A 72,089-nucleotide genomic window follows, 5' to 3' on the forward strand; every position below is an offset into this window, starting at 1 on the left:
CATGTACACTTGTAAAAGTTCAAGTGAAATTAGATGGTCAAAAAAAAAATACACATCATCCAAGAGAAGGGGTCTTTTGGGTTTAGAACTCCATCTCAAATTATGTGAAGAAATAACTAAAATGCTATACTTTGAGTTAACTATTTTCAGTTGACCACAAGAATTGAAGAAAAATAATTCCCCCCTATTTCCCCTTGGCTATCTCAAAATAAATATAGAATCAATACTGAAAAATTATAAAAGAAAAAGAAGCTGGACTTTTCATAATTCTTACCTGGCCCTGACATTGCCTCTGCCTAAATAGTTATTTCCAACATCCAGCTTGGAACTTAATTTGATCTTCCTGGAGTTAAAAATACTTTCTGCCATGTTGATGTTGAAGACAAAGAGATCACATATATTAGTGCAGAACCAAATTCTTCATGATAAATTACCTTAGTGTATTTTCCTGTTGCACATGAATTAATAAGATACCCTTTAAATTTTCAAGGCTTTAAGAATTATTGCCAGTATGGCTATATAAATTGGAGAAAAGGGTATACAAATAATGTCTAGAGGTTCAGGATGAACCAAAATATAACAGATATTTTCTGTTTAATCCTGTAATGTCTTATTTATAGAACAAAGATTTAATTTTCAAATATTTAAACTGGCTTCTGGCTTTTGTCTTCTGTGTTCAGCTCTCTTTGTTATACATTTAAAATTGTTCTGGTGGCTGCAATTACAATATTAACTTGTCTATTAATTTATTTATGCCTGGTTTTAGGCACATCTTTTAACAATGTGGACCCTGTCTAGTTTTTGGAAAATACAACCCTCCCCTGTATTTGGAAAATTTCCCTTCTCATTGTCCAAAGATTTTTCAGTTCTCCCTAAGACTCTGATTCCTTCATTATTCCAAATAGTAACCAAAATTTTCAAGACTTTAAGAATTATTGCAAGTATGGCTATATAAATTGGAGGAAAAGGTATACAAATAATGTCTAGAGGTTCAGGATGGGCCTACAAGAAAGTTCTGATTACAAACCATTTAGACTATATAATTTTGAGAAACTAGTGCAATTAAAATTTAATTATATCAAATCTAGAAGTGAATGAATTTTGTTTGTACATTGTTGCACATGACTGGAGTAGCTATTGTAATGTCCCAATAATAGTGTCACTGAAGTGTCTGTTGATGTTAAATGATGCTTAATTATTTTATTAAATATGAATATGAAAAAAAATCCTAAAGATTAGTCGGCTTGAATTTTAGCTTGTAAAAGAAAAATGTTTTAGACTTGTATAGCAAAATACACACAAAAAATATCTACTAATTCTACTTGGGCCTAAGTCTCTGGGAGACTCCCAAGACCCTAAGTCATAGGCGCACATTTACAGATTGGGGGCATAACAGTTCTTTGTATGAGGGCATAAATGTGTAAATATGGTTCATTAGAGGACATCGTTCCAGCTGCTTCCCTTAAGCCCCCAGATCACACCTCAAGACACTCATAGCTATCTCTTTGCATAAGAACAGCATCTTCCAACCTGTGCTTCTTAATGTTAATTGGTATTAAATGAAGGTAAAGAGAAGGAAATTTATTTGATGAAATGAAATACATTGGGGGGGTAGGGGGGAATATCCATCAAATGTGTGCAGGTTGGAGGACTTCTCAGAACTTAGGATATGACATGTGCAATTTGAAACTCTAAGAGGGGAAAATACATAGAATTTTTCCAAATTGTTTTTCCAGTGTAAAGAGATCTGGAGAATATGTGATAGAATCTCTTTTCTCTTCTTCATTCATTGTAAATCTGCTCATCATTATCCAATCAAATTTCATTCATTTATCAACCTCACAGTTAAAGGTCATCACTGCATGGCCTTTTGGTACATTACCACACTCTCAGGGTTCACAGAATTCTCATGCCCATTGTATAACCCATCTTTTTTTTAATTTTAGATAGCGTCTTTGTTCTTCACAAGATTAAAATACATTGAGTTAATAGGCCATTTCACAATTCACTTTCTACAAAACCTAACATGGTGCACAGAACTTCATAGGAACTCAAAAAATTCTTGCTGAAGGACTAAAGCTGTCTATATCAAATATTTGCTGTTGATTGCAAAAATTCCTCTAGGAAATAAAGTGTTTCTTTTCCCATTTGAAAATAAGTGGATTAGACTTATTTTAAATGCATCATAGCCTCAGTTTTACATTGGCTTTGAGTGAAAAGGAGAGTAAATCATTATAACCAAAACTACTTTAAAAATTAAAGCTGTGGGCCTCCCTGGTGGCGCAGGGGTTAAGACACAACCTATGAAGCAATCCACAGCCACTGCAGCACGAATTCTATCCCCAGGCAGGGAGCTACCCACATGGTGCAGCAGACCTCTCCTGCCTCGCCTGCTGCTCCCCTCAGCAGTGTATTTCAGTCAGTCTGCCTGTTCTGCTCCCCACTCTGTCTCTGGTGAATCCTCTCACCCCCCCCCCCCGCCCACACACACACCTCTAGCCACTACTCCAGGTCTTATATGCATAAATAAATAAATCTTCAAAAACAAATTCAAGCTGAACAAGAATCATGCAAGGTTGTTTTTATTAAGCTTTATGTTTACATTACAGCTAAGTATTTCAGGTATTACTTCATTTGAGAATCAGACATGAAATTCTAGGAAACTTTCAACAAACTCTAACGACTTGACAGCTACTAGAACAGAACACATCTACTCTGCAGTTAATGAGTATGTTTAGTATTTCAAGGGGATTGTTAGGGAATGACAACTGGTCCTCTTCTATAAAGTGATTATCTTGGACAAGTAGCTACAAAGAAAGCACATAACTATTACAGAGCTAGAGAGATCTTGAATCCAAATTCTTTTTTTAATATATATAAGGACTGGGGGGTGGGATCACATATCAGAAGACAAATGATTCTTTCAGAATAAGCTACATGTAAGGTTTTTCATGTGTAGTATTAATGATAATATGATACTTTATGTTTTAAAAATCAAGAAAAGAATGATTTTGTATTTAAAACCCACTATAATATATTAGTGTAGGAGATGCTTAATCATTGAGAATTCTTCTTTCCACTTGTGTAGTTTCTTTATGAATTCTTCTGAGAAATTCTCATTGTGACTGTCTTGACCTCTGTATATTCTTTGAAACCATATTCTCCCCTAGAGAGAGGAAAGAAAAAATTCACAGAATTTAGCACAGCAGTACACATGTTCTACAGTGTGTGCTTAGTGACAAGTCTATTCTTGCTTATCTGGCTTGGGGCAATGGAAAATATTTTCTGTGTACAGAAGCATTTCAAATAGCAGCTAGCCAACCAGAGGAGATTCTCTGTGGGGAAATTTTAGGGCAATTTTTGTTTGCATTTTAAAATATACACTCAGTGATTTTCACCGAATTTATTCATTTGTCCTCCTTGACTATAAAAGAGTTTACCACACACACAAAGACATTCAGTTCAACAAGAATGTTATTCTTCTGAATTTTGGCTCAAATAAATAAAACAGACACAGTACAAGAACAGAAAAAGTGGTACTATATCATCACTCAAGTAACAAGAAAAACTTTTCAAGCGTAGAAAAGATACATTAAAGAGTTTACTTTAATGTATTTTCTGTGTGTGACTAGGTCCAAACTTTTAACATCTAAACATGACCATGCTAAAAATGACCATTGGTAAGGCTTGAAATAAAACATTTCTAGCTGTAATTTTAACAATATCTTTGGATTCTTGGAGGAAAAAACAAAATTTAGTGTTCAGGGTTTTTATTTTCCTTTCTTGTTTGATTGTTTTCTAAGAGAACAAGAGAGTTTATTAGCCTACATTTAATTCTTTGGGCTTTTTATGACTATAGGGTTTCCCTGTTCATATCTATTGCTTATATAATTCTTAAATCCAACCCAAATGAGCAGGCATTAATCTGAATCAATTGGGATCCTGGTATCTTACCAGTTTTATTAAAACCTCCCACCAGTTTTAGAAACTCTGATTTACCCGTTGTTTAAGAGATAACTAAAAGAACTGGGCTATTTTCCATATTGTTTTGATGAGAGAATTAGAGTACTCTTAAGAGTACTCTTAAAATCTTAAGAGTACATAAGAGTACTCTTAAAATCTTAATACTCATGCATATGTAGGTTTCCTGAGGAAAGGGATCTTGACCCCTTTCTACTCCTCCCTTCTGCAGATGCAGACAGGTATGTAGAAGACATCTTTTTCTCCTGGGTAACCTAATCCTCTTAACTCCGATTATTTTCTTGGACAATTAAGCTTCTGAAAATGCCTTCTAAAAGCTTCAATGAGCATGTTCTTCAGAGTAATTAAAGGGTTTAGCCTCAGTTGTCTGAAACCCATTAACGGATAATATCTTAATAAGTATTGTAAGTCATAAATTTTGATATATTAACCCATGATTTCTGCCACTAGACTTTGCATCGTATTTTGAGCTTCATAGATGCTTGAAACTTTCAGTAGAGGAGTAGCTGTGATTATTGTCATACTTAGGCTGAAATAAGTCCTGTTCTTTAGTATTCCTATGCCTATGGTTTATAGTGTTACACAAACACATTTGCTTATAGTCTATCTTACTGGTTTGTGACTTGCCATAATCTTCAATGTACCGGTCACCTGATTCTGATTCAATATACCTGGGGAGAGATCCAAGACTGGATTTCCAACCATCTTCTAGGTGATGGCCATGCTGCTCACCCAGGGTCTATGCTGTAGCAATAAGGTTCTAGGAACAAGTTATATCTGTTCTTTACTCTCTATTGAGCCTGGCACTGTTTAGTATGTACAAAGGAATCATTTGCTGTACTAACCTGGGATGTATAAATGAAGGAAAGAGTATTCATGCTGGAGCTCTTTATAAGCCCAGTAGTTCACATGTCAGTTCTTCCCTTTCCAAAAGGAATGGGAGGAAAGAAATACCAGTAAAGTTTAAAATGGTCTCTTAGTAAAGTCTCAAGTGACCTATGCTAACCTAAATGAATGTTGGTGCAATTACACAGAGAAGAATTTCTGTCATTTATTTATTCCACTGCCAGCACTGGGGTCTGAGAAGGAAATCCAGGGTTGGGCACTCAGTATCGTTACCACATGGGGGTTTGCGTGCCATGATTTTTGACTTTTTGAAGACTTGTTTCCCATCTGATGAACTCTGCCTTTCTATATTTGAGTGGAAGTTATAATCAAACTCTTAGGAACTTTTTGAAATTATGTCTTTAATAATTATTCTTAAATTCCATATAGCAAATGACTGGATTATTAAGTTCACCAAATTTGCTTCCAGGTACACATGAACAGTAGCTTCCTTAGGTGGATTTTGGAAGTAAAAAGTGGTCTATGATAAAAGGATAAGGGTGCTTTGGTGTTAGATATGGTGTAGTAACATACATCTCAGGAGGTGTGAACCTATTCCCCTAAATCATATACAATGTTGTAAATCTATACTACCTCATAATAAAAACTATTAAAATTAATAAAATGGAAATTTTACAAAAAATTATAGTATAGCATTTTCCTTTGTATTTGAAAAAAGGAAATTGTACCCACATTCCGGATTTTAGGGTTGACTCCTGTTTTTCATTCTTCTCTAGTTCAATTTCCTTTTGTTTAAGTTTGACCAAATTGTATTCCACAAAATTGATATGTTTGGGCTACTTTTGCTATTTTGTCCCTTTTGATTATTTTATCTTCAGCATTACTGGGAAATGTGTTAGAAAACTGGGCCAGCAACAAACTTACTGTCCTTCAGAATAATCTAACATTTGTTGTAGCTTTTTGTAATTCATTCTGCCATGGGATTCTGCAAAAGTAGATATTGTAAAGTAAAGGAAATAGAAATGGAAGAAGCCATTTGATGAGTTTCTACTTTGTGACAGTTACGTGGTAAGGAATGAACAATGCAGTATGTCATTGAATTCTCATAACTTTCATAAGAGGATGTTAATTTAACATTTCCATTTAGGAAAGGAAGAAACAGACACTTAAATGTTGGAGAACTTGAACCATGCTGCATGGCTGGCCAGCAGTAAATTCAAATGCAGTTTGGTTAGTCACCAATCCTGTTCTTTGTACTACACTAGGTACTTGGTAGGAGTTGTCTACTTCCCTGACAACATTCTAAAGATATTCATGAATTTTCACAGCTCCACTAAATAAATAAGCCAGTCTTCTTGAATTCAAGACTTCTTACCTATTTAACTCTGAAATCATACTTCCCATTTCCATAAATGCCCACCAGTCAGTCAAATTCACAAGGCCCTCAATATGCCACCAGTTACTTTCTGTTTAAGAAAACCCTCTTCTTTTCTTACTGACATCCTATGCTGGTTTCCTGCCCTTCATCAAGTCCTAGCTTTACTGTGAGGTCATCTTTTATTTTTTTTTTAATCAATTGTCATTAACTCTTTATCCACTGAATCCCCACTATGGTAAAAATCATGAAATATAAGCATGGAAAGGCACTCATAGACTAGTTCTTTCTCGCATTCCTATCCCTGCCCACAACTGCCGAGCTGTGATGAACACAGTGAAAGTCAATTATCAGAAATCTTATACTTTGGTGGTGCCAGATTTCCTGCCCTTCAGTACTATGCTTTAGGGAAGACTGCAGGCAAATTTTAATTCAAATAGACTGTAGATTAATTCCATGGGAGTAATGATGTTTTTCAAGATAAGTATCTTAATAGAAAGGAATTCTTACAACTCTCGTCCATTTCCAGACATCTTGAATCCACCAAAGGGGCACTGGGCAGATACCACACTGTAGCAATTCACCCTGAAAAGAAAAGAAATGCATTATAGATCTTATGTCCTGTGAAATAACTCCTATATTTGGAAATTTAGAAATTCAGAGACATCCTTAATTCCATTAATGTCAATATGCCATGCTCATTACAATAAAAAAGGCAGCATTGCAAAATGGAAATGCAGAAGGGTAAGTGTATGTATATAGACTACCTAGAAATAGAATGGAACAACTGTGTGTGTGGTTAATTTCCAACTGTGTGTTGGAATTACATCATGTCTCTGAGAAGTTTTAGTCTGAATTATAAAGGATGGAACCACCAGTGTGCCACAGAAGGGCATAGTTTGCTAAGAGTTTGTTTGATGGTTGCTCTTTCATGCCTATATTCAATAAGCTTTGCAATTATGTTTTTATTATTTTATTATTTTTTAAACTTTATATATATTTTACATCAATGTTCATTTTTATACAATATTTGCTTTCGCCTCTTAGGTGTAGGCCCCACAAAATCCCTACAACCAGTTCATCCATGCACCATCACCAAAGTCCCTTGTGCACTTAGCTTTGTAATTATTTTAAGGGTTGTAATTATTTTAAGGGTTTTTAGCAGACCAGGATACATTTTCTTTTGCAATTGTGATATGCATCATATTACTCAGTTCACCTTTTTTTTATTAACTGGTTCAATAAATTGCTTAAACAGAGATCTTGATAAGAGTTGGATATCATTTTTTTTATTCATTTTCATATTTCACAAAAATGTGTAACAATACTAATATAGACAAATATAATTTAAAAACATGAATCATTAGAATTAAAGAAAAATATGCTAAACAATGAAGATAAGGGAGACCTTAAAAAGCAGTTATGCAGGATATAACCAATTTATTTAGCTTTGAATTTTCTGGTGGCCAGAGAACAGCAAAATCTAATTACCTACATGATTCTATACACAAGAGAAAAAAATATTCAAACAAGAAGCAATGTACTTTTTCTTTTTTCTTTTTTTTTTTTTTTTTTTTTTTGCATAGAAGAACTAGTATGTAGGCCAGAGATGCTAAGGGTAAGTGGATTCATCAGAGAATGGGGAGAAGAACAGACAGATTTAAGTATACTGCTAAGGGGAGCAGCGAGCGAGACAGGAGAGGTCTGATGTGCCATGTGGGTAGCTCCCTGGCCAAGGATCAAACTAGGCTATATGGGAGATAGCAATGAGACTTAACCCCAAGGCCACCAGGGAGACCCAGAAGAAATGTGCTTTTAAAATACTTCTCTTCATGGTACTACAATAGGTCAACAATAGTGTGACTTCCATATTGTATTATGCTTGCAATTATTCAGTCATTAATTTTATCCTGAGATAAAATACATATATTTTCTCAGCTAAAGGACTTACCATCTCAATTCCCAGAGCTCTATGTTCCCTTTGGCCCACAGAGTTCTTATCCCAAATCTCCCTATTGGAGACAGGTCCTTAAATAAATTCAAACTTTTGAAATACAGTTTGTCTCAGCTTTCCTTTAATTTCTCTTTAAACTGAAAAATCAGACCCCTACTTAAAATTTATAGGCAAAATCATAGCAATTCTAGAATACAATAGTTGTCCTGAAAACAGCAAGCAGCAACTATGTCTTCAATAATGCCAGATATTTTTACGAGGATATAGAGTAATAAGAATATGATCACCTCTCTTAATAGCACAGAAATTCCTGACCAGATTTCCCACACCACTGAGTGGAAAAATTGCATAACAAGCTCCTTAATTAAATAGACATAATATTCTGTTATTCCATAATCCAAAACCTGAAATTTGTTTTTGTTAACCAGCACAGTAAATGAGTTTGCTCCTTGACTCTACAACAAAATCAAACTATTTTGGATATGCAAATGGATAAATGGGAAATATTCTAGAAAACTGCAAATTCAAAATACTCAGCCTTGTCAATTGAGTCTCCTTTGATTCTTGCTAGTTATAAAGAAGGGTGGTGACGAACCCCTAGCAAAACCCCTAGTTCTGCTCCTTATTACTTAGGTGATACCAAGAAAGCTTTTTTAGCCTCTCTAAGTATATGTCTCCTTCTCAGGGAATGGGTTATGATAATATTTAATAATGTTGTTTCAAGGCAGAAGTGAAATTCTGAATATAATGTGCATCTAATGGTGCTGACACATATTAAATCTTTAGTAAATGGTAATACAGATTTGATCGCTAACCTTATAGGGAAATTCTACACTAGTCACTAGTCATACTGATTATGAAAAGTTTGCTAGTTTCAAGAATCTCAGAAAACATTTCAATATAGGAGGAATCAGGCTTTTGAGTACTAGTCTTGGGTTCACTCTAGGATCAAGGTAGTTTTGAAATAACAGTCTCACAGAGATGAATAGATACTTAGTGTCAACCTAACTGGGAAATGTGTCCTTAAGCAATTTCATCATTGTGCTAATATCACAGAGTGTAATTACATGAAGCTAGACATTATAGCCAACTGTACACTAAGGTTTAGTAAATACTCAGTGTATACACTAAGACTGTGTAGACTACTGGGACCACTGTCATACGTGCTGTCCATGGTTGGGTGAAATGTCATTAAGCAACTAATGACTAAGTGGTGTTTGTTACATACCCTTTCCCACCCCCATCAGTCTGCAGAGGACTCTAATGTACAGCCTAGGTTGAAAATCATTGCTATAGGGGCTGAAATAGGTCTGAATCTCAGCTATCATCTAGTGTGTGACCTCAATCATTTACTTAGTCTTACTAAACCTTAGTATTTTCATTGATAAATGTAACATAACAATTGAACAGTTGTGTGGTAAAATGAGATAATGAAAACAAAGAATGTAGTACAGTGCCTACCAAAGGCCATATATATATATATATATATATATATGTATATATATATATAAATTAAATGATTATCGTTGGTTAAGACTAACAAGTCTAGCGCTATCAAACGGGGCAAGGAGTGTTTGGCTGTCTCTGAAGGATAAATTATTTGCAATGTCCTATGGATTTTTAAATGCAATAGGTCTAACATTATTGAGCAGGAAGATAACCTGGGCTCCTGCCAAGATTGGTTGGGGGGTAGGGGGGAATAAGTGAGGTCTGATAGGACAAAATTACCACTAAAGCAGTCCAGAGACTGGGGACTGACAGGGAATGCAACCATCTTGAGTACAGCATTTATATACTAAAATGACATATAAAAATCGGAACAGGAACATGTTCCTCAAAACTCATAATGTTCATCCAAATTAAGACCTTCACTACTGTAACAATCTCAGAATAAGAAGCTGATATGAGAATTAAAAATTTGCATACATAGAAGTACTGACAGTACATAGTAAGTACTGTCTTACTATGTAATTAACTTTAACACTCAACTTCCATCTCTTTTTTGTTTACCAGAGTACCAAGTGCTCAGAATTTAGTAACACTTACATGGTGTTACCCAAACATAATTTGGGCAGAAAATTTCAAAAGGTTGGATAGAGTTGATGAAAATACTCTTCTTAAGTTCTACTATAGCCTTTTTCTTTGTTTCTTTTCTTTTAAGGTAGCAACTGCTTTTCTAGTAGGCCATGTTATTCCAAATTAAAAAAAAAAAAAAAAGATTAGGTCTGACAAGGTTCAAGGCAATCTGTTAATGTGGTTAACAGAATAAAGGCATTATTATATAGGTCTGACTTACCACACTGTCCCGGCCTGCAGAGCGGAAGAGACTGTTACCGCTTTGTCAAGGTCTTTGGTAAAGATTCCTGCTGATAAACCATAGTGAGTGTTGTTTGCTCTCTTGATCACATCATCTAAACTTTTAAACTTCATAATTTGCTGCACTGGTCCAAATATCTATACCACATAAATGAATGAAATAAAGAAATTAGTTAAAAGTGAATATCTTGTATGATACTTATATTTTTCCTATAAATTACCTGGAATTACAGTTTTGCTTCTTTTCTAAAACTAATGTGTAAGAATCAAAATGGTAGCTGTTGGAATGATAGATTAAGACAGGTAAGAGCCTTGTCTTATGTTCTCTTTGGAACAAGATTGGGTACAAATAAATAAAGCAACGTTCACGTTGGAGTTTCCTATTTTCTCCATCTTCTAAGTGACTACATAAACAATAAACCTGAGAAAGAAATGTTTCCTCTATGGGATGAATGAGTCGGCACTGACTGATAATAATTTATTTTTAGACATTAGTGTTGTCATCAAATGAGATGTCACCTATACTAGTGGATTTATATCTGTCAAGTTGGTGAATTTTTGTTAGATGTTACACATCAACCAAATCTTAAGCAACTCACATAAACCAAATAGAATCACTCATTACTGCAAGAGTTTAAATCCTCCACTGTCCTTTACTAGCCCCAAAGTAAGTCATTGGCAATGACAATTACAAAAATTAGGTTCTTTTCAGCCTGAATCACTTTCAGTTTTGCTAAGCTCTATAGTTAGCATTGCCCAAATTCAACTCATTTTATTTTCATCCTCGGATGGAAGTAAAACAACTGGTTTTTCTCTTAAGAATTGAGCTCCTGTATTATTTTTAAGCCTATATGTTGCCACAAAACATATATTACAATTAAATGAAAGGTCAGCTCCCCTGAGTGCTATCTGCATTTTCTGTGAAATATAAATAAGGGGAGGTAAAAATCAGAAAAGGTAAATAGTTTTCAGGTTTCTATCACTAGTTTCAGTATTCGGGTGGAACAGCTACCATTCATCAGAGGCTAAGTATATATCCTAAAACTATAATCATGATACTCTAACCTATATAGCACCTACTGTGATAAATATGTTAATATTTTATTCAGTTGAACACAGCACATTGCTCCAGATCCCAATTCTAAAGTAGCACACGAGTTATATGTATATTGTAGGAACACAATGTTTCCTTGATAGAAAAAATATTTCCCTAGCCTTTTCTATCTGATATTAGTCAAGATGTGCAAGAACAACAGTTCTAATAAGACAAATATTTGTCAACAAATGCAAAAGTTATAATCAGTTGGGGACTAAATCAATGTGGAGAAACTAAGTACGTTTAATCATCCCTATGCTTTGCTTGTTAGTTTTTCTAATTGGTTTCCTATTTGCATCTGATTCTGCACTTTTACTTTGGTTTAGTGACTTTTGGCAGTAAATAACCCTTCCAGATTCTCTGCATATCAATCATGAAATACAAATTTATTGAATGAAAGGATTATGATTCAAAGTATTTGACTTGTCAGAGCCTTCTTGTAGTGTTAAATTATGTAACACCTTTCACAGTTCATAGTTAATGAATCTATCTCTGTATTTGTTAAAAGCCTCAGTGGCTCAGAGGTAGATTATTTACAAATCCTAAATGCAAACTAGCCTTTTTTTTTTTTTTTTTAAGATTTATTTTTATTTATTTATTTATACAAGCACTAGGCACAGTCAGAAGCGCGGGAGGGTGAGAGGAGTCACCAGAGCCAGAGCGGGGAGCAGAGCAGACAGAAGGACCGAAGGACACTGCTGAGGGGAGCAGCGGGCGGCAGGAGAGGCCTGCGTGCCATGTGGGACCCTCCTCCGGTGGCCGGGGAGCAGCCGGGGATCGAACCGGCGCCACAGAGGCCGCGGGCAGCTTCGCAACCCAGCGCTCAACTGCTGCGCCCCCGGGGAGGCCCTAAACTAGCCTTTCTTAACACATTATGTTTCTGGGTAACATTGTTCTTAATGTTAATTAACTTGTGCTCACCAAATAGTTCACTACAGTATATTCATCTAGATAATTTAGGAAGTACAAGAGCTTAAAAATATATGGCCAAGAGCTGGAGAATGGGGAGTAAAAAGGGGGTGGGGGGTGGGTATGATACAAGCTTTAAATATATGGAAGGTTCTTATGTGGAAAAAGGCCAAAAGGCAGATATGGGACCAGCAGGTAGAACATAAGAGGACGGTTCCTAGGTAGCCTGAGGCAGAACTTTTTAATGATTAATTAACATTGTCCAAACATGGAAATCTCTGAAGACATAGTATGATACATAATGCTGATGTTTTTTAAAAAGACACTGGCTGGCCACTTATTCAAGAGCAAATTGATGGAATATAATAAGGGTTGTAGACATGGTCTTAAAGGATCCTTCTAGCTTTATGATTTTGTCTATAATTCTATAATATAGCAACTCACTTCCACTTTCTAGGTCTTGGCATGTATTGACTGATTATGACTTTAAATCCTTATTATATAAGCTTGATTTAAATGGCGGAACTTGTTTTGAATAATTTATTTTGATGAAATTATTTTAAAAGTTGGATATTAGGACTCTCTTAACAACATGAACATGTGCAGAATAATGTCAGCAAAAGTATTATGTTAAAGTGATTACTGATAGGAATGTATATAGAATAAAGTTTGCAAAGTGGTGATGCCACTGAAAGTTTATCAATAAGAACAGATGTAAGTAATGCCAGCACATTTTTTTTGTTTCTCAATATGAACATACAGAGGACCCTTGCATCATGGACATCATAATAATGAAAATGGTGTGATGTGCATCATGTAATGGACACCTAAAATTAAATGCTGAAAGTTTTTGAGACACTATTTGAGTGTTTGGTCTGGGCCAGGAGACTCTTTGCTGATCTAACTATGCTCTCTGAAGACCTTAAGGCATTGGCTTCTGTTGAGACAAAGGCTAATCTTCACTCACAGGGCAGTGGTGAGAACTGTACAGCAGCGCCCTGAAGGAGCTTATCTTGCTTGCCAACACTGACTTCTTTGTTTTGCTGGCATTGAACTTGAACAAGAAGAGACTGAGTTGGCATCAACAGCAGGACCTCAGCTCCTAGTTGACTGAGCTGATCTTCTGAGTACAAATGCGTACTAAGTTACATCTTGACTAAATTTGGACTTTATTTCTTTCAATTTTCTTCTGCTTAGAACAATAGTGTATTTGATCTGTCATTGGTCTAGAGTATGTCATTTCTTTATTGGCTTGTTAAGAGACTTTATCTTGTATCTTGTTAAGAGACTTTCTCTTGTATCTTGGTTTGTGTTATTATTATATATCCCACAGAGAATCTGTGCCAAATTAAATATTGGCAAAGACAATCTCAATCTCCAAGCATGCACATTACTTGCCCTGTAAAACAAAATAAATTAGAACTCAATGTCTTAATCCATACATTTGATTTTTGATCTGAATTATCCACAATATTCCTTCTAATACTAACACTATCATTTTTAATAGTCTAGTTCCCATATCTTCCATGGGATTTTATTTATTTATTATTTAATTATGCATACAAGAACTGGGGTACAGGCCAGAAGTGCAGAGGGTGAGAGGAGTCATCAGAGACAGAGTGGGGAGCAGAACAGGCAGATCTACTGAAATACACTGCTAAGGGGAGCAGCAGAGGAGACAGGACGGATTAGCTCACTGGCAGGGGATAGAACTGGCAGGGGATAGCTACAGTGGCTGGCAAAAGCTTGATAGCACTGAGACTTCAATCCCTGTACCACCAGGGAGGCCCTTTCCATGAGATTTTAAAGTGTTAGGTTATGGCAGGTTTGAATGGAGAATGGAGTTAATATAGCAACCACTGCTCAAGTAGAAGGGAAGTCATGAGAATCGGGCTACGTGCTCAAGCTGCCTTTAAATAGCCATGTGACCCAATCATTTTATTTTATTTTTTATTTTTTTATTTTTTTGACCCAATCATTTTAAACTTTGGGTCTTAAATTTCTCATTCACCACATCATGCAAACTTTTGGACTTAGCTTTTTTTTTTTTCTAATCTCTTATTCTGTACAGATTCATCTAGGTGGTTTCATGTAATCCATTTTTGTAACACTGTGGATGTGACACAATTGTAGGAATACAGAGCAGCTTAGTGGTTAAGGGAAAAACCACAAGTTAAGGATGGGGTACAGTAGGAGGGTCATGGATTTTGGCTACTAAAGGAAAACATCAGGGGCTCATATGGTAATGGAATACTTTGTATCCTGACTGGGTGATTGTCCACATACTTGCTGTGATATTTTACTATAGTTTTGCAAAATGTTATTATTGTGAAGGCCTCCCTGATGGCACACGATTAAGTGACAGCCCTATGAAGCTATCCCCTAACCCACATGGTGCAGCGGACCTCTCCTGTCTCACCCTCTGCTTCCCTCAGCAGTAAATTTCAGTGGATCTACCTGTTCTGCTCCCCACTCTGTCTCTGGTGCATTCTCTCACCCACTCACCCTTTCCCCCAACCTCTGGCCTGCACCCCAGCTCTTGTATGCATAAATATATAATATTTTTTTAAAAAAAGATGTTGCTGTTGAAAGAAAGTAGGTAAGAGTGCATGGCTCTCAAATAGCAAATAGTTCTCAAATAGCAACTGAATAGAAAATTATTTCAGAATAAGAAGTTTTACTAAAAAAACTGCATATCCCTTTATCCTTTTCCAATTATTTTCAAATATATTATTTCCAAAGGTGAAAAAGCAACAGTTTTCTTTCTCATTCCTTGACATTTGTGAAGGAAGCACCAAATTTTTCAGGCATCCTCATCTGTGTTTGGCTGAAATTCTTGGCTAGACCAAAGAATTCCTTACTATTTTTAGTCTTTATTGCAAATAACTTCAAACTTTATCAGTTACAGAAATGAAGAGTTACTTTTACTGAGAAAGATGTTTAAAAAACCAAGAATTTAAAAGGGACAATTTGCATACAAACATGAAGACAAAATATGGCAACAAAGGGAACAGAACAGAATGAAATCATTTACCTCCTCTTTGGCAATACGCATCTCATCTGAAACATTGGAGAAAACTGTGGGTTGGATAAAGTACCCTTTGTTCCCCCAGGGACCGCCTCCACATTCCAGCTTGGCCCCTTCTTTCTTTCCACTCTCAATGAGTTCAAGTATTTTTTGATATTGTTCCTTATCAATCTATTTGAAAAATAGCACAAGAAGGAGGGGGGAATGTAATTAGCAACTTGTAAATGTATTACATTGCTATGCCTGTTAATGAGGGCTTCAAAATGCTAGGATTGTTATTAAATCAAAGATTCAGTCAAAAGAGCCGACAGGCTCAGATGAATTCTCTGTGTATACTTTGCTCTCATGACTTTTATAGAAAGAGACTGAAGATATTTAGCATTTTTTTTTACAGTTATGTAAGAAAAGCATATTTGCCATTGCAAATGCATGCACACCTTTTCATTTAACAGTCATTTATTTACATTGGAAGAACCGCCTGTTAATAATTGAGCACACTTACCTGGAGACTGTAATTCTAACTGAAAAAAAAATGGTGAAGGGAAAAAAAAGAGAAATTTGATACTGGGTTTAATTAGCCATGGCAGTTGGAAAGCAGATGCTTTTAGACTTGAAGATGACTCCTAGACTTCTGGTTGGTTCTTTTTATTCCCAACCCATCCCTTCAGTCCAGATCCACACCAACCACAGCCTAGTTATTGTTCCAAGTTCAAGTGCCTCTGGGGTAGTCAGTAGATTTGGTTCCAATTTCTAGCCTGTCCCAATTGTTACCACCCTGCTTGGTTAAATGTGCCCTATAGAACCATGACAAAAATTACATAAATGGATTATAATCCATTATATATAAATGGATTATGAAACTATATTTTTATAAGGAAAAAAATGAGTCCAGAGGTCTGCTAGGGAACACCAGGATACAGACCTCTCTTCATGCACTGAAATTGAGGTCACCTATTGCATCGCTTCCTATTATAACAGATTGAAAGACTGGATGAGTATTAGACTCAAATCACTGGTGAAAACTGCCTGGTCTCAGATGTGGCCAAAGGTTAAGTTTTAGATTTTAAAGGAAAAATGTAAGAGGTGCAGGACTTTATATGGGGGGCCCTGAACAATGTAACTGTGTCATCTCTCAAAATGGGTTGTTCTTTATCTTCTTTGGCTGTTTAATTTCTCTCATCTACCTTGGCCCAGAAAAAGGTTTCATAAAGTTCTAACTGCATACAACCCAGTGTCAATCTCCAATTAAATTAAGTGTGATTTGAAACCAGAAACCAGAACCCATTTTCTAAAATTTGCCACAGTAGATGGTACAATGTTGCTGCACTTCCCCACAGTGCACCACTATTTAATTGAATATCCAACAAGAGAACATTCCTCTTCAGCAGATTAAGCAAATTGTAACATTAGTTTAATAAGAGGCAACATTTAAATTAATGCATATTATTAATATAATCAGACTAAGAAGTAATGTTTGGGTGCTCTGTTTGGTAAAGATACTCTTGTCAATGAAGGTCACATTCATCACACAAAGCTCCTCTGGCCTATTCCAAAATATTAACCTGATGATGTCCTCAAAAATCATGATTATTTAGGTTTTTGTTTCAAGATGTGTTCCCTAAGGTTGTGAACAGATACTGCACAGATACTTAGTGACAGTTGGATCTCTGTTTATGCAGTGAAATGATTTGTTTGTTTCTTTAAAAGCATAGATGGTCACCAACTCCTAAAAATGTAGAAATTCATATTTGAATGTCTGCCATTGACAATGTGCTCCTATAATCTGCAGCAAAATATGCTTTTAGGACCTCATGTAGACCAACTCCATCAGAATTGGAATCTTCAACAAGGTCAGGTGACTCGTATGCACAGCAAAGCTTGAGAACTTTGCACTATAGGTTAGCAGTGACAGAAATGTTCAGTTATACTTAGAGACTCATTCAGTTTGGTCTGGCTATTTCTAATTTACCATAAATACAAACTTTCTTTAGATTGACCATATTTGAAGTAGATCTTCCTTTCCACGCTTAGAAACTTCTCAATAATGTGCTGATGGCCCTTCACTGTGTGACAGGAATGACTCCAAAGAAGAGATAAATGATAGACAGTATGTAGAACTTCAAAGTGGATACAGAGATGTAAACAAGAATCAAGAGAAAGCCAGACTGAGGAAAACTAGAAATTTATAGCATTTGCTTTTTTCCTCACATCTTTATATTCCAGCTTTAAGAGCATTCCCCTGACTTGTTTCTAGATAGGAAAGCTGGATGTTTTCTTTACATGTGGGAGTTAGAGTCATTTATTTTTTTTAATCATCTGGCTGATACTGTATTGCCACCTGGGAAGATGTGTAGATGGGAAGTAATCTTATTCAATAAAACTAGGTCTTAGGAGGGTACTTTATCTTTGTTCCAAGAGAATGCTGTTCCTTCTAATGTATACTCACCTGAGGCCCTTGACTGACTCCTGGGGTCAGAGGATTCCCAAGAACATACTTTTTAGCACGCTCAACACTCCTTCGAACAAACTCATCATAAATTGATTCTTCTACAAAAAGCCGGGATGCAGCTATACAACATTGACCTTGGTGGTAGAATAAGCCCAGGTGTGCAAATTCAACAGCAACATCCACTGCAAAGAGAATTTTTTTCAAGATTATATATTGCTATATATAATTCTCATAAGTAATATGGTGGTATAGTCAAACCATAATTTGTATAATCAGACATTAATTCAATATATTCTACCTCTTGTTAGGTGACAAATTAAACCTTCTTACCTTTTATTTGCTATAGAAATGATAGCACAAATAATAGAATATGAAGAAATGCTGGTTATTATACCAATTTTAGTATGGTTATTACCAAGAATATGGAAGGTGTCATAACAACAAGTCTTATGGCAAATATTTATATATATATATATATATATATACACACACACACGTATATGTGTGTATGTATATAAATAACTAATTACAAGTATAAATGGCTATGTGTACATGAGTATATATACATATGCATTTATACATTTATTTAGATAACTGAATATTTCAGGAGCAGGTTTTAGATGGATGACAAAGAAAACATGAAGTATCCATTGCATTAAATAATTTCAAAACATTCTTAAATACCCTGATTGATAGGAAAAGTGACATTTTTGGGGGAAAATCTAACATCTTAAATTGCTCACCTATCTATAATTCTATTCTAGGAAAGACATTTTCAAAATCTATCCAAAGTATATTAAGTTATGCCTATAAGCTCTTCCTACTCATTTGTTTGAAATGGTGGAATGTGTTTTAAAAGGAAAAAAAAAAAAACAGATTAGGGCCTCCCCTGATGGCACAGGTGGTTGAGCGCAGCACTGTAAAGCTGTCCATAGTCTCTGCAGTGCAGGTTCCATCCCTGGGACCTGCCAGGGAGAATCCCACATGGTGCAGCAGACCCCTCCTGTCTCGCCCACTGCTCCTCTCAGCAGTATATTTCAGTCTGCCTGTTCTGCTTCCCACTCTGTCTCTGGTGAATCCTCTCACCCTCTCCCACATCTGGCCTGTACCCCGGTTCTTTTGTGCATGAATAAATAAATCTTTAAAAAAAAAGTTTAATTAACAGATCCTTTATAACCATCAGAAAATTTTCTTTGAATTTGAGTTTTCTAAATGCTGAAGATTTAATATTATACCAACTGGATATTGTTCCATTTATTCTGTGGAACAATCACATCTACTTACGTTGTAGCAGGAGTTTATAGAAAGATTTGATAAAATCGGCAATCTTGCTATGTTTGCAGATTATGAAATATGGTCATATATTTTAAAAGACTTCAGTTAAATATTATACCAACTGGATATTGTTCCATTTATTCTGTGAAACAATCACATCTACTTAAGTTGTAGCAGGAGTTTATAGAAAGATTTGATAAAATCGGCAATCTTGCTATGTTTGTAGATTATGAAATATGGTCATATATTTTAAAAGACTTCAGTTAAGAACACATTAGCAACATAGAACAATTCCATGAACCATTTGTGTTTATAGCTTTATAGCAATAATGCAGCTGTTAAAGAAAGACTCAGATGAATTTTTGACCTTCTAATTCTGTTACTTGACTCCCATTTTGAATATCGTTTTGGGATTCTATTTAGCAATATAGTATACCAAATAGAATGTTGTGTAGTAGAGTCACATAATTATAGATTTAATATATGCAAATTCAGCTGCACTTGTTAGAAAAATAATCAGAAATTACTTAAAAAGAACATTTCATTTTCTTCTAGCTAGTTAATGAGTATCTGACCCAAAGTAGAAAGACATGACAAACTGCTCTCTCCCTAGTTGGTCCCAGTCCAACATACCTGAGGTTATCATACCATGTTTAACATGATGCTAATACTTAAGTATATATATATATATTTATATATACTTAATGTATGTATGTATGTATGTATGTATGTACACACAACACACAAATACATATTCCAAATGAGGGAGAAATAATGTCTGTGTTAGATTTACCTAGTTGTTACAACTTTTGGACAACTTAACAGATTTTCACAAGCAATTCTGGATTCCTATTAATACCTTACACTAGAAGCAAACTCTTTTGTAAACTTCAAGTTAACTGTGTGACATTACCAGACACCAAAGAGGGTAAAGGATGAATGGTTAACAGAGAGGTTTATACTCACAGTCTGCATCAGCAAACACAATGCAAGGGCTCTTCCCCCCCAACTCCAGGGTCACCCTCTTCAGATTGCTTTTCCCAGCAGCTTCTTTGATCATTTTGCCAACCTGAAATGAAGCATTCCAAAGGAGGAGGCTTAATCCACTCTCATGAAGACAGATTTATTTAGCATTTTAAATTTATATGATGTTTGTGCCATAGTTAAGTTTCCTTTGGGAGGAACATTAAATGACATTTCTTAAGATCTGACACCTTCAAATATCAAAGACTCCTCCATCCAAGCCTAAACATATAATGCATCAAATAAAGCTCATGAGAATAGAGAAATGATTGTTGATCTGATGTCCATGGCTAGAAAAGAGCTTATTTTTCATTTTAATTGGAATTTCATCTCTCTGGTTATGGATCTGCACATCCAGCCACACTTTTCTATTTGACTTTCCAATCAGCTATTGAAAGCTAGGAAATTCTATCCAGACAAAATGGCATATTCACCACCCACTGAATCTCATCTGACAGTTTCATTGAATACCCACCCTATCTTGGGCTGCATCTAATTCTATCCTTCCTTGGGGTCAGCTCATATCTTTTTTGTCAATGAAGTAATATTATTTTATAACATTATATAGGTTTCAGGTGCCAGACGTATAAAACGGCTATCTTATATTCACCAGAATTCTAGTTTCCATTCACCATCATACATACAGTTGAACCCTTTTATCTGATCTACACATCCCTGCTTCCCCCTTCTGATAATCATGACTTGTTCTTATAGCCTAAAGATTGTTTTGTTTATTTCATTCATTTGTTCTTTAGCATATGGGTGAAATCATATGGTACTTATTTCATTAAGCATAATACCCTATAGATCCATCCATATTGCTGTAAATTACAGGATTACATGTTTCTTCACATATGGAGAAATAAAAACAATTACAGAAAATAAACTTGATGGGAAGTGAATCACAAAGGAATATATATATATATATGTATATATATACACACACACACATACATGTATCTCCCAACTTTCTTTTCGTAAATGTTTAAGAAATATTTATATGTCCATCCATCCATGCATCCATGCATCCATCCATCCATCCACTTAAGTCTTACTTCTCTTTGATATCTTTTCTGATGACACTAGGAAGAAATGACTCCTTACAATACCTCCATGAGGACTCTTTCACAATCTTCCCCAGTTTGTATTATTTGTATACAAATCAACTTCCCAAACAGATGTTACCTCCTTGGTAAGAGACAATGGCTATTTATTGCAGAGCTCTACTCGCAGTTTCCATCACAGTGCGCTCTCTTAACTATTGGTTGTTGACTGACAGATTCCTCCCACCCCATCTTTCCTTTCTCCCTCCACATTTTTTGAACAATGGAGTTAGAAGGAAGAAATTGGATATGGACTCTGCTGCCACTTCAGTTAGCTGGAATCCTACTGTGATCATTTCTTCTTTAATGCTAGCTGACTCTCCAGAGAAAGACATTATTTTCTTTATTTTTTTCTATGTGAATCACTTCCCATCAAGTTTATTTTCTGTAGTTTTTATTTTTCCATCTCTGAAACCTGGCCTGTTTCAAAACTATTTCTTGTTTATTACTTTTATTGAGGTCTTAATGCACTAAAATAATTTTTGCTTTTCTTTTAAAAAGATAATTCATTTTATCTTCTTTTATTCTTTAGATTTCTTTTTGTACTGACACATCAAGTTTTAATAAGAAGTGTCTATCCCAACTGGCAAAAGGTAAGTAGATGCTTGCTAAGTGTATGTTAAATTTTATGAACTGACTGTGACTATGAATCACAAAGTAGAACATTAATTTAGGACTAAATCAAATGCTTAGATGTAGGATAATAAAAATAAACAAAAATTAGTTTGCAATAGGGAAACACTGTCTGATCTGAAGTTTCCTTTGTATCACATTTTTCTTCCACATCATCCTTTGTGTGACCACTTTTAAGATATTTAAGGTGATTATTAATTTTCTATTTCTTAGATAATATTCTTTGCCTTTTTCTCTTTGGGTTCCTCAAATTCTTTCTGCACCTGCTGTTGCTTTCTGTACTTTTTAAAAATTATTTATTTGGATAGGTTTAATGAAGAACTTTAACTAAAGTAGATTATGTTGAGAAAGGTAGTAATATCAGAGATATTTTCCTAAAAGTTCTAGAGGTCAAAAGAACTAGCATGAAGAATGGCTAGAAGTATGGATGAGAATGAAACATTGTACTCTTGCTTAGTACAACTTCAAATGTCAAGTAAAAGATTTGAGTTTTCTCAAAAGTCTAGCTAAAGTCAAAATTAGGAAACATCAGTTTTTACCCCATGATTTTGTTCCATTACTTGGAAGAAAACAAGAACTCATTATTTTCCCCAAAGAGGTCTGCAATGAAGAAATAAGAACTCTTAAGACCACTGTAAACAGTATGTTCCATGACACTGTAGCATTGCCATGTGGGTTGGAAGTAGAAAATTCTCATAAAAATATCCTACACTTACTACATCTTCCACAATGTTGGCTGGATTCTATTTTAAATTAATCTAATGCAACATTAAAGTTCTTACCTTGCCGAAGCATTTTAAGAAAAATGAGTCATTGTTATAAAGACCACAAAAGAGGTAATCCACTGTTTGCCTCTTTCAAGGCATTTGACAACTTCCTATCTGCCAAGAAACAAAACTGAAACTACAAGACAACTCAGAAAGGCTGATTTTTCTGTGTATGATTCCTTAAAATCAACTTACTCAAACATAATTCTTTTACACTTATTCAGCTGTTGTTACTATACTGGTTTCAGGAGGAAGCAATGAATAAGATAGTCTTGGGGGGACAGTCAACAAGGGAGACATATGACAAAGCCATGACCATGTGCTGTCATAATTACATATCACAGACAGTAGGAACACAGATGTGGAGTTTTTAAATTCGAGGATGCTTAGGGGCTTCAGAGAAAGTGAGAGAAGTAACATGTAGTATTAGCCATTTTGTAGTGGGTGTGACTACTCATGAGCAAAAGCATGGAGGAATGGAAAGAAACCTGAAACAGCCAGAAACTGATGCAACAGAGATAAAGGATGAGTAGTATATGCAGAGCAGAAGGAAAGAAAAAATGAAAAAAAAGAACACATATAATAATCATGAGACACACTGCTAGGGTAGCTTGGAATCTGGATCCAGATATTTCCTAATTTTCTTTTTTTTGTTAAAAAAAGATTTATGTATACAAGAGCTGGGGTACAGGCCAAAGATGGGGGGGAGGGGCGGTGAAAGGATTCACCAGAGACAGAGTGGGGAACAGAACAGGCAGACTGACTGAAATACACTGCTGAGGGGAGCAGCGGGTGAGACAGGAGAGGTCTGCTGTGCCATGTGGGTTGCTCCCTGGCCGGCAGAGGATTGAACTCTGCTGCAGAGGCTGCAGATTGCTTCATGGTGCAGTGCTTAATCCCTTGCACCACTAGGGAGGCAAAGTACCTGTAAATGCTACAGGGGCTCAAAGTTGAGCCAAGACAAACAGTCAGTGATGCCACACAGGGGATCTAGGGGCAAACAGTGGCCCTTGGCCCAGAAGTAGACAAGCCAGAACTGAAAGATAAAGTGGTAACTGGAGCTAAAGATGTACATGGTGTTCCTTTTGGGAAAGGTCTAGAATACCATGCTAAAGAGTTTGTTTCCTCCTGTGTTTACTTCCTCTACTTTACTTTCAACCTATGATATCATCAGTTTTTAAATTTTATTGTGTGACTTGAACAACCCTAAAGGTTTTATCTATAGAATCCTGAATGAGAGGTTGACCTTCCCCTATCTCAATTAGGGGATTGCAAAGTGCAAACATTTCTACCCTATATCTATAAAAACATGCAAGAGCATGTATTTATTTACCTAGTTTATAAATATCAAGAAAAATAAAAATTGATTTCCCATCATTTTGTATCTCTATATAAATGTTTCTTTATAGCAGAGTGGTTAATTAGCAGTATAAAATAATCAAGGTAGCTTCCTCACTAGCCACAATGAATGTTCTTTTTGCTTCTTAATCTCTCAGGAGTTAAAAAACTAACTATTCTTCAAAACCAAGAATAACCCCTAGCACTCATTGAGACATCATTATTTTTTCCTGTGACACTCCCTTACAGCATTCTGCATACATTTTAGTATCTTATCACATCCTGTCTTAAATCTTTCATCAGCAGCTTTATGAGATTCATTTATTTGCAATCCTTAATATAACTTGTGTACTCTAAGAGGCATGCATATATATATATATATTTATATTTAATAATGTCACATAGTCTAATGGAATGACTCAGGTTTTTTTTTTTCCAAGCTTCTTTTTTTTTTTAATAAATTTTATTTTTATATTCCCCATACAATTACAACCCCCTTATTTTGACCCCAAGCCCTCCATTCCCCGCCCCCCCCCCCACCCCATAGAGTGTCTCTGGTTCATAGTTTTTTGTTGATTTTGATTTTCACTTTCTTATAGTAATTCATTTTCCTGGTCCCTTATTTAAGTTTTCTAGATTCCTGCTATGAGTGACACCATCCGGTATTTTTCTTTTTCTTTCTGGCTTATTTCGCTGAGCATGATCCCTTCCAGCGCCATCCATGTTGCTGCAAATTGCATGTGTTTATCTTTTTTGAATGCTGATGACTCAGGTTTTTTGTTGGTGTTTGCTTTTTCTGATGTGTTTTTTTGATTTTTTTTTTTTTTTTGCTTAATTCAGTGTGATTTCACTATCTTTTGCTTGCAGTAAAAAATTGTCTCAACAGATAGGAAACCATTCTCCCAAACTCCACCTTCCAGCCCTCTACTCACTCCCTCCCATTCCCTTCTTTTCTTGCAGTAGCCACTTGTGGTCCTGTTCTTTAACCTTCTAGAGAGCCATGCTGAAGCCAGAGAGACAGAGAAGTTAGACTGAACCAGCAGTGACATGCAGGGAAGCTGAGCTTCTGGCTTTCTTTCAGAATGTTAGAAGAGAGAACCCCAAATAAGGTGTTAAGGGTGAGATGCTGCTATTTAATTTTCATAATCTATAGGACAAAATTACAGTCATTCATACAAATCACTGTAGGCGAATTTATATTTTCTATCATAAACCTACTAATCATGTGACAAGGTCTAATGGGCCATACTTCTAGTCAGGGAAAATAATGAGCGTACTAAAAACAGTTTATACCAGTCCTTCTAAGTTTGTAATAGGTATTTCATTTCATCTCAACTACATCTGCTTATGTTCTATAAACATTTTTGAAAACTAGAATAGGAACAAATCATTAAAAAGAACTTTTGTTTTAAGGAAATGTCGGCTTAAAAACAGTTACATAAAACATGCTTCTGAAAGTGGAGCTGCAGACATTCTCAACGACTGGCCTATGTAAATGCTGTTACCTCAGTAGATCCTGTGAAGGCCACTTTGTCTATGTCCATGTGGGAAGATATGGCTGCCCCTGCAGTTGGCCCATAGCCAGGGACAATGTTCACCACTCCAGGAGGAAACCCTGCCTAAGAGACATGAAGTTAAAAAAAAAAAAAAAAGTTATGACAGAACTGAACATTTAATTTTAAGAGAAAAAGAGGTGAGTGTGGATCAGAGCTGCCTCTTTCTGCTAACCTTATGAGCTTCTCTAGCAAGAAAGATTCACTTAAGCCATACTAGTATTATTTGGCTTGTTTATTTTATTGCTTAGTCCACTTTAAATTACCCCAAGGGTTGCATTACCGAGAGCCATTTCTCCTCAGGGTAAGTCCATGTTTGCCTTGCCTGGATCATTATTCCAGTGATGGTTGCACAAATATATAATAGAAACTCAAAAAGAGAGCATGTAAAAGTGGTAAATTCTTCATGTCGAAGGAAGGAAATGCCTTTATTATCCCATCAGCAAAAAACAAGAAATTATAGGAATGTCATCTTTTTAATTTCTAGCTGTCATTTGCTCAGTATATACTAACTGGGTTGCAAATTCCTGTTGGCATTATTTACTCAGTAAAATGTTAGGCAAGTAAAGGTCATCCCATTCATGATTAAGATTAACAGATTGATTTTATTCCTACTTAAAGAATTATTATGTAGGAAACAGTGTAGAAACTGAGATGAACACTTTAAATTTTTTTTTGCATCTTACTGTCTCATTTTGACATTTTTACCAATTTTTACCAATTTTACCAATTTACTCATTTTTACCAATTTTTAATTCAAGTAAAGGATATTTTTATGATATGATTCAGGTTTCCTAAATTTTAAGTTCCTAGTGACTAATTTTTTTTTCAAGTTTTGGTAAGATATGAAGGACTAAGTGTTTGTCTTGATGGCTTTGGTCTGGAGTGGGGGTGGAGTCCACAAAGCCGGCATGGAATTAGCTCAGGACATCCTTTCCCCCTAACATAAGGACAATAAATTGATTCCAAGAAAAAAAATATTAACTCCATTTGGATAGTTGACAAAAATAAATGTCATGTGCTCTTTTATTAGTGCTTGGTCAAGAAGATAAATACAGAGGAAATCACAATAGAAAAAAAAATATAAATATATCCCCTCAAGAGTAGACTGTTTAGAAGAAAACGTGGCTGCATGTTACAAGCAGGCATATTGGCACAGAGCCCTCAAACCTCCTCATGGACTATTTAAAAAATATGCAAAAACTCCAGGCCATGGGTAACAGTTATAAGCCAAATTACATTTCAACATTTGAAAGAAGACTGTATCTTTTTCCACATGAATTCACCCTCACAAGAGTCAGGCAAAAGAAACAAAACTGTGATCTTAAGATGACGTTTCTCATGAAGTCTTTGAGTCTGGCCCTGTCTCCATCTGGCCATGTCTCCCACATTTGGGTTGACTGCCCGGAATCCCACCTAGCAGCTCTGCTAAAGGCACCCCCAGCACTGGAAGGGGCCACGACAGATAAAGTAGCTTTACTGTATCACCAAATGTGGTCTTCCTATTGTAAAGGAGGGCTCCTGAGTTCTTGTGTATCTTTTGATTTAGGAAACTTACCTCCTTAATTAGAGATGCCACGTGAAGAGCAGTGAGAGGCGTTTGCTCTGCTGGTTTGACAACCACTGTGTTTCCGCAGCTGAGGGCAGGCCCTATCTTCCAAATGAGCATAACCAAGGGGAAATTCCACTAGAAAGCAACACATAACAATAGACTCTGTATTGCGGAAAGCCACATTTGCTAATCTAACTTCTATATGATCCACTCCCTGTAGATGTTAAGTAATAATTGTAGTAGCTTTGTTTAATTATTCTAATTCAGTTCATTGCCAAAAGCAACTCATAAATGCCAGAAAGCTCCACAGAAACTAGATACGGAAAGGGAACAGTTAATCATTTTGTCGTAAGTGTTATTATTTTGAGTTCTTTTTCTACCAGGAAAAAATAATCACTGCATGGGTTAGAAGTCAAACTTTACAACTAAACATATTGCAAACCATTTATAAGTGTTTTGAAAATATGATTATGCCTCCCTCCCTGTACATCATGTATTGCAACACTTTCCCCAATATCATTTAGCAGCATTTATTGCTAAGAAAATCTATCTCATCAAAACTAACAAATCCAGGAGCTAGAGGCTGAGATCTTGTTTCAAAACTCAGCTCAGTACTGACCAGTCATGTGCACTTATATAAGTTAACTGATCTTTGTATATGACTTCATTATCAGTATTGCTGACATTCCTCTGTACTTCACACTGTACAAAAAAGTAAGCAAATGGTAACCACGGTGACTATTTCACCATAGGTATGCAGTAGATACTTACAATTATTGGGAATAAGATTGTATAACTTTTCTAGATTTTACTGGGATTTTTGAACTAATGAGCAATTTCATTGAAAATGTAGAGGATCCAAAAATAAGGGATCAGGAAAAAAAAACTAAATATAATAAAGTAAAAATCAAAATCAACAGGCAACTATAAACCAGGAGAAGGGAGTGGGATCAAAAAAGGGGAGGGAAGAGCACAAAGGACTATGGTGAGATGAGAAAGCATACATTGTACAAAAATGAAAAATGATGTAAAAAATATATAAAATTTTAAAAAATCAAAAGTTATAAAAAGATGTTGATATATATATGCTTTTCAATCTAATTTGGGCAGAAGGTTAGTCACTGCCTCTTCCTCATCTAAGAACTTCAGCACACTTAACTATGTTTTTGTTTGGTCTTCTTGAAAATGTTAAAGTGACATCATTTAAATAATTTTCTATATAACTGTATTGGGTCTAAAAGGAAATATTCATGATGCTGCTTAAACAATTACCTTCTCTGAGAGGGATTTGGAGTATCAAAGCCTGTTACCTAATGGTAGGCTATATTCCATTCAATGTTCCAAGTGTCTCTGGCATAGTTTCTTTAATTTTAATTAAAATGTTTGTTTTTTTTCTGATTGATACATGTCTCCATGATGAGAAGTTCCAATGAGGAGATAAAAAGTGTTGGCAATAGTAGGCCAGACTACATTTCACTAAGTGGTATCCTCTCAAAAGATATGGCAATGAGGGCCTCCCCGGTGGTGCAGTAGTTGAGCGCTGGGTTGAGAAGCTGCCCGCAGCCTCTGCAGCGCTGGTTGGATCCCCGGCCGCCAGGCAAGGGTCCCACATGGTGTGCAGACCTCTCCTGCTGCCCACTGCTCCCCTCAGCAGTGTACTTCGTCAGTCTGCCTGTTCTGTTCCCCGCTCTGGCTCTGGTGAATTCTCTCACCCTCCCGCCCTTCTGACTGTACCCAGTGCTTGTATAAATAAATAAATAAATATTAAAAAAAAAGAAAGATATGGCAATGACAATCCCTTTTTTACATACAAATAAACCACGAGTTTTTTTAAAAAGTATGTAATTTACAACCTTAAAAAAAGAAACCAGGGTAAATGGTTAAGAGCTGTTGATGCTGCAATATTGACTCACACTTCAGAAATATACTAAAATAAAGAGTTTATGTACTACCTAATTCATAGCCAAAGAATGTAGTAACAGGGAGGCCCAAGTTCAACAGGTCTTATATTTGTTCCATTTTTAGTAAATAGCTAAGCATCCTGTCATTCTGGAAAAATTAAATACATTATTTAATATTTGAAAATCACTAAAAATTATCCAAATTAAATAGAATGAGAACTTTTTTTAAGTGAAAGTTATTTTGAAGATCAACTTACAGGAATGATTTGGCCACACACACCAATAGGCTCATGTCTTGTATAAGCAAAAAAACTTCCATCTGGAAAATGAAAGACACATCATCATTTATAGACACATATACTTGACATTCACACAATGGTGGTTTGGGGTTGATGTGAGAGGAAGGTGTTGAAATAATTTCTTTTAAAAGAATGTATCTCTGGCTATTTACAAGATAAAACTGAGCTTTCAAATAGTAATTTGAAATGAAGGAAGTATAAAACTGAATTAGTTTGAGGCAAACATAGAAATTGGTAAAGATTTGAAAGGTATTTAATGCCATCTCTCACCATATTATGAGCTGTTTGCTAAATCTTCCTTGTTCTCAAAGTTTTATGGAAAAGAAATGAAAAAGCAAGTATGAGGTTTGTGGCTAAGGGAAGACCATATTAAAGTGTGTTTCCAACAGCTCTAAGTTCTATCAGCAATAGTAGACTTAAAAAGAGTAATGTAATTTTAAACATAGTAAATTTCAAAAGAGGATTAAAAATATTTCCCTCTGAACAATAAGTCTTTCCTACTGTCTTGTTCTAAAGTGTTCTCTCTCTCTCTCTCAATCTTGTCTGTTTACTAAACAATAAAAACAAACTCTCTTAATGTGTGGAAAAAAATGCCAGGAGTAAAAAAAAATTCTTTTCAATCTGAATTTGACTGACATACATGTCTGCAAGTTTGAAGCAGTCATCCTGAGGTTATATTGTGCTTTGTGTTCTGTTTTGTTCTGTTCTAGCACCTACAGAAGCCTCCTCCCTATCACTCTAAGTAGCCTCCTTATCAAGACCTATTTGTACTTTTAATGGTTTCTCCCATTCTCCCATTTTGTCAAACATTAAGAATTTCTAAACTAGTCACATTTCTTGGTACCAACATGATCTCACTCTCTCCTTTTAATTTTTTGTCAATCTCTTCTACTGGATGTTCCAACTTGATTGAAAATGCACATAAGGCCCACCCTGGAAGGGTGTTGCACTTCTATAGTCAATACATTTATATAAATTAAATTCTACCCATAATGTTTTATAAATTGATGCCTTTTCATATTCCTATCACATTTTCTTCACATACTACTAAAATACATATATACATACACATTCACTAGGGCTATAAATACAATATCATCTTGTTTTAAAGCTATTTGAAAGAAATAAATAAGAATTGCTTTGTTTAATTAATCTGTTGTAATAATACTGAGTTAGGCCAGACACAGATGACAATAACCAACTCATAGTGGAATATGCAAATTGCTTTAAATAATTACAATATAGGTTATATATGTCACATTGAAATAAAATACAAATAAAGAATTTCAGAAGCCAGTTTTGAAAAGATAGGCCCCTTCAAAAGGTAATTGCCTTTAGTCAGTAATTGTGGGCATAACAATGTTATTACTTTAATGTTTTCTAAAATATCTATAGTGTTGCATGATTATGCTGAAACAGTTTTAAAAGTCATCTGATGAATCTCAGCAGAACTTCCAGGTTCACAACTGCATTGTCTCAAAGTCAAGGAGAACATAATTTGCCTTATTTGGCGGACACATTTAAAAGGAAGAGCATGAAATTACTCATGTCCTCAGAACTCTCGCCCCCCTCTACCTCACTCCTGCTGGTTTCCCAAAGCTGCTTACCAATGGGAATGGTACGGCCCTGGATCTTGTCAGCCCAGCCTGCACAGTAGCGTAGTGATTTTATGCAGCCACCTAAATCCATCAGATATGCATTGGAAAACAGTTTCCCACCATTCATGGACTCCATTGTCTGAAATAAAGATCAAACCCCAAATCTAAAACTTATATCAAAATTTTAGATTAAGAAATATATAATTAATATTTTGACTAATCATGTGCTAGAGAATTTGGGACACAAAGAAAATCTCAGAAGTCATCTTATCTAACCTCTTTTTAAAAATGAGCTAAAAAGTAATTAAAATTAATATTTGATTTAAAAGAAAGGTCTCAAAGAAAGAGTTAGTGAGATTTTGGTTTTGGGCCATAGTACTCCTTCTGTCTCATTTTAAATACCCTATTGGCTTTCCAGGAATTGACCACAATTTGTTAACACACAGTGAGAGTCACCTACTCACATTAGCCACCTGAGAGTTCTAACAAGACTTCACTTATAGTACAAATACCACTGTGGGTGATAATTCAGTGTCAGTGACGACTAGCAATACCTCAATAATTTTTTAAAATTTTTCACGTCACTTGGATATAATTAATCAATTTTCTTAAAAATAAATGACCCCTGGATGCATAGACCCATAACTTTTCTTCAATAGAATTATTTATTTATTTACTTATTAAGATTTATTTATGTATACAAGAGCTGGGGTACAGGCCAGAGATGCAGGGGGTGAGGATTCACCAGAGACAGCGTGGGGAGCAGAACAGGCACATCTACTGAATCACACTGCTGAGGGGAGCAGCAGGCAAATCAGGAGAGGTCGCTGCGCCATGTGGGCTGCTCCCTGGCCAGCCGGGGATCGAAATTGAGCTGTAGAGGCTGCGAATTGCTTCATAGTGCGGTGCTCAACCTCTTGCGCCTCCAGGGAGGCCCTCAGTAGAATTTTAAATTGTAAAATTACCAGTTTTCTCACTATTATCATAATTATTGTTTTTGAATGGTCAGACTGTAAAGTTCAACATCTTCTAACTTAGTGCCCTAACCATTAGAGGATGGCCTGTATCTTTTTTTTCCCTCCTCAAACAGAAATAAAAACATTTTGGAACCTAATATTCTGGGGTAGTTACCTGGCAGTTATACACAGCTGATAAACTCTTAAAGCTATTTCTTACCGCTTCCACAACCTTCTGTTTCTGCACCAGACTGTAGACCATTTCAAAATTTAACCTAACATGATTTTTGTATGCCTGCTCTTTTCTCCCCCTTCAGATATTATGCTAACTGAGGCAGTCAACACTAAATAATCCACAGATCAGAAAGAGAAACCAAGTTTTAGAAAATTCTGCTTTCTTCCGATAAGACTTTGATTAATGTAATTTTATTATATATAACTTCTAATTCCGTATTTTTGCATTCTTTAAATATTAAATTAAGTTATAAATGAATCTTTATTAAGGTTGATTTTTTTTTTTAAATGTCAGCCTATTTTTTTACTCCCAGCTTAAAATTCTAAAGGTGATTCAAATTTACTGTGAAATCTGATTTGGCTATTGCTTTGTGTTAAATTGGCTTAACCATAATGCCCAACAGAGAAGAAAAGAAGGAAATAGCTCCCCACCCATTTTGTGTGCTGGCTCATCTAACTGCTTAAATGTTTCTTTAAAGCAGTATAGATAAAAATAAATTAAAAAAAACAACAACACGTGAATGATTGGCTTTTTCTTTGTTCTTTACTGTCGCACCAAGAAGAATATACTTTTATCAAGATTATTGTGAATGTATACATTGCAGGTAGGGAAAATGTAGCTATTTATTGTATTAGTGAATTAGGATAAGTAGAAATTAGACTTGTTTTAGAGAAATATTCTGGGCACTTTTAATATATTCTGAGATTTTCTATTAAAAGGAATCAGTGGTCAAATAAGTTTGAGAAACTCATTTTACTATACTAGGGTATTCATACTTTGTATGAGCAGTCAACATCTGAATATTTTAGAGTAAAGGAAATGCACTTTTTTAAAATTTGATTTGTCTTGGTGTTTGCCAAAAGTTTAGATTGTAGAATTTATTCTGGAAGTAGAAATTAGCATCATCCAAAAGTAGAGTGAAAATTATTATCTGTGAATTACTTTGGTGGTAACTTTTCTATCCAAGAACTGGTTTTCATTTAGTATGTGCAGGGCATACAATTTAGTGATCACTAAAATCAAAATAACTTGCCACTCCAAACAATGAATGCTTTCTGGAGAGCTTGCTATTTGCCCACTCCAGTTAATACTCACTGCCAGCAACAGACGATCTCGTTCAATTAAATCAGCCAACTTGTATATTAGCCGTCCCCTTTCAGAAGCATCCATAGTACGCCATGGAGAACCAATCTGAAAAGCCTGCCTTGCAGCCTTCACTGCCTTGTTAACATCCTCCTGCAAATCAAAGGAAATTCAATTCAGCAGTGTAAGCATACTAGCAAATCCAATGGCAAAATCTATAAAATAGACAAACTCTTCATAAACAGGCAACGTGTTTTCGTTAGCCTAAAGTTTAGCACATTGTACCAGCTCAACTCCCATTATACTGGGATATATCGGCTGTCTAATCTCTGGAATGATGAGTTCCATAGACAGTACATGCTTACAGAATATAAAGATTATATTTTGACAGCTTCTAGTGTTTGTCTAATACAAAAAAAGTATTAAGAATTAAATGAGTTACTATGTATAAAGTAATTAGAACACTATTTGGCATGTGGCCAGCAAACACTAGCAGCTATCAAAATATAATCTTCACCATACAATATGCTACTTTGGTGGTTACCCAAGAATTCCAGGGAAAACAAAATCTGAAATAGTATCTTTTCTGCTATCTGTGACTCTATAGCCATTGTACTCTCACGAAGAACCTATTGAAGGGTGAACAAGAAACCTTGTTTGCTATTGAACAGTAAATGTTATAAATGTGTGTTCATTTTGTGCAGAAGGGAAAAGACACAGAGGTAATGAAGTGATATAGATAACAGTCTGTATGTGACAATCGCACATTCATTTCCCATCTGGCTTATAAAGAGATCCTTCTCTATCCCTAATTAGGTAAAAATTCTATTTCTTATTATTAATGCACTGCTTAAACACACATCAATTCAAGTAAAAATCAAATAATCAGTTTCACACTCAGTCTAGCCTCCTTGCCTTCGTTCATGTACTATTTTTCTGACCTGGGTTTATGCCTCCTGTTTTCCCTTAATTCACTTTAGTTATATAATTCTCTCTGTTCACTCTACTCCATACAGATCTGAGCAGACCTCTTCTGAACTTCTATAGAATATACTTACTACAAAAATAAAATCTCTTCCATTACTACTTTATCTGTCTTGCTCCATGAAATCAGTTGCAAGTACCTTAAAGGAACAGATTATTCCAGGACTCTTTTGTATATCAGATTGGCCAGCTGAAGGGCAACAGAAGTTCCACTAATAATGGCTACATCTTAGGACAATAGGTTGCAATTTTTGCAGGAGATATCATTTATTTTGAGATTCAGAGGGCACAGTTGCCCCAATGTTTTTGACGTTGCCCACTGTAAAGCTGAATTCTATTAAGTATGACACCTCTGTCTTAAAAACCTGGAATCTCAAATTAACACCCTGTATCTTAGGCTATATGTAATTAAGAGGTCCTAAACTTAGAAGGCTACAAATTTAAATTTAAAACAAATATATATATTTAACTTTTAAACAAATATATATATTTAAAACAAATATACAGAAAATGTAAAATTTAAAGCAAAATATAAATTTTTTATAGTATTTATCGCCACACTGACATGTTCTGAGGTAAAGGGATATTTTAGAAGTATAATCTGATTAGGTGACAAAATTTATAGACTATAAGCAAACATTCTTTCACTATAAAACATCATTCACTTGTGTATCTCCTTGTCTAGCTTTTAGAGAAAAATGTGTAAAAACAAACTATAAGCATTATTACTTGCTCTGCCTGAGAAATGTATATTGAGCCATAATTTGTACATACAGTTAATCACACCAGTTCCTTATATCTGGACATTGCTTTATTCCACAGATTCCAAGTTAAACTTGGAAACTTTTTTTTAAAGATTTATTTTTATACAAGAGCTGGGGTATAGGCCAGAGGTGCCGGAGGGTGAGAGGATTCACCAGAGACAGAGCAGGGAGCAGAACAGGCAGACGATAGAAATACACTGCTGAGAGGAGCAGCAGGCACGACAGGAGAGGTCTGCCACACCATGTGGGATTCTTGCTGGCCAGCCAGGTTTGAACCCACACTGCTAAGGCTGCGAACAGCTTCACAGCATGGCACTCAATCCGCTGTACCACCTGGGAGGCCCAACTCGGAAACTTTTGAAAAAAAAAAATCTAACTACAAGAGTCCAATATGTGGATACCACAGTGTATGAAATACATGTGCTCTGTGTTTAAGTAGATCTGTGTTACAGTCTTCATTTAGATCCTTTACTACCACCTTAGCCAAATATGGTTTATCATAGGCATGCTGGCCTCTCAAGGGGATATGGAAAGCCTAGCTTCAACACCAGAAATGTTGCCATCTGGGAAATAGATTACTGGAAAAAGCTATTACAAGGAAAGACATTCTTGTGGTTACGTCTTTTGGATCACATTCTAAATTTTCTCACATCTTATATTTTGTCTTGCATGTGCAGAAATAGAGTAATTGTGGTTAATACGTAGCCTTAGAGTAAAATGACCTAGGATTGAATTTTGGTTCCTCACCTATTGGCTATATAAGCTTTGAGGCAGTTATTCACCCACCTGAACATTTGCTAAACTGTGTTTTGAAAATTCCATTTGAATGGAGGAAATATATCACCAAATAATCACACCAGTATGTTATTATAAACTGTGAAAAATATTCTGAATAACACATATTGTGATGTGCGATCTCTAAGCTTCAGTTTTCTTATCTTTAGAAAAGGGATGTTATAAAACAGAGTTGCACTGAATATTAATAGACATATTAAGCATTCATTAAATGGTAGCAATTGCTATTATAGTTTTAGCAGTAAAAATGACCTTAAATAACTCTCAGCAATTCCAATATATTTTAATATTTTAATCCTTCCTTTCAGGTTTTACTGTCCTATATTATTTTAGGTCATTATTATTTCATATTGTTGTTAACCTTGCCAGGTATAATCTCTTGCCCCAAACAGTCTTTCTTACTGCAGCAAGCAAATCTTTTTAAAAATAATTTTATCTTACCACTTTCTCTTTCAAAATTTACAACTACTCCCTTTGCCTATACCATAGTTCTAAGGTCAGACTCCTTTTTCTGATCTGCAGGGCCCAACATTTTGGATTCCAACTTTCCTACCATAATTTCTGTTCCAAAATGTTTTCCTTCTTTATCTGGCCCAATTCATTCTTATCTTTGAGCCTATAAATCTTGCCCATAAAGATCTGCCAGCAAATTACTTTTCTTTCATATTCCTACATATTAAGATCCAGCTCAAATATTACAATCTACATAAGTCCTTGCTAAACAAATTCAGTTTATTAGTAGCTACTGGTTAAGAGTCTACTAAGCTGCAGGCCCTCAGAGAAATCCTTTACAGCCCCACATTTAACTACTAGAGTTAAAAATGGTAGACTTTGTTTATATGATATGAGATCCAGCAGGTAGACAAACCAAAATTTGATGCCACATCAGACTCCAAGTCCAGATTATAACTCTGCCAGACTATATTGATAATGATTTTCTTTGCAATTAAAATTTATTATTATCTGTATTGTAAGCTATAATGTAGCTTGCTGTTCTGGGCCTACAATAGGCAGTGAATAAATATTTAATAATTTTTTACCTATATTATAAACTCATCATGTTTATTGATTTTACATAAGGGTGCTCTTTATATAAATAATTTGCTTATGTTGACAGTGGTATGATAAATCACATTTTAATAGATGCTTTAATAACAAAGTTTTTACATTAATCAAAATTATTTGGCATAAGAGTTTTTTTAATTCCAGGAACAATAGTTCCAAAGACATAATTTTTTAATTAACCAGAAAACAATTTGGTACATTAACTCAGATTTGCCACTCAATAGCACTTTTCTCTTGTAGTGTTGAATACATTCCTTTTTTAAAGTAAGGAATCACAAGCTGAATTTATAAAGACAATCTCAATGATGATGATGAAATATCAAATGCCTCTTAAGTAGCAGCTAAGGAAATACTGGACTCTTCCATCACTCCCAAACTGTGTATTTGTATTTCCATATTAAATTCATTCAGATTTGGAGAAAACAGTTATCAGACCAGTTTTACTTTTACACCTGTCATAGTCACTTACTTTAATGTACATTCACTTTCATTCCCACCAATTATTTGCTAGGTCATGCTTTAGTATTAAAAGCGGTTTCAGGATTAGTCAATATAGCCTAAAAGAGCCACTGAAGTGAAACAAAAACAGTTCCCACCCACATCTGCCTTGTGCTTTGTAACTTCCATTTGTTCTTGCCCATCCTCCTTTCTTTGTAATACCATTGAAAAGCAGGATATAGCCCATTGTTAGCTCCATTTTATTCATAAATTAAATCCTTAAAACCTCTTGGCTCATTATCTAAAGAGTCAATCCCAGGATATTAGGTTTATGGTGACTATGTACCTTACTTGATGTGTACCTTTCACTAGGCAATGCTGTTGGAAGTTATTATACATTTGAAATGTATAATTTCATTCAGCAAACTTTTGAGAGTAACAATAATTATTTAAAAACAAATATTAATGGTTTATCCCCAAAAAGAATATGAGTTTTGATTGCTAAGCAGAGAGTTGCTTTCCCAGACACCATAAACAGTTTAACTTGAATGATCAAGTATCCAGTGATCAAGTATTAACTAGAACTACAACCTGGTTTGAAGTTTTGTTCATGGCTGATGAATATCCTTGAACTATTTTGCACAGATATTTCTGCTCCTCTATGAGCAGGAGTATTTGTCAATAATCACAAATCAAATGCATGATAAATATTTCTAAAATTTCAGGTATGATTATCTGCTCTCCCTTACTCTACTTCAGGAAGAAGGCAAATCTGACCCACATGCCAAGAAAAGTCCTCAGACTGCCTGCCAAGATTTCAACTGGAACTCCTGGCACAGATTTGTTTTACAAATGCAACTCATAACAGAAGCCAGTGGCAGTGGGAGAAGTCCAAGACCCCAGAGCTAAGGTATCCAGAATGCTTTTTTCTTGTGTTCTTTGCAAACTGCAAAAGCCCTGCATTCTTTCTCCTGAGTGGCATTTGTATGTCTGGAGAGAAAGACTAGGCAGGCTGTCGGGGGTTTAGATGTGGTGTCCTCACTTTGCCCTTTATTGCTATTCCCACCTCCCCATGGTTGCCAGAGTCACTCAAGCAACTAGGACTTTTTAAGTACTGTAGTATGTGGATCTCTATAAGTCTGATAAACTGCTGAACTGACAAATCCATTTTTTCTCTTATGACTGGGAGTGGATCTTATTACAAAGGCTTTCTGGGGCTCCATTAGTATATTGCCAGTGATGGTCAGTATGCCTCGTCCTAGCTTGGCTTTGTATCATTTAATTCAGGTGCAAATACCAGATGATTTTACTCATATGTGGACTATAAAGAAACAAAACAAAGGAACAGGCAAAACTAACTGCCCCCCCAAAAAAAATCCTAGAAATATAACTGTAGGATCAGGTGGGGGTGGTTGATGAGGAACGGGGGGATGGGGCCCAGTTGTCTATAGTGGAGGATTATGGGTGCGCCACCCTTAATCCTCAGGGGAGGCCCAAGAGAAAATTTTTTTTTTTTAAGGTATGTGTTCAGATATAAATTCTTAATTTCCTCACTCCCTGAGCTATTTAATATAGCCTAATCTTACTTTAATAATAATTATAAGCTGGGCCTCCTCAGTGGTGCAGCGGATTGAGCGCAATGCTGTGAAGCTGTCTGCAGCCTCTGTAGCGTGGGTTCGATTCCTGGCCGGCCAGGGAGAAACCCACATGATGCAGCAGACCTCTCCTGCCTGGCCTGCTCCTCCCCTCAGCAGTGTCTTTGGTCCGTCTGCCTGCTCTGCTCCCCGCTCTGTCTCTGGTGAATTCTCTCACCCTCCTGCACCTCTGACAGTACCCCAGTTCTTGTATAAATAAATAAATCTTTAAAAAAATAATTATAAGCTGAGGCAGTAACCCTGCTAGTCACAGTCTCTGCATTAAGAAGAATGGCATTTGAAAACCGATTTAATCATTTATTAGTAATGTCTATTAAATTACTCAAACTTTCTATTCTGCTATTTCATCATTTGTAAAGGTGGCTAAAATATCACCTTCACCACAGGATTATTTTGAGTATTAAATTCACACATTTAAAAATTTTTATATTATCACTAAATTAATTTTGCTTATTTTGCTATTAATGTTACTAACTAGAGAACAGACCACTTTTAATTTGTGATTCAACTTAAATCTCTTAAAATTAATTTTTCAATATTCATTCAATGATTTTTAATGAAGTACTTAGGTAATATATTATTCTAAAAGTCCTATATTAACTTTTCATTTCATTTTATAATTTAACAAAATAACAATTTTATATGAGAAACTAATTTCTCTGTTTTTTAAACCTATGACCAAGAACTTCATATGCAGCTTGAAAAATAAATTTAGACACTATTTCAGTGGAAAAACAAGCAAGGAAAAATAATATGAAAAAAATCACTATAATACTCAGAAGCATGGCCAGTTCCTTAGTATATGACTGCTAAGCATTCTTTTTGTACCAAAAAAAGTTCCCAAATGGTCCCAGAAACCACATGTTCATGGCATGTCTGTTTGTACTTGGAGTGGTATTTAGTTTCTCAGAATGGTAAGAAACAAAGAAACCTGGTATAAAATGGAATTCATTAGGAAACTTACCTTATCTCCTTCTTCTACCTCACAGAGTTTCTCCTCAGTTGCAGGATTAAAGACTGGAAATTTCTTGCCACTCACTGAATTATGCCATTCATTGTTTATGAAGATCTACAGAGATAAAAAGGTAGGTAAAGTAGATTAAAAAGGTAGGTAAATATGCAACAACTGTTGGATATATTCTATGAACTTGAACTAAAGCATTATGGAATGCTTGAGGAAGGTCAATGTCACAACCTCACCTCATTCATACAAATCCCACACACACACATTCCACACACACAGATATTTTGGTTGTTTAAAACATTTTATATACACATACACATGCACACGCTGAAATAAAATAACTTTGAAATTTCACCAAGTATGAGACTATTTGAATAGTAGAAAATATGGACTAGAGAAGACAGTCTAGGAAAAGATGTATTAATCTGAATTAACCATAAATTTGAGTCAAGATCAGAGGTTTTGGTGGTCTTGATCTTTGTGAGTCATTGTCTATTTTCCACTTCAAATTCTGAATAGGTTCATTTTGGGCTAATGGTGATTTAGTATTATAAATGGCTTTTTTCTGATCCTTTATTTTACAGTTACAAAGGTTGTTTGAGGGAGGACTTTAAAAGAAGTTTGCTTAAAAAAATGGTTAGTGACATTTTGAACCTTCTAATGGCTTAAAGGTCTCATTCTATGTTTTAAAAATGATGTAATAATTGATTTGTCCCTAGGTGAAATTAAATACTGGATTCCTTAGTGCTGTCTAGTAAAAAAAAACATGCACATAAAGAAGGAGAGGTGTTAGGGAATATGGAAATTTGTTCTGTATACACAATAAACTCATAGAAATATTTAAAAGGGTTAGTAAGTCATTTAAAAAGTCTGCATTTCATAATCTCAAAGTAAGAGTTAGAAAAGAATCCTACAAACAAATAGGACCCCAAAAAAGGTAGTGACATCTATGTTTGCAAATATATAGTTCATGAAATGAAGGTGCATCAAAATGGGTGACTTCAACACTCCACTTTTACCAATGGAGAGATCAGGCAAGACAGAGAGAAAACAAGGAGACAATAACCTTAAACAAAGAATTAGACCATAGGGGTTTAGTAGACATATATAAGGCACTATGCTCCCCAAAATTTGAATAACCACTTTTTTCGAGTGCTCATGGGATATTCTCCAGGATATCTTACGAAGCAGCCCTGATATAAAATGGGTTGCCTGGCTGTGGGTCCCCACCCATGCGCTTAAAAGGGACTTATTAATACTCCACTACAGGCACACACAAAAGGTTAATAAAAGGTTTATTTACAAGGGAAAGGGAATTGAGGAAATGTACAACTCAGGGAGAAAATAGGGAAATAAAGTCTTTAATGTGTCCTACCCGATCCGCTGACCTGGAAACCCAAAGGCACTCTCAGAGCTGGCCAAACACTGCCAGCTGGCAGCGAGCCAAAATGGGGGAGCCTCTCCAAAGCCCACGTGTCCAGTTTTACCAAACCTGGCTGCTTAAACCCACCCTCAGGTCCCAGCCACCTTCCCTTTGGTGGTGATGGGGTTTGGAGTTCCCAGTGTCTTTGGCTTTGGTCTGGAGTGGGGAGTGGAGTCCACAAAGCCTGTATGGAATTAGCTTTAGGACATCCTTTTCCCCCTAACAGATAGACTACACATTGGTCATAAACAAGTGTCATTCATGAAGCTTGAAAGCATATCAAATATATTCTTGGATTGCAATGGCATCAAACTAGACAACACCCACAAAAGAAAAATCAGAAAAACCTCTAATATGTGAGGACTGAAAAACATACTACTGAATGACTATTGGGTTAATGAGAAAAATCAAAGAAAACTAAAAAATACCTCAAGAAAAATGAAAATGAGAATCAACTCTTGCCATTTGCAACACCATGGATGGTTCTGGAGGGCATAATTTTGAGCATAATACATCAGACGGAGAGAGACAACTCCTGGATAGTTTTACTTATATTTGGAATATAGAGAAACAATACAAAGGCCAGACAAAACCAACCCCATAACAAACCCTAGAAATATGACTGAAATAGAATTAAAGATAGCAGAGGTGGAGGGTCCCCAATAGACTATGCTGGGGGACTGTGAGTGATTTGCTTTTGGGTGTGCTATGGTAACACACATCTGAAGGGTGAGATCCTATACCTCTAAGTCATATAGAAATCAGTGTCACAAATACAAGCTTTTGCAGGCCCGAATATCTTTTTTATTATGGAACTAAATAGAACTTTGACATTTTGTTCTCTTTTTATTGAGTAAATCTATTTGACAAAATCAGATTAAAAAGTATTCCTCTATGATGAATAGTTATATTGTATTTCTGACAAAAGCTAAACATTTTTCTCTTTTCTGATCCCTTTGTTTATTCTCCTTTTTCTAATTCATTATTAAAGTATAAAGATAAACATTAGTACATTATTAAATATCATGTATTGCAAATTCCTGTTGTTCATTATTAGGATGAAATAGTTTATTAAATTTTAAATCACAGGTAGTCAATACATGCAGATTTAAATGAAAGGTGACATATGTATTAGATTTATAATAAATGTCTTAATTCAGATACCTCTCCTTACTTGATATTTAAAGGTAAGTTATTGATAGTGTAACTCTGAGAATATATTGAAACAGGGACCCAAAAGTTTAAATCAGTTGCTATTCTAAAAACAGGTTACTTAGCTATTAAAAATTCCCCAGTCACAGCATCAAAATTATACACTGTGAGTTTAATTGTTCATATTATGTAATCTGAAATAAAAATAGTCTTTTAGATTAACCTATGAGTTTGCACTTAGATATTCTGTTGTGCAATGTCTTTAATATAGCTTTAAATTCTGTGAGATTAAAAAGATGTATATTGCCATGCATTCCTAAATGCTTCAGTACAATTAATTCTATATTTTGTGATTCTGTATGTTGTGATTTATAAGATTATTTCTACAGACAACCTGTTCTCAAAAATATTTCGTTGGTCTTCTGGACCTCTATTATAAAACTTGTTCTTTTTTTTAAAAAGTCGTTCAGAGCTGCCTGCCTTCCTTCCGAGGCTATAGCCCCTAGATGATAAATAAATTCAAGGACTAGGCTCTTCTTGTTCTCTGGCTTATTCTCAAGACCAACACAATTCCTCTCTTTGAGTGATTTTAACTTTAGTAAAGAATTCTTGAATAAAAACTTATCATTTCATTGAAGAACCTATAATCCTGCAGCTCTACCTCAATAAGATATATACACTTTTATATATTCTACTCTCAGGGACATTCTGATCCTTGTCATTTGCTAAACATCCAGAGGAAGGAATATTCCTGTTCACATCAAACAGTATCAATCAGTGTGTTTAGAAGGGTTCAAAAGAGTTGTAGTGCTAGTCTGGAATTGACAGGAAAAAAAGGTATAAATGTAAATAAATAAAGGGATAGGTGTACAAAGATGCATGTATGGAAGTGTGAGAAAGATAGAGGTACCATGAAAATCTTTGCTTTCTTCATCAGGTTACAAGAAGTAGAACACACATGAAGACTATGACATTTCTATTATCCATCAAGAAAAACAAGGTGGTATCTTAGTTCAATTCGAAGAAAGAAAAATTCAGATTAAAATACAGACTTGCCCAACAGTATGTAGAGTGAATGAATTAGCATTATAGCTATCAGAAAAACATTTTACAGAATCCAGTAATTACTCTTAAGGAGTATTTTCTTTTATGTGCTTCTAGTCATTACCTCTTAGCAATTTTTCCCGCAAAGGATGGCTAGGAAACACCTTAATCAACATGCATCTCTCTGATTTGCCTCAAACTACAATCCTAATGCTTGCTCCACCACACATTTATTCTTTCTCCACCCCCCCATCTCTCTCTCGCTCACACACGCACAAACATTTTCCCTCTCCTGTTCACAACACACACCGCCGCTAGTCATCCTTTTGTATCTCGTTGTTCTATATTATCATAAAAGATCCTCTCCCTGACTTCCACCTCTGCCTAATTGAAATTCACCCTGTTATCATAATCTTCCTAAACCAGTTCATAGTGTGTTTTCTCTTCAGAACATTTAGGTGCACTAAGTGCTAATACACATTGACCCTGATAAGCTCATCCAACATGTTATCTTACTACTTAGCTAACAATTTCCTTAGTTTACCCATTTGTTTTATTACCCATTTGTTTTAGTCTCATTCTACTATTGTCAACACCTTGCCTTCTTTTTTCCACGTTTGTTGAGACAGTTCTTTAGTCTGGAGCATCACTATTTTCTTCTAGTCAGACTTCAAACTCTGACTTCAAATGTTATGTCCTCGTGAAGACTTCACTAGTTCAACTGGATTTAGCTTCTTTTCTTTTTCTCTTTCTAAATGTTATCTTAGCATCCTGCTTTAAATAACTTCTTGGTTCTGTTTTGTATTAAAATGAGATATCTCCATTTTAGTTCCTCAGATTCCAAACGGAAAACTAAAGACATCAAGGTACTGGCCTAGATTCTTGTGGGTCTTGCTAAACTTGCAACAGATTCACTCACAGAATTTTAATTCTGCTTTTTCTCTCCCTTTTTTCCTCTATTCTATGAGAACACAAATTTCATCCTGTCAGAGCTATACCCAGAATTCACCTTTCCACAGTATAATTTCCCCAAAAATCTAATAAAAAAAGATACAGCATGTATTATATTTTGTTAGGTATGTGGTAAACCATGCCAGCTCCCCCCTGAGTCATCCTACCTTTAGGTCTGTGATAATTTGTGGTTTCACATTCTCAATAATATGGTCTCAGTATATTAGAGCTTATTTTTACTCCCTTATATGACCTCTTTTGGTGAAAGAATTATTACAATATGTATGTACCATCCAATTTTATTATCAGACTCTTGCACCTAAGCTGTACACAAAACTCCCCCTTCACATGAAAGCCAGTGAAGTTTCTGTAAATTGACATTAACATAAAGTAAGAATTCAATTTTATCTGTCAGCCTTCAGGCAACTGAAGTGATCAGTGGTAGATGATTACAAATTACCAGTAACTGCTCACATTATTCGGTTCTAACCTTTAATGCTGAGCACTATGAACCCAACCTTTTTTTTTTTTGTATATATATATATTTACATCATTTTTCATTTTTGCACAATGTATGCATTTTCATCCTGGTTGTAGTCCCCATACAATTCCCACTCCCCTTGTTTTGATCCTACATCCTCCTCCCTCTCCCCACTCCCCCCCCATAGTGTGTCTCTGGTTTATAATTGCTTGTTGTTTTTGATTTTTACTTTATTATAATTAGTCTTTTTACTGGTCCCTTATTTAGGTTTTCTAAATTCCTGCTATGAGTGAGACCATCTGGTATTTTTCATACACAATGGAATATTACTCAGCAATCAAAAAAGATAAACTCATACAATTTGCAGCAACATGGATGGAGCTGGAAGGGATCATGCTCAGCAAAATAAGCCCAAAAGAACCTAACTTCTGTTAGAACTCAGACTGACACTCAGTAATCCAAAATAAGAGTAAATAGAGGAGACTCTGGATGGCATCAAGGGCAAATATGAGGTGAGTGAGCCATAGCCCCTCTCTCAGGAGCTTACTATCTCAGAAAACAGTGTGTTTATATTGAGATCAGCTATAAAAGAAATGAGGGCAGTAGAATAACTTGAACAAAGCAGCACAGTTATTAAATGGCAGAGGGTTTGGAAGAGAGGCATGTGGGCTAGAAGGATGCATCATTGAAAGATAGGACTGGATCAGTGAGAAAGAAGGAAAATAGAGAGAGAAAACTCTTGGGATATTTGTAACACAACAAAGAGATAACCCTGGACAAAGAGTCCCATTAGAAACAGTCATAGATAATAACTTCCAACAATGAGAATGAAACCAGTTGGTGGTAGATCTTGAGGCACACAGAGAGACATTTCAACTCTATTCTGGATATAATAAGAGATTGGTTCTGGATATAATAAGAGATTGGTAGCTCAAATGGGTGTTTTTAAGAACACTGATTTTAATGTATCCCAAATGGTTTGAAGTAAAGCAATCAGAGTCCTAACCAGCGGATTAGTTTGGAGACCATTTTAACATTTCAGGCATGAGATCATAGGCTTTAGAGTGATGTAGCAGTATAGACAGCAAATGATGATGATACGTTCTCTCCCAAACAGATACCTTTCAACATAAAAACAGAGCTCAGTATAAGTAATGAGATGATCCAGTTTGCGCTAATGACCAGGCATTGTACCACTTCCTTTTCCTCCTTAGCTAGGGGAGGCTATTAGTGGGAACTACCTTTATAATTTTTTTTCCTATTGGCTTGACATTAGATATTAGCCTTCCAGCTAATGATGTGACCAAATGTTTCTGAATAATTGTCCTTTCTGTAGTCATATAAATGGTTGTGTGCAGATGTTTATTATAATCCTTATGAAACTTGTTCTAGGTGTGTTGAAATAATCTATCATGGTGATGACCTCATTTTTTTTTATTTGCTCTTTGCCTTTAGCAAGTTTATGGGGAAAAGAACATGCTATCAAAGTTACAAAATTCTTGACTCCTCTTTAATAACCATTACATTAAATATATTCTAATTACAAAGTTTTGATTCAGGATACTTTTAAATAATGTGTGTGTGTGTGTGTGTGTGTGTGTGTGTGTAGTTGACCTCAACTTAAAGTTCACATCATTGATTGGAAGTTACAGATGGCTGTGCACTCTCAGACTTCATGTGCTTCTTATATGGGGAAACAATCAATGGGAATGTTGAGGCAACTTAAAAATTGATTTTTACTCTTTAAATTTTAGATCCATCAGATTGTAAAAGATACATGATATGGCTTTTGATTTAAAAAGTGGTCACTTCCTGAATGCAGTTTAGTATCCAAGAATAAGTTATAACTTTAAAAAAAAAAGCCTTCCTTGAATAAGAGTTATTATATCTTAATGTGTTCAGTGTAAAGCTACAATGGTAAATATTAAGCACATTCTTCAAAATAGGTCTAGCTTGGACAAGCTAAATTTGGCTAATAGACAAAGTAAGATATCCTAGGCTTATCTGCTGATCTAAAAGTTTGGAACATGTTGATACCCTTCCACAGATATTCAGGGTGCACTAAATTCCACAGATATTCACACACTCTGCAGGGTTTCAGTCAGGCCTGTGGTTCTAGAGCCTATAAAGGAAGCCAGTGCTTTTTGGGGAACAAAGAGATTTTAACAGTATCACATTTAAAATATACAAAGGTGTCTTTTTAGACACACGAAGAGTGAGGAAGTGTGATAAGATTCTCCGTTTTATGTCACCTGTGTGGCTTTCCAAACTGAGAGCCTGGCTCAAGCATGTGGAGTGACAGGTATTGCTGTAAATGTATAAGAAGTGACGGGTTTTAGAAATATGTAGGCCTTTTCTCAGCATTAGGAACCTCAAACAGTGGCAAAGGCCATAGAATTGGGGACTGAAGAAGATAAAAGAAGGTGGGGAGTGAATAGAGACATGACAGAAGTCAGGCGTAGGTGCTAAACAATTGAAAGAATGGGCTGTAGACCTCTGGCAACTAATTTTTACCCAAACTCTGAGGTTTGTTGAGACTCAAAGTAAAAAAAAAAAAAATGTTAAAAGGAAATTGAGGAGGAAATAACAGATGGCAGGAAATATTAAACTGCAGTAAAAGGGATGAAAACAAAAAGAGAAAGTGACTATAATAAAATTAAGAAAAATAAAATGCTCCTTTCATTTCTGTTTTATATTATAGTCAAACTTAACATGAATGTATTCTTTTTTTTCTTGCTGATTGAAAAACTGCTTCAAGACTTTTCACATCAATTAGGGAAAAAGAAAAAATGCTAAAGCATTTCTGTTTTGAATTACATCTTTATTATGTCCCATGGATGATAAAAATACTTCTCAATAAATCTGAACATCATATATAGCCTGTATTGAAGAGGCAAGATGTCAAAGCACTGAAAAGTTCTATACATATATAACATTTAGCAAAATCAAAACTCAATAATGCAATTACTAACTTGCATATAAGTTTTTATCTTTCTAAGGAAAGTGTCAAATATTGAGCATAATTTAGTTCTTTGTTACCTGCAGTCCTTGGCCTTAAAAGAAAGTAATGGGAAGCAATAGAAATAAACAATGGGACTCCTAAGTCCCATTGGGAGGTAGTTGCTATCTGTTCAGGCAAAGTTTTAAGGTCTGTGATATTTGTATAGTTACAATTTCTATGAACAAATCCAACAAGACAGGCATTGGATACAGATATTGTAATATCAGAGAAACAGATATTATAATATCAGAAAAACACTTTACATCCCTTGCAAGCAATGCCTCTGATTGTGGAACTTTACAAACATGCAGATCACACACACACTCAAAATACATAGGTATTATGAAATCCAAGTTTACAAAAATACTTTTCTGATTTGTTTATTTGAAGTGCCTTTAATTAAATTAAGTTCATGAAGCAATCATTGCTATGTTCTTAGAACATAGTTCAATCTATGTTATCACTTCCATCTGGTAGCTAAGTAAGTATCTGATCACAATTATAATAGCATCATGAAATCCCAAACCAACAGTACCACCAAAGCCAGGTAAATGCTATTCTGAGACAAGTGCATCAGTGTTTTATCAATGCCTGTATTCCCACTAGGTTTCTTTTGTTCTGATCTGTATTATCTCATACCAGAGATTACTCATGGCATTTCAGAGGCATTACCTGAACTTTGGGCTGTTCTTCAAGTGAGATGTTTCTCATAGTCTCTAAACATTGTACTCACCCATTCTTTTCACTCTGGCAAGTAGCTAACAACAAATGTATTAGGTGAAGGCCAAGCTAAAGAAATCACATGAACACTCACAGTTCTGAGAATCCTTATATAATTGGGATAATTCTCTCTTAGAGTATGTATAATTTACTTAGGATTTTAGTTGATTAGGGATTTTGAAGCCAGGCTGTTGTCAGAGAGCAAAATGGTTTGCTAAGATCTATGAGACCTCAGAGATAATCTAAAATGTCATCAGAGATGAGCTAACATAGCATACTCATAGTGAAAGATTTTCTTTTAGGAGTAAAAGCAGTGGTTGATTCTGTCATTGGTTTATGGCTCAGATTTGGTTCCCACAGGACTTGGGCACATTCCTTTGGGGAAGGTAAGTGGCTCTGACATGTCAGCGTGTGAGTTTCTAAGAGATCCAGGAAGTCAGGTCTCTAAGTAATCAGATGGTGATCACTGCAGGCAAAGTTATAAGACTGACCCAAAACTTCAACAGCATCATTGCTGCCAGTCACAAACCATGCTTTCAGTAGCATTAGCAAAACTTGGGAGGCTGTCAGGAATGCAGAATCCCATTTATCATCTCAGACCTACAGAAGCAGAATCTGCATTTCAATAAGATACTCAAGCTTTTCACTCACATATTTAAATTTGAGAAGTACTACTCTAGAAAGTTTTCTATTAGCCCAGTCTAGGGATCTGGTTCCCAAATCATCCTCTTTTTGAATCATCCAAATTTCCATTCTCTAATTAGAGTAAGGAATGAATGGTATAAATGAAGTCAGGTGAAAACACTTGTTAGAGACAATCCAGTGAGGTCAGAGAATTACTGTTTTCAGTGTTTAGGGAAAATGGAATCATGTAGAAAAGTATCAACTCTAAAATGAAAACCCAGTTCATTCTGTCTTTGTCGCTTAAGAGCTGTATGATCTTGGGCTGATCACTTAAGCTTTCTGATCTCAGGTTCCTCAACTTTAAAATAGGACCTGGGAGAATGTTCTCTAATTCCTCCCCTGTGGTTAAGAATGAGCATGAAGTGAGATAAATAGATGAAAGCAATGTTGAGCTGTGACAAGACATGTGCTTATTCATTCCACTTACATTGGGAACTCAGTAATTTTATTATTCTAAGAGTCATCTTGGTAAAGAGGGGGTTAAAGAGAGCCTGGACTAAGTAGCTACTAAATGCCTCACTTAGTTCTCAGAGCCACTTTTGAAACATAGTCATTATTATTCACAATTTACAGACAGGGGAACTGAAACTCAAGAAGATTATATGCTTGGCCAAAGTCATATCATTAATAAGTAGAAGTGTTGGAAATCGAAGCTGGGTTTATCTTGGTAAGCCACTGCACCTTGCAGCGATCCAGCTATTTATTCAACTGCTTCCAAACCAAAAGCAAACAAAACATTGCTTTAGTCAAAAGGGAGTGTAAAAAGACTTCCCTAATGAAAGCATGGCCACAACACTATCAGTTTTGTCTTGAACCTAAAGTCCTGCCCTGTTTTGAGCACTCCTCAGTGGTTTTCCTCAAAATCCATCAGGCAATGTGGCAACTTCAGTTTCATCTCATCCATTTTCTGCCTTTCTTACTTTACTCCAACCATGTTAGCTTTTTGAAAGTTCCTTGAACATGCTGAGTTCTTATCCTTTGGATCTTTGATTCTTTCTTAACCTACACAGCCATTTTATGCTGTACATTTCTCAGGGTCACCTTAAATATCTCTTCCTTAAAGAGACCTTCCCTAATCTCATTTAAAGTAAGCTCTTCCCCTGATATTCTCTCAGCTTTCAGTTTTTTCTTTGTAGCATTTATTATAATTTGTGATTAAAGTATTCACTTACTTGCTTGTTTTTCCCCACACACCCTACAGAAATATAAGCTCCATGAGGTAAGAATCATATTTGCCTTCTTATACCATAAGACCTAGAATAGAGCAGTGGTTCAATGAATTGTTAACTAAAAGAAGTGAAAAGGGAAGAAAGGCAAAAAAGTAAAGAGGATGGGATATTCAGAAATGTATGTTTCCTCAATCTGTGTGTGTAATGGGAATAATAATATGAAACAAAGGTAAAATCCACTTCAAATTGTGCCTAGTGTTCAATGACTCATGAGTCTTCTCCATCAAACTCAAGAACAATATGATTTCATGCAAATGTGGCATAGAGAGAAACCAAACAAATGGATGAACTAAATAAAACAAAAATAAGCTTCTAGATGATCAAATTACAGCTTACCAGAGGGGAAGGAGAGAGGGGTGGATAAATAGGGTGAAGTACAGAATTGGACTTCTAGTGGTGAAATTGATCGAGTATATAGACATGTTGATTTCTAATGATGCACACCTGAACTTACAGATGGGTTAAATAACAATACCAGAAATCTAGGGTAAACAATCTGCTATTCCAATCAAAATATATTCCATAGGCGCTGAAGAAATGTAGTTTACAGAGAAATTGTATGCCTATGTCAAAGTCCTCTGCCTTTCTCAGCTCAACCCACCTTCAATAAAAGCAGGAAGTCTGTTTGCTTCAACCTTAACTTACTATTCTCTCCTTTTTTTGTCCTAACTTGGTGGGAAGCTTTCTCCTAATGGTCTGAGAACAGATGAGCAGCAGCTGGAAAGGCTCATGGTCATGTCCCCTTCAATAGCCAGGAATGGACAAATGAAAGTTGGAAATAAGACAGAACGGGATTCCAGCAACTCCATGTCCCCATGTAGTGCTATTGATCTTACACAAGTCATTTGTTGGTGTGATGGTCTAGACTGCCAGCATTTGCTGTTTAACTTTATCATTTATTAACTGTCTAACTTAAGGCTAACAGGAATAGTACATTGCCTACTCATAGGGTTATTGTGAGAGGTAAGTAAAACCACTGTAAGGAACTTAAACAATTATTGGCACAGAAGATACAATAATTTTAGCTATAACTACTTCCTCTGTATTTGTGCCTGTGTGTGTGCCTGTGTGTGCAATGTCATTAACAGATGAAGATCTTCTTTTCTTACATGAACAAACTATTATTCAGTGAGGTAAGTTCAAGAGTTAAATATTTTGGGATTTAAATCCCATCTGGGAAAGCTTGCCCTCTTGAATTTCCTATTTGTCTTTTTTTTTTTTAAGATAAAAAACAATGTTGTGAAGGGAGAATGGAAAAGAAAATTACCAAATCCTCTAAGAGAAAATTCTTAATCCCTGAAACCTGGATAAAACATTGGAACTTTGCTCCAATGCGATCTTTGTCAAGGGGGCATGACTGCAAGAAAGAGTGACAGAAATTCTGGGAGACAAGGAGGTGAGAGGAGCACTTATGGAAAACGGGAAGGAAAGGTTGAGTAAAAGAAGCTTCTGGAATAGTGGAAAAATCCAGAAAAATGAAAAGGACCAGGACTGCTAATGTTAATCAGTCACTTCTCATGTGCCAGACACTATTTTAAGTGCTTTATAAGTAGTAAAGTTATTTGATGGTTTCATCTTCTTAGGAAATTGGTACTTTCATTATCCCCATTTTACATATAAGGAAACCGAAGCAGAGAAAGGTAATGTAGTTTGGCCCATGATAACTTTCAAAGAAACTATACATTTAAAGGCTTAATAAAATGGATGGGTTGCCAGATGTGGGATTAATTTAAAATTGGAAAAGGGACAAAGGATGCTAGAGATAGGATCTGAGTTGATGTAGATTTATAATGTTGTTATTGCGGTCTTAAATTCTAAAAACTTTTATTATTTTAGAAGGTATTTCTTAACCTTTGATCTTTGTTTTATCCATCTCAACAAAATATAATCAGAGAGTAAGTCATAAGAGATATGCATCAATGATTTCTTTTGTCTAACTGAAAAGCAGTCTCAAGCCTGAGTATATAGTTGTTCTGCTAGAGTTGTGGTTTTTGTTACTCAGCCTTGCTTCTTCTTCCCTCCACCTTGTTTTAATGGCCAGTATACTTCTAGTGATATAAAGAACATTAAAATAGTAAGAGAAAAGTAATACAGGAGGTTAGGGGGCTGGCCTTAAAAGGCAATTCCTCAGACACTATTAAATACTTGCTTACTTGATTTGCAACCAGGAAGCTTAGTTAATCACCATCATTTATCCAACTCCTCTTGCAAGTGCAAATCCAATACAATTCTTCAGTGAGGGGCAGTAAAAAAAAAAAATGCAAGGGCACTTGAAAAAGCTCACACATTTAGATTTAATTACATATATAACTGATGTCCTCCCAAGTGTGAAAATGTAACTAATAAGTCAGACAATAAAGTGCTATTTGAGCAGAACAGATTTATAGAGACGATATGTGAGCAGTCAAAATGCACTAACTCTCTTTTTTTAGTATTTTTTACCCAGAGTTCTTAACACAAGAGCAAATGCCTACTCTCTGAATTTTGCCTCCTTTTGAATACTTAGGTCAGTCATTTTCCCTAAAGGGATGTTCTTGGGTAATACGTTAAAGTGAACAGGTGATTTCAACCTTAAAAACTTCTCTCTTAAACAATCACAAGATCTGTGTTTGTGTGTTAGACTTTAAGCCCTTTCTCATTTGTCTGGTAGTGGTTCTTCCATGCTCAGTTAATAACTGCTAAATGAAGTTTAATTTAGCAGCAAAAGATTTCACACTAGAACTTTGTTAAGATATACATAAAAGATGCAAATTTATTCAGTCAAATAGCTTTTAAAATATGGCGTTTCAACTATCAAAATATCTTCAGTAGTACCATAGAGAAAGAAAAAAAGACTGTAATAATAGTAATGGAATCATTCAGTCATTGCCAACATTGATCTTTATGAAATTCAAAATGTGCCTACTTTGCATTGAAATTTCTTGTGAATGACAAACTTGGGGTAAGAAAGTTGGAAAACTGGAATCTTATCTCTTGGGCATACCTTTGCTAATTGTAAACTATGAGGATGTAGCCTAACCACCTTTTCCATGTTCCCATTTGCAATTAAATTGAGTGGAAAAATGTTTCCCCTATTAATAAAGCCTTGTGAAAATAACACCTTAATACAGTGTATAGGCAATCATGTTAAAGGCACAACCTGATCTCTGCAGACAGTTTCCTAAGGAAAAAAGCCAGTCAGCTGAAAAACTTATTCATTTGTTATGAAAATGAAAATGCAATAGATCTTAGGATTTCAAAATCATTCATGGTTACAAGTAAGGAAACATAAGGACTTCAGAGTTTATCATCAGCTTAAATGCTTTTTTTGGCCTTTCAGTGGGTAATTCAGAAAGCATAAAGACTCCCTGACTTGTAACAGTGATAGGTCCTTTCTTACACATAAAGCTAACTAAGTGATTTTAGTTAGACTGCCTTTTGTGTATCTGTTGTGTTTGTTTGGGAGTTCTCAGATATGACAGGACAGAAGGCACATAACACTGAAATGAGCAAAGTGCAGAGATACTCTTGAATGACTCAAACAGGACCCATTTCCTTATTCTCCTTAGCTGTGTGTTAAGTCTGGATCTGGCTCTTGCTTTTGTTTCTCTAAATATTTATCAGTTAACAATTATGCATCTGCTCCAATGGAAACAGATTTCTCTGAAAAAATAAATAAAAATGTTTTATTTCTCCAAATATGCTAAGTAGTGCAAGTCCACTTGTAGTTTTGTGAAACAGGCTCTTTCATCCAATTACCAGGCTTAGGACCTTTGATTTCTGTGCTCACTAAATACATAAAAAATTATGTTACTTCAACATGTTCTATTTATCTTTTTAAAAAATTTAAATCATTTCCCAATTTGCTTGGGTTTTTCTAATAAGTTTCTCTCACAAGTGTGTGTCTCTCTTATCACACATCCTGGGCTATGCCAAAGTTAATAGAACTCCTTCCTAAAGTCCACAGAATCCTGCCACAAGAACCTTTAATACAAAAAAGAATTCCTTTCACTTAGAAATAGTTCAAGAAGTACATTTGTGAAAAATTGCTTGTGGTGATTTAAAATTCATTATTTGATCAAGACACTAAACCCAGACCTGCATTTGCAAGCCTTTTATTTTTATATTTGCAAAGGGCTCTTTACACAAGTTTACTTAAATTGACCTTTCATACTTTAAATGAAGGTAGTTTTGTAAGCCAAAGCAGCAAACATAAATTGTACTGACCTTAGTATACTGAAACTTCAAATTGGAGAGCGGGGCAGGTAACTCTGGCATGCCTGGGGTCGACATTTCTGGCTCAGCTTCTGGAACACAGGTGACAGGCTCAGCGATTTGGTTCTGATAGAGCACTTGGCTTTATTTGTTCCTTTTTATCTGCTGGGGCTAAGGTTTATTTGCATACCGAAATATGATTGGATGAACAAACTCGGAGCAAAAAGAAAACGACACTACATATTTGTAACACCTAGGGCAGGAAGCCCTTGACTTTAAACTTAAATCCTTAAGAAACCAGCGCTCCAGCAGTGGAGCTCTATCTGGAGACGGGGCACTATTTGCAGACGAATTAATTTACAAAGCCGAAACCTGTGATAAAGCTACGCATCGCAGCTGCTCTGGTCACTGAGGCCAGTTATTATTTTTTTGGCTTTTTATGCTGTTGTGAAACTTTTGTGTTCTCTGACATACTTGGAATCAGAGAGACTATGAGGATTGAAAAAAAAAAAGTGTCTAAAAGGGCACTTGTTCTCAATAGAAACTGGGGAGGAAGGACCCTGACTAGGTGTCTCCAGAACCGGCTAGCAGACAAGCAGTCCACGAACCAGAAAAGCAGGATGCAGTTTGGGGAAAAAAGCAGGATGCAGTTCGGAAAAGAAAGACCCCCCTATCTGGTTTCGTCTCTAAGTTAGCTTTAATGTTAAAGCAAAAAAAAATAAAAAAAAAAGCAAAAAAAATAAAAGCACAGCATTCAAGTGTTGGGCAAGTAGATAATCAACTGTGATTTCAGAAGCTCTAAATTATATTTATTTTATATATGGGAGAGGAAGAATCCTGAGAATTTTTAGGGAACTCAGAGTGCAGTGTCACACAGTCTCCACAATAGCAATCTGGCAATATCGTCTGTTAAAACTCATTTCAAATGAAAGTCACTTCTGGTTTTGGAATTTGGCAGTATTTACCAGCCTTTGACATCGGCAATTTTACAAAGAGTTACTTTGAACAGGCCTCCCCAGTAATTCAAGTTCTTAAAATTAACTGTGGTTTCAAGGTGGAAACATTCAAAAAGGACAATTTTTAATTACACTACTCCCATTTTAAGTATAATATTTTATTGCAGCAAAAGTTACTGTAGTGTCAAGTGAGAAAACTTTGGATGCTCTTAACTCTGATTACGAAGAATTAAGAAGAACATTTTTTTCCCAGTGAAAATTGCCAGTTTCCCCCATAATAGGATTTAGGTAGGGGGATAATTCCAAAGCAGGTGCAGGAGTCTTGCTTTCGCTTTCCAGCATCACTTGGGTCTCCATTTTATAGACACAGAGAGAAAGTAGCTTGCTTATGATCACAGCCCTACTAAGCATAGGACCAGAATTCCATTTCAAGTCAGTCTGACTCCAAAATGCCAGCTCTTATTCTTAGTTATTCTCCCTTCCCTCCCCTCTATTAGAGAATTCCATGACTGGTTGAGAATCTAAACATTTAATCATCTCAAACAGGGATCAGTGAATTTTTTTGTAAAGGGACAGACAATCTTTTCTGTTTTCTGTGCCAGACAGTTTCTGTTGCAACTTCTCTGACTGCATGAAAGAAGCTCTACACAATAGATACATGAATGATTGAAGATAGTTTCCAATACAATTTTATTTACAAAAATGGGACATAGACCAGACTTGGCACATGGGACTGCTCTGTAGACTCTAAGGCAACCAACTCCAAGTTCCTTGCGTTCCTGTGCCTCATATTTGAAAACAAGATAGGAGACTGGTTTGATTTCAATATTTCTCATTCTTTCTCTCTCCCTCACTCAATTTTTTTCTTTTTGGAAACTTACTGTTTTCTCTTTTTAAAAATGTGTTTTGAGTTAAAAGTAAAATGACACAACAGCTGTTACATAACTTGCAGAGTGGTGCCCTGGCCATGCCCAGACAGCTGGGTTGCTGCTTTCTTCTGCTCCACAGTTATTTGTGGATTAAAACACTGGTTTATTTGATATCAAGGCTAAAAGCTTCATAACATACTTATAATGTCAGTTCACTACATATATGCTTATGCTTGATGAAATTTTATTGAATAATTACATAAGAACGGATTCTTTTATACCAGCCATTACAGAAAGGAGTAGCTTTGGAAACAGGTTACCACACCTACCTACCTGATTTTAACAAATATTTACCAATATCTTTTATAAATAAAAGCACTGGGATTAGAGTATCAGGAATGCATTGACCTTAATCTTACATTGAATTTTAATGCAATAATACTTATTAATCATTTATTTTTAAAGACCGTGTTTTTTCATCTTTTAAAAGAAAACTTTCCCAATATCAAAGACAAAGAACTGTCATCTTTTCCTTCTAAAAGGTTTAAAATTGTATTTTTCCCTTTGAAGCTCATTTGCATGACCTTTGTATATAGTATGAAGTAAAGTTTGTGGTGTGCTACAGCTGGTTCACACTATCTCAGGAGACCTGTTTGTTAATTTTGTAGGAATTTGAGAGTCAGATGACTTTAAGTTGGTAATATGAACTTGACCATGGGTGGAGTAGCTACATCATGGGAATTGTCAAATCTACAAACCAGGGTTTTGGGATAGTTTTTGAGAAATATGGTTTACCATTATACCATTGAGTTCACAATCCTGTTTATTCTCTGTACAGTTAAATGTTTTCATAAATTTCACCTATTAAACCATCTTGCTTTTCTTTAGTACTTTGATCTTGATCACAGAGTAACTACAAATACAAATATATGTTTCCTCCTGGGTTTTTTATTTTGTTCCTTTGGTCATTTTTTTAATGGAATGTTAATTAATTTTATAATTGTTGTTAACAATTGAAATGAGACTCAACTGTATTTATTTTTTTTATTGAGATAACATTGGTTTATCATTGTTTGTATTTAAGAGTTATAGGAACTCCCTTGTCAGGTAATGTTACTCAACCACACATACCACCAAGGCACCCACAGTGCATTGCAATAGTCCATTGTACTCCATTGTTACTTTGTTTTCTCTCTATACCCTCTTCCTCTGGTAGCCTCAGTTCTGCAGTCATATTTCTAGGGTTTGTTGTTATTTTGACTTAAGCTGACCCTTTTTTGGTTTCTATATATTCCACACACAAGTAAAGTCATCTAGTATTTGTATTTTTTTAAATTTATTTTGCATAGCACAATCCCTCTCTGGTTTCCTCTAGGTTATCAAAAATAGCGAGAATTTATCTTTTTCAATAACTGAGAAATATTCCATTGTGCTTATGTACCATATCTTCTTAATCCCCTTATCTATTGTTGGGCATCTAGGTTTCTTCCATAGTTTGACCATTATAAGTAGTGCTACAATGAAGAGAGGCATGAATATTTCCCTTCAAATTAGTGTTTTTGGATTCTTTGTCTACATACCTAGAAATGGAAATGCTGGGTCATATGGTCATTCATTTTTAATATTTTGAAAAGCCCTCCATAATGTTTTCCACATTCCAACCAACAGTGTATAATGGTTTCCTTTTTTTCCACATCATTACCAACACTTGTTGCTTCTGGTCTTTTTGATATAAGCCAACCTCACAGTTGTGAAGGTATATCTCATTGTAGTTTTCATTTGCATTTCCCTGATGGTAAGTGATGATGACCATTTTTTCCTGTACCTGTTGGCTGTCAGTATGTCTTCTTTGGAGGAGTGCCTCTTTAGCTCTTGTGCCCATTTTTTGATTGGATTCTTTGTTTTCTTTTATTGACTTGTATGAGTTCTTTGTAGATCTTAGATATCAACCCCTTGATGGCTGGATGTTGTACAAATATTTTCTCCATTACAGTAAGTTGTGTTTTTGTTTTAGCTTTTAGCTTCACTATGTTGAAGCTTCTTAGTTTGATAAATCCTAGTTGTTTATATTCTCTTTTGTTGGAGCTGAATCCACAAAGATTTCACTGAAGCCTATATCATGGAGTGTTTTGTCTATATTTTCTTCCATATGTTTTATGGTATCAGGTCTTAAATGCAAGTTTTTTTATCCATTTTGAGTTGATTAATGTGTATGGTGTGAGAGAGTGATCTATTCATTCTTTTGCATATACCTGTCAGTTTTACCAACACCATTTATTCAAGAGATTTTCCTTCTTCCATTGTTTATTGTTGTACATTAACTGCCCATATACATATAAGTTTATTTCTGGACTCTCTTCCATTCTGATAGTATGTGTGCCTGTTTTTGTTCCCGTACCATACTATTTTGATTAGTATAGGTTTGTATTATAGTTTGAAGCCGGGGCATGCAATATTACCATTCTTTCTCTTATTTGTCAGTCAAGATTGCTTTGACTCTTCAGGGTCTTTTGTGGCTCCACATAAATTTCAGTAATATTTGTTCTATTTATTTTTTAAAATTCCATTAAACTTTGATAGAGATTGCATTGAATTGATATATTCTTCTACTTCTTTGAACAATGTCTTACTGATTTCATTGAATATATCTTTTACCTCCTTTATTCCTAAGTATTTAATACCTTTTTATGCTCCTATAAATGGGATTATTTTCTGGATTTCTTCTTTTATATAGTTCATTTTATTCATATACAAATAACAGACATTTGTATATGCTAATTTTGTAGCTTGACATTTTCCTGTACTGATTTGTGTTTCTAATATTTTTTCAGTCTAGTCTTAAGGATTTCCATGTATATTATCATGCCATCTACAAATAGTTATAGTTTTACTTCTTTTCCGTTTTGGACCCTTTTTATAACACCATTGAGTTAATGCTGGTTGTTTGTCATATATAGGCTTTATTTTGTTGAGGTATGTTCCTTCTATCCCCATTTACTAAGAAATGTTAATCATAAATGAATGCTGAATCTTGTCAAATGCCTTCTCTGCATCTATTACTAAGATCATATGATTTTGTCTTTGCTTTAGTTTATATGGTGAATTACATTGATTGATTTGTGTATATTGAACCATCCTTACATCCCTGGAATAAAACCTTCTTCATCATGATGTATGATTTTTTTTAATGGATTGTTGATTTCCATTTGCTAAGATTTTGTTGATAATTTTTATATCTGTGTTTATCAGTTAGTAATGTAGTTCTTTTTTTTGTGTGATGTACTTTTTTGCTTTTGGTATCAGAGTAATTTGGCCTCATAAAATGTGTTTAGAAATATTCACTCTTCCTCATTGTTTTCAAAGGCTAAGTATTAGTTCAACTTTGAAGGTTTGGTAGAACTCACTAGTAGAGTTATCTGCTCCTGGGCTTTTGTTTTCTTGAGGAGACTTTTGAATCCTGTTTCAATTTCCTTGCTTGTAATTATCTATTCAGGCTTTCTATATTTTCCTGATTCAGAAGGTTGTGTGCTTCTGAGAGTTTATATGTTTCTTCCAGATTTTCCAATTTGTTGGTGTAAAGACATTCATAGTAGTTTTTTATGTTCCTCTGTATTAATGAGGTGTTTTAACTTTTCTTTCATCTCTGATTTTATTTATTAGCATTGTATCCCTTTTTTCTTATCAAGTCTAGCTAGAAATTTGTCTATTTTGTATATTTTTTTTCAAAGAACAAGCTTTTGATTTCATCTTTACAACTGTTCTTTTTACTTCTCTTTCATTAATTTCCCTCTAATTTTTATTATGTCTGCCCTACTGGCTTTTGGTTTCATTTATTCTTGTTTTTCTACTTCCTTAAGGTGTAGTTTTAAATTATTTTTTTAGCTCTTTTTTCTTGATGTGGGCCTGTTTTGATATATATGTCATTCTGAGTACTGTTTTTGCTGTGTGCAATAGGTTCTGATAAGCTGTGTCCTCATTTTCATTTGTCTCATGAAATTCTTTGGTTTATAATTCTTTGGTTTCCTCATTAGCCCAATAGTCATTAAGTAGTGTATTGTTCAATCTCCACAAATGAGAGTTTTTTCTGGCTTTTCATTGGTATTTTTAACTGGCTGGAAGATTTTTTTTTAATCAGGAATGAATGATGGATTTACAAAATGCCTTTTCTGGATTTATTGAGATAATCATATGGTGAATGACACTGATTTGCAAAAGCTAACCTTAATTTCTATTCTAGGGAAGAATTTTACTGAGTCATGAAGTATTACCCATATTATATATATATACATTATATATATATTTTTTTATAATAAATTTTATTTTTATATTCCCCATACAATTGCAACCCCCCCATTCTGACCCCAATCCCTTCCCTCCCGCCCCCCACCCCCCACCCCCCAAAAAGTGTCTCTGGTTCATAGATTTTTGTTGATTTTGATTTTCACTTTCTTATAGTTATTCATTTTCCTGGTCCCTTATTTAAGTTTTCTAGATTCCTGCTATGAGTGAGATCATCCGGTATTTTTCTTTTTCTTTTTGGCTTATTTCACTGAGCATGATCCCTTCCAGCGCCATCCATGTTGCTGCAAATTGCATGTGTTTATCTTTTTTGAATGCTGAGTAATATTCCATGGTATATATGTACCACATCTTCTTGATCCAGTCATCTATTTTTGGGCATTTGGGCTGTTTCCAAAGCTTAGCTATTGTAAACAGTGCTGCTATAAACATAGGGGTGCAGGTGCTCTTTGGAATTGATGTTTCTGTGTCCTTTGGATAAATACCTAGGAGTGGAATTGCTGGATCATATGGAAGCTCTATGTTTAGTAGGTCAAGAAATCTCCACGCAGCTCTCCATAGTGGTTGGACCAGTTTGCACTCCCACCAACAGTGCAGGAGAGTTCCTTTTTCTCCACAACCTCGCCAACATTTGTTGCTGCTAGTTTTTTTAATATGTGCCATTCTCACTGGTGTAAGATGGTATCTCATGGTAGTTTTGATTTGCATTTCCCTGATTACAAGTGATGTTGAACATTTTTTTCATATGCCTGTTGGCCATTTGCATTTCCTCTTCAGAGAAGTTTCTTTTTAGCTCTTCTGCCCATTTTTTGACTGGGTTATTTTCTTTGTTGTTTTTGAGTCTAATCAGCTCTTTGCAGATTTTTGTGATCAGTCCTTTATCATTAGTGTTGGGTGCAAAAATGTTCTCCCAGTCAGTGGGGTTTCTCTTTGTTTTTGTTATTGTCTCTTTTGCTGTGCAGAAGCTCTTTAATTTGATGTAGTCCCAGCTGTTTATCTTTGCCTTCACTATCACTGCTTTGGGTGATGTATCTGTAAAGATGTCTTTGATATGCAAATCACGTAGCATTTCGCCTATATTTCCTTCTATATATTTTATGGTTTCAGGTCTGATGTCTAGTTCTTTAATCCATTTTGAGTTGATTTTTGTGTATGGCGTGAGGTAGTGGTCAAGCTTCATTCTTTTGCATGTAGCGACCCAGTTTTCCCAGCACCATTTATTGAACAAACTTTCTTTGCTCCAATGCATAGTCTTTGCTCCTTTGTCAAAGATTAGTTGACCATAAATCTGTGGGTTTATTTCTGGATTTTCTATTCGATTCCATTGGTCTATATGTCTGTTCTTGTTCCAATACCATGCAGTTTTGATGATTATGGCTTTGTAGTATAGTTTGAAGTCTGGGAGTGTGATGCCTCCATTCCCTTCTTTCTTTTTCAGGAGAGCTTTGGCAATTCGGAGTTTTTTGTGATTCCATATGAATTTCATCAATAATTGTTCTATTTCTTTGAAGAATGACATTGAAATTTTGATTGGAATAGCATTGAATCTGTATATTGCTTTTGGTAGGATGGCCATTTTAATAATGTTTATTCTTCCAATCCATGAGCAGGGGATGTCTTTCCATTTCTTTGTGTCTTCACAAAGATACATTATATATTTTTGTTTTGCTTATTAAAATTTTTTTCTATAATTTTTGCATCTATGCTTAAAGATGTATTGGTCAGCAAATTTTCACTTGTAATGTTTTTGTCCAATTTTGTCATCAGGATAATCCTAGCTACATAGAACAAATAAAAAGTGTTACTTTCTCTTCAGTTTCCTGCAGGAGTTTGCATAGATTTGGTTGTTTTAAATTGGAAAGCAAATCTGTCCATTTTTATTATGACTTGGCTAGAAACAAATCTAATTTTTTTGCCTTTAAATATTTTTATGCGATCATTTATATATGCATGCAGCTTAGAATCAAGTATTTAGTAAGTAGATATTTTAAATGCAATGACATAATTGCTATATTCATTCAGATCTTTGTTTAGATATACTGATGTTTTCCTTTCTACTGCTCATTATTTCTGCATCTGTGAGCCTTTTCCTTTGAATCACATATAGTGCTGTAAAGCAATGTGACCTCAAAAATATAAATTTAAATAAAAAAGAAAATTTTATTAAATGATAATACTATGCTGACAGCTTATTTTTTTGTCAATCATTTATAAGTTCTCCCTTCTCTTTTTTTTATAGTAGTCCCATTTTTACTATGACATGTCTAAATGTATATTTTTTATATTTTGAGGGTTCATTTTGATACATAAAGGTGAGTTTTATGAACTTTATTAGCACTGGAGATTTCCAGTCTTTCTTTCAATTAAACATATTTCAAATATTCACATCTGTGTTCCTGAATATTTGTCTCACAATTCATACATGTTGATCTCTCTTTGCCGCACACTAGATAACTTTCTCAAATCTGTTCTCTTTTTCATAATTCTCTATTTAGCTATTTTTATCTGCTGCTTAGGTCATCCATTGCACTTTTATTTTAATGATTATGGCTTTTCTTTCTAGAGCTTTGATGCTTTTTAATATTAGTTATGTGGGTTTTTTTTATAAAGATTTATTTTATTTATACAAGAGTCGGGGTACAGGCCAGATGCGCGGGAGGGTGAGAGGATTCACCACAGGCAGAGCTGGGAACGGAACAGGCAGACTGATGAAATACACTGCTGTGGGGAGCAGTGGGTGAGACAGGAGAGGTCTGCCTGCCATGTGGGTTGCTCCGAGGCCGGAGGGGATCAAACCGGCGCTGCTGAGGTAGCGGACAGCTTCATTGCGCTGCGTTCCACTTCCTGCACCACCAGGGAGGCCCAGGGTTTGGTTTTGTTTTGTTTTATTTTTGGTAGTGTCTTGTACTGATTTAAGTAACATGAATAATCTAAATATCACTTAACTAAAATATGTCAGCAGAATCACAGATGTGTTGTATCCTTATATATAAATGGTAAAAAGAAGAAACTAAATTTCTCCTGGACTAAAAATAAAACCTTAAATTTGTCAATTCAAGCAGTAGTACTTGGACAAAATACATGAAAGTTCATTCAGAGGCAGTTACATTTCACAATAGACAGTAGCAATTTCCAAAGTCTAAATAAATTAAAAAGCATTTCTATAAATAACAATTGCAAATATGGGTTAAGAAGTTAAGTAGGCAGTCTCCTTGGTGGTGCAGCCGGTTGAGCACAGTGCTGTGAAGCTGTCCGCAGCCTCTGCAGCGCCGGTTTGAATCCCTGCCAGCCAGGGAGAGACCCACATGGCAAAGCAGACCTCTCCTGCCTCGCCCGCTGCTCCCCTCAGCAGTGTGTCAGTCAGTCTACCTGTTCTGTTCCCTGCTCTGTCTCTGGTGAGTCCTCTCACCCCCCTGCGCCTCTAGACTGTACCCCAGTTCTTGTATAAAAATAAATAAATCTTTTTTAAAAATATTTAAAAAAAAAGAAGTAGGATTACAGACTTTTAAATATATTTCCATATTGAAAAGGAGAATCATATTGAGATGTTTGTGAATGTTCTCAACTTATCACTTTATCATTTAAGACATGAAATTATATCTGCTTTTCTAGTCAGGCAGGGGAAGAAGGAATATTTTCTTCTCTTTGATATTCCTCTCATTTGTATTTTGAGAGACTGCAGTTTCATCTAAGTAATTTTTATTCGCATCCAGTCTAGAATAAGGAATTATGACCATGCTTTTGTTCCTACTCCAGTGATTCAAAGGGTATATTTTTCTTTTACATTCTTTAGTGAATATAAGTCATTCGATATGAAAAGGATCAGTTCCTGCCTCCTCTTCATGCAAATTTGATTGTGCTTCTTACTTGGCTGTTAAACCAATGGTCTATCAAGGCAGCAAATTCTCCAAAGCAGGAACAGTTTGTTTACCTCTCAATTCTTAGTTTCCCCTTTGCTCTTTTGGACTCTGGAGAATTCTTTTACTTTCTTATTGGGCCAAGTAAACACTTGATAGCTATTTATTATGTTTATCTTGCATTTTTAGTTATATCTTAGGAGAGTGTTCATGTGAGTTAGCCTGCTATAATAAGTAAAATGGAAATTATTTTTCCAAGAAGAGCACAGTCATTATTTTTAAAAACCTAGTTGATTCATAAGTCTGCTAGATATTTATGGTTTGTGTATTTTTAGTCTGTGCTTATTTTTGAGAAGCTTTTTCTTTTAAATAACAGTATCAATGTTCTTACTCTCAATGTTTTTTTGTTTATTCTCCTTAATTATTCCTTACATGAATAAAGCTGTATGTGTGCAGAATTTTCTTTCCTGAATTTGGGCTATTTTCTTTCAAGTTTTCCCTTTTATAGAAACTCTAAGTCATTTTATGTTAAAGTTTCAAAAAAATCATACCACCTTGTTGTTATTCTACCACTAAATTTTATAGTTCTACTTAAAGTTCCAGGTTGAGCCTAAACTCAAACTAAAATCCACTAATATTCAACTATTTTTGGATTTGCCTGGAGGACAATGACCTATCAGGAATAATTTTAAAGTAGGAACTAAAATATTCCTGGGAAAACCTCCCACCAGACAACATCTATCAGCGTGCTTGGTTGCCATTTCTCCCAAGATTTACTTCTGACCTCTAGATTCCCATCTCCAAAACATAAACTATCACCTTGATTCTAGGAGCAGAGATGACTGAAATTAATTAATGAAAAAGTCATTCATTAATGAAAAGTCATTCTCCCATATATATGCAAGGCCCAAAGGTGCTCGATTTATGTCTATAACCCACATGATAAAGAGAAATGCAAAAGGGAAGAGACAGATTTTCTCCCCAGTGTGACTTAGGGACACTAACGAACCAGAAGATAAATTATCACTGACATTCTTGAAGATTACACTATATATTGGACAGGGTAACACAGATCGAGGAGCCACAGTAGGTCTAGGAGATAGATGTATCCACCAGGGAGATAGGATCGCATTCAGGCAGCAGAGGTTTGGTATGGGCTTGCTGGACCACTAAGCTAAAGTTTCTGTCATTGACTCCAGTATCAGTTTTCTTAAGCTGTAAGTGACAGCAGCAGGATACTCAGAGATGCTTTATGGATAGCAAAAGTCCTGGTAAGTACCTTTACTAAAAAGAATGAATCAAGATTGGGAAACAGATGAGAGATAATGAAGACTGTTCATTACCAGGGCCTGGGGAGAGGAGAGGAAAGATACTAATACACAGGTAAGGAGTTTATTGTGGGGTTATAGAAATGTTTTTGAACCAGGTAATGGTGGTGGTGGTGCCGTATTGTCAATGGACAAAACACCACTGAACTGTTCACTTTAAAATGGTGACTTTTATATTATAGAAATTTCAGCTCAATAAACTATTTGAAATAGATGAAGGGAAAGCAGATAGAAGCTTATTCCTGACCTTACGTGACAACTGAAGGAATCCCCAAAATTGTGGATGATATTTTTATGGACTCTATAAAACATGCAGTGCCATGGATGCTAAGAGCCTGAGAAACATAGTTTTTATTATTTTCAGACTGACCCAGGAATGATTACCCTGGGGAAATATGAATTTCATGCCATTTAAAATACTTTGCTCCCATGTCTTATTGTTTGTCTCAATTCTTAGATATGGTGACAACATAAATAATGATTAGCATATATTGGGTAACACTTCAAGAAAATTCTAAAAAATTTACTTTTGTGTATTTTTCTTGTTGCTTCTGATCATTCTCTGAAGGAAAAAGGATGCCTTCCCTCACATTTGCTCTACTTCAAAGGATAAAACAAAGGTAGGTATTAATCCAAAATCTTTTGTAAGTCATCCTGATTAGTTTTGAAAGAGTTTGTACAATGCCCTGAAGTCAAACTACTGTATCTTTAAAGCATTAAACATCAGTTTAGAATGTGGAGTTTAAACATTTTAGAAACAAATGGTGTGTGAACATAGGAAATGGTTTCCCTCAGGCGATAGATAGCATTATGGTTTGTCCTAGACCCAGATTTCAAAGCCTCCCTCTAAACCACTGGGAGGTTGAACTCCCAGGATATTACTTTCCTGGGCAAAAAAGGCAAGAGAACATTTCTTCCCCTCATGTCCTGCATGATCACTGATTTCTTATTTAAGTGGATCATGAACTCCATAAACATAATTTCTTAATATTATCTGAAGGCAATCAAACTGTTTCTCCAAGAAAATGGACTGCACCCATTCAGAGGTCTAGAAGGACTCTGGAAAGTTCACTATGCATTAACCAGTCAACTTTCTATGGGATTTTTTTTTTTTTTTCAAATATGAGGTTGGGCTTCCAATTCAATCCCCAGTTGAAGAATTTCCACAAGTACACAGTTATTGCCCCAAACAGGATTTTTGGGGGATTTTAAGAAGCCCTCAAGTATAAATAACAACTCTTTTTTTATATAGAATTGCAAATTAATCATTCTTTACCACTTGACCCAAGTATTTAATTTCAGGTTGTCAAAATTGACATGATGTAACAATTCTTTTTTCTACCATTTAAATGAGGACTGACTATATAAATGTTTTCCATGTGCTGTGTGCATTGACAAATAATTTTACCCCAGTCAATATATAGAAAAAGGCTGGTGGCATTATCCCTCAAACATATAAAATAGGAAATTCATAAAATAGGTTACATAAGATCATTCTTTGTAATTATAAACCCAAGGACAAAAAGAAACCCCTTCATGCTTCTGAATCCCTCTTAGGTGTCTGGCTTAGGAAAGATATTTCGCTTAGTAAATCCATACTAAATCCTGTTGCATTCTGGATTCATACCATAAAGTATCCAGTAGCTGATGATTCCATTCTATCTGCTTGAAGTTCTATATGTCAGTGATTTTAATTAGTAAAATTCTGTTCATTATTCAAAATCAAACTTTCAAAAAATTACATTAATCAAAACCAAAATACACCAAAGACAACAGTTATTTATAGTTACTATGAATCTGATTCTGTTCTAAGTGCTTTATTAGTGCCACCCCCTTTAGAAATGTATAATTTTATCTTGATATATCTCTTTACCTAGCCCCCCATACATATCCTTTCTCAGCTTTTCAGCAATTTATAAATTGAAAGACTTGCCTTTCTTACTCAGTTATACCAAATGTAGTTTTGAGGGAAATGTTTTGCATATGATAGCAACCTCCATAATCATTTTAAGTATTATAAATTATTGACCTATTAATTAAATAGTAGCTAGATTTAGGTATAAGTCACTTAGTACCTATTCTCTGAATAGCTAAATGATTTGTTGCTTCTATATTTTGTGAAAGGTGGTTCAACTTAATGTTGGTACCGATAAAATACCAAGATTATAATTATGAACCAAGATTCCCAACCATACTTTGAGTACATAATTTTCATAGTCATTAATACCATCATTTTCCACTCATAAAACCATGGTTAACCTGGTGAATAAAATAGGAGATGTGGTGTTTCTCTATGGTTTAAGCTCTTTGGTTGGCTTTTATGCTTATTTGCCTTCAGAGGCAAGGAGACCACCAAGTTACCTGTATTCTTAATTTGTAGCAGTTTTCAATGCCAGTTTTTGTTATCTTAGGTTGAATTTTACTTGTTCTATGATCACATTAACATTGTGCCAACTTTGTTCTCATATTTCAAATAACTAATTACTTGGAAGATTTCAGTGACTAAAAAAATTATTACATTTCCTCCTACAATTCCTCAGTGAACGGGACTGATTTTAGTAAAAAAAAAATTTAAGGTTCATTTATTTATGCATACAAGAACTGGGGTGGAGGCCAGAGGTGTGGGGGTGAAATAATTCACTAGAGACAGAGTGGGGAACAGAACAGATCGATCTACCGAAATACATTGCTGAGGGGAGCAATGGGAGAGACAGGAGAGATCTGCTGTGCCTACCTGAGGATCAAACTCATGCTGCAGTGGCTGGCGTTAACTTGATAGCACTGAGACTTTAACCCCTGTGCCACCAGGGAGGCCTGGATCTTTGTAAATTTTTAATAATAATTCTGTTTAAAAATAGAAAATCCTAAAGAATTTTTATGGACCTTAATTTCAAACAAATATCATTAGTAAGTTACCTTATCATTTCTCCATTTGTAATCATATTCTTTAGATCTCTATAATTAACATGACTGTCCTGGCATTCTTTTGCCAGACAGAAAATTATTACTTCCTATAAGAGAAAGATGGCTAGTTTTCCACCAAAATCCATTATCCTCATCTTTTGTGATAGAAGAATTGAAGTGCGCACAAGTATGTGTTGAATATCTCTAGAAGTTATTATATGTCACTTCTTGGTCCAGGACATAGACCTTGACTATACATCCTGTGTTCTCTTTCCCTTATTTACCATCAGGAAGCTCTATGAAATGGCAGTTCAGTTCTGAACATCCAACTAGTGGTTGTGCCTAAGGGATGGCACGACAATGATCTCAAGGAATAGGACTTTGCTGCAAACATAGGGTAAATTGGTAGGGACCTTTATAGGAAAAATATGGACTGTTTTTACTTCTATGTCACTGGGATTTTGGAAATCATTAACAGTAGTTTATTCCCAGTCTGGCAAGTACATCTGAGAGTGAATTCCATGGTGTAGGCTATTGTCATAATTGCAGAAGTCATAGAAGGCAAATTCAATACCCAGATAATCTGTAGCAAAACTCCACCTCTCTTCATTTATTTTTTAATTGGTTCAATTATATATATACCCACATGATATAGAAGTTAGTCAATTTGTAGAAAATATTTGACAATACTGTGACTTGTCAGTTCATAGCAAATATTTGGTCTTCTATTTTGAATTTGCAGTGATTGTTGATTGACAGATAATTCTTCTGTATTTAGTCACAACTTGATATCAGTTTGACAACTCACTGGTATGCACAAACTTTGGACTTTGTTATCTTCCAGTTTAGCTCTAACTCAGCATCTATGAATGCTGCCATTAATTCCTCTCCATGATAGTGAATTAAGAATCTTTTCATTAAAATAGATTTCATATATATATATATATATATATATATATATATATATATCTTTCCATAATTCTTGGTCCTGGCATCAGTCAACAATTTCTATAAAGATGAGACAGGAAATATTTTAGGTTTAGCAGGCCATAGGGTTTTTGTCCCACCTTGTCATCTTCACTGATGTGGAACAAAAGCAGTCATAGATAATACATAAATGAATAGATGTGACTGTGTTACAGTAACACTTAATATAAAAAAATAGGTAGTGAGCTGGATTTGGTCCACAGGTTATAGTTCGCTGACCCTGTCTTAGTCTATGTACTAACATCAATACTATGGGAATTTACTTCCACTTCACCTTTGCCTGTGGCTTCTTGATCTTTAACCCCATCTATCCTGACAGTTTTTTGGTTGGTTTTTTTTTTTTTTTTTGGTTTTGTTTTTACTATCTTCTCTTGATTTGCTTTCTTCACTTTTGTTGCTAAGAACATCTGGAAAACTTTATACTGATTGGTGCCATTTCAGAGTTTTATTTTAAATATCTGCTCATTTCTGTGCTTATTAGTAGTCCATATTCTTTCCCATTCCTCTTCTAAATCTGTCATGAATCATCCTAGATAATGACAAACTATCTTCTAAAGAGGTTGAACCAATTTACACTTTCAGTAAGCAGTGACAGAGATTCTTACTGTTTCATATCCTTTCCTAGATGGCAGATTTTTAAATTTCTGCCCGCTTGGTGGTTGTGAAACAGGGCCACTGCATTCCACAGCTTCAGGGGGTGACACTCGTGTTTGTGTGCCTAAAAGCAGTGTTTCATAGACTGAGAAGTATATAGTCCATGCCACCATATATGCCAACCCTGCTGTGAAACATATCTAGTGAGCTTTCAGATTTAAATTGCTTGATAATGAAAATTTGAGAATCTTCTCACTTATTTAATGGCTGCTTGTATTTCTTCATCTGTGAAGTATGTATTTATGACTTTAATCCAAGTTTCAATTCTTGCTATAGTCTGTATACTTCTCCGTGTCAGCAATATCATGTGCAGCAAATAGCAACTCTCAATTTGTGGCTTCTATTTTTACTCTGTTTAGGATATTCTTTTATGGGCAGAAGCTTCTTATTTTCATGAGTTCAAATGTACCACTTTTCTTTTATGGTAAATTCTTCTTAAGATATGGTTTAAGATGTTATTCCTTGCCAGAATAACTTTCTCTTAGGTTATCTTGTAAAAGTTTAACAGTTGTACCTTTCTTTCATATTAAAGTTTTTTTTTAATCTACCTATAATAAATTTTGTCTTTTTGTCATTTTAATAGTATTTATTGAGTAGTTCCTCTTTTGTTCTTTTAATCCCAGTCGTAAATTAAGTTTCAATGCATGCATTACTTTTCTGTTTTCTTTACTTGAGTAAACATAGTCTTCCTCTAAATGCATTCTTTTAGTACACACACTATATATACACACTTGTATACTGCTTCTTTATTTTCATAGCTTTATGACTATTTTATTTGTGCCTAATACATTTTATAGCATTTTTGTTTCTTCTGTATTATTGGTCAAAGTTTTTTCAACATATCTGATATTATGGAAAAATGCTATAATGGATTTTTTGTGCATGTATGCTTTTCTTCTGCTGAATAATCTCCTTAAGAAATATTCCTAGAAATAGAATATTGAGTACGATTAGGGATATTTTATGGTCTTAAATACCATAAATTAAATATTGCTATACTCAATTACAAAAGGATATTTCACTTTACCATTTTAATTTCCTGCCTCCAAGTTAATTAAATTATACTTTGGCTTACTTTTAATAAGCATTTATTTGATTGCCCTGAGTCAGTATGTTATGCATGTCTCTTCATGAGGAAGTTTCTTGCTCATTCTCATTTTGTTGAAGTCTTGGTGCTTTACATTCAGATTTGAATGCACTCTTTATAGGTTACAGATTAAACTAGACACTGTATTACTTGTCTTTATTTTAAAGAAGAGTTATCTATTTTGAACCCCTGCTTAGCTTGTTCTTTATTTTTTCATTCCATCATGTTGAATAAATCACACAAGATTAATTTTGAGTTCTTGAATAGAGGCAAAGGAGTCCTTTTCCAGCTGCATTTTGGCACAGATGTGGCATCATCTCTCTAAAACCACTAT

General features: G+C 35.1%; 1 protein-coding gene across 1 annotated transcript; it reads right to left on the reverse strand.

Annotated features, from left to right (window-relative positions):
- Positions 1–3,093: 3,093 nt before the first annotated feature.
- On the reverse strand, positions 3,094–54,892 carry ALDH1A1 (aldehyde dehydrogenase 1 family member A1; the record flags this gene model as incomplete). The annotated part of the gene is made up of 13 exons (XM_084237628.1): positions 3,094–3,166; positions 6,713–6,787; positions 10,453–10,610; positions 15,512–15,676; positions 17,952–18,136; positions 20,196–20,298; positions 25,599–25,712; positions 27,205–27,333; positions 29,357–29,418; positions 31,006–31,135; positions 33,283–33,423; positions 39,936–40,040; positions 54,827–54,892. 13 exons carry the CDS (start codon positions 54,890–54,892, stop codon positions 3,094–3,096), a joined length of 1,506 nt encoding a protein of 501 aa, XP_084093754.1.
- Between the last annotated feature and the right edge of the window lie 17,197 nt (positions 54,893–72,089).

Source organism: Talpa europaea (assembly GCF_964194135.1).
Source record: "Talpa europaea genome assembly, chromosome: 7".
Classification (NCBI taxonomy): domain Eukaryota; kingdom Metazoa; phylum Chordata; class Mammalia; order Eulipotyphla; family Talpidae; genus Talpa; species Talpa europaea.